The sequence below is a fragment of the Adiantum capillus-veneris genome, chromosome 14 (assembly GCF_014529385.1).
Source record: "Adiantum capillus-veneris isolate H3 chromosome 14, ASM1452938v2, whole genome shotgun sequence".
Classification (NCBI taxonomy): Eukaryota; Viridiplantae; Streptophyta; class Polypodiopsida; order Polypodiales; family Pteridaceae; genus Adiantum; species Adiantum capillus-veneris.
The window spans coordinates 104,246,197-104,310,683 of record NC_140944.1 but is presented as its reverse complement, the minus strand read 5'-3'; the positions used below and the strand labels follow the sequence as shown (position 1 = coordinate 104,310,683).

At 43.5% G+C, this 64,487-nt stretch overlaps 1 protein-coding gene and 1 pseudogene across 3 annotated transcripts; one reads left to right on the top strand and one right to left on the bottom strand.

Moving 5' to 3' along the window:
• LOC147442881 (uncharacterized) overlaps nucleotides 1-91 on the bottom strand; it is a 755-nt pseudogene extending 664 nt beyond the window's left edge.
• Nucleotides 92-19,423: 19,332 nt separating this feature from the next.
• On the top strand, nucleotides 19,424-52,858 carry LOC147442880 (protein STICHEL-like). Of its 3 annotated transcripts, XM_086528882.1 has the most exons (8): nucleotides 19,424-19,811; nucleotides 19,942-20,838; nucleotides 21,138-23,366; nucleotides 24,144-24,363; nucleotides 24,503-25,102; nucleotides 25,349-26,063; nucleotides 52,168-52,237; nucleotides 52,335-52,858. In XM_086528882.1, the coding sequence occupies exons 2-8, from the start codon at nucleotides 20,746-20,748 to the stop codon at nucleotides 52,410-52,412; spliced, it is 4,005 nt and encodes a 1,334-aa protein (XP_086385008.1). In that variant the 5' UTR covers nucleotides 19,424-19,811; nucleotides 19,942-20,745; the 3' UTR covers nucleotides 52,413-52,858. The 3 variants fall into 3 exon arrangements, with proteins under 3 accessions (XP_086385008.1, XP_086385009.1, XP_086385007.1); XM_086528883.1 differs by lacking the exon at nucleotides 19,942-20,838; XM_086528881.1 differs by having other exon boundaries at nucleotides 19,424-20,838.
• Nucleotides 52,859-64,487: the final 11,629 nt, after the last annotated feature.

The window sequence follows — 64,487 nt, the reverse complement described above, 5'->3', positions numbered from 1 at the left end:
TTAGCTTCTGCAATAGGTTCAATCGTTATTACAGAAGTGGCGCGGGCAGCATTTGTTGCAGTAGCAACGGCAGCAGCAAGGTCTGCCCCATTTGGTTGATGTCCGGGCTCCATCAGGGATTCAAGAAAGGCGGTGATAACTTCTTCCTCATCATGGGCTGCAACGGGGAAGGTTTCATCTACATAAAGGTAAATCAGCAGGGACTCGACTGCACATTCAGTTGCAGGTTCCAGAGAATCACTGTCAGAGAGAGCAGCAAGTGTAATTTGGGCAGCATGAAGAGGGGCCTGGATCGTTGCTTCAGCAGGGACTGCATTATCGCCTTCATCTTCTTGTATCAGGGAAGTGATAGGGTTCTCCACACCACCATCAGGTCCGACGTCTCTTTTGGCTGCATAATCAGCAGCAAGGGTTGAAGCGGGTGCATCTGCCAAGCAATTGGGCATGGCTTCAAGAAGTTGGCCATTGCAAGTTGGTGAGGACCCAGCGCTGGTTGTATTCAAGCAGGTAACCATATCGGCTGCATGATTGCAGCAGCAGATCAATAGAGGCGCGACGTCCATACATGTTGGAGCGACGTCCATCAGGACGTCATTATCAGCAACGTCATAGGCTTGTACTGCACATGCCTACAGAAGCCAGGATCTGGAAAATTTCGCCCGAGGGGGCTTGTTGGTCCGGATCTCGTGATACCATGTAGAATTGAGGAGGGAGCACCCCCCCTCAAAGGGATCATACATGTGTGTTCTACATCGTGCACAGGAGGTGACGCAGGCACTGTGAGAGAGAGAGAGAGAGAGAGAGAGAGAGAGAGAGAGTACGTGCAGACACGAGAAGGTGTGGATAGAATGCGGTGTTCGTTCATTGGGATGGGTTACATTTGATGGTTGAGAGATGAGACGTTTGACATCTCCTATGATGACCTGGAATTAGTATTCCAACACTCCCCCGTAATTCGAGTCATCATTGGAGTTGAATGCATGAAAGAAAATGACAATGCATTCGTCTGTTTTGTCAGGTGAAGCGATCCACCTTCGATGCGTGCAAGTCTACATGATATAGAGATGATTACATCATGCTATGCAAGCTACATGATGATTGGGTTTGCATCAGCTGAGTTGATTACTTTTTAATTCCAATAGTTGGTTCTAGCGATGTTCATAACGCGGAGCCCTAACTAGCCAATGCCCCCGGCAAGGCCACCTTCCCAAACTAAGCCATTCTATCCGTGATGATTCAGTTGCCCAATGCTCACCTCATCGTGGCGGCCGCTGGGCAGAATATTGTGAATGTGGCCGTTGCTCAAGAATTGGGCAAGGTGGTCACTCTTGTCAATGACATCATCGACCGGGTGTCCGGCACCTTCACTATCATCCTAGGCACCGTCTACGTCATCCAAAATGTCATCGATAGCGTTCTCAACTTGGTTGTCGTGTATTCCACCAGCCTCGCTGCCAATGTTTTTCCAATCATGGATATAAAACATAACACTTACTAAACCCCACTATGTTTATCCTCTCTGATCTTTCTCTCTCTCTCTCTCTCTCTCTCAGAGTTCTTAGAAATGATGTCGAGCAGCAAAGCCTGAGCTTGCATGATGTGTGTGTGTGTGTGTGTGTGTGTGTGTGTGTGAAAGAGAGAGAGAGAGAGAGAGAGAGAGAGAGAGAGAGAGAGAACACGGAGAAGATGAAGAAGAAGAGAGATTTAATTATCGTAGGAACAATCCGAAGAGACCTCAAAGATCTATTCAAGAGTTGAACTCAAGACCTCACACACACACACACACACACACACACACACACACACACACACACACAGAGAGAGAGAGAGAGAGAGCACATACAAGAAGAATATTAAGAGAGATTTTAATGTGATAGTAACAATCCCAAGAGACCTCAAAGATCTATCCATCGACGAGAGTTGAACTCAAGGCTTGATACTCTAGAGGGAATTGGGATAACCAATCTATCACACTTGGGTAAAAGAAAGGTCTCTCTCTCTCTCTCTCTCTCTCTCTCTCTCTAGCATGATTGGGCTTTTTTAGTTCTACCTTTTTACAAAGATCTACTTCTGGTCTGGTCTCCACTTGAGGTTTAAGAGCCTCATCATGTCGAGACCTTGCAACAGCTACAATGCAAGCAAGGAAAGCACTCGAAGCATGCATTTAATAGGGTCCTTCTCTTTAGCATGTTCAATCGGCAATATATACTGAGTGTACTCACTCAACATCAAAAAACTTTTAAAATAAAGTTTCACAACTTTTTATCATCCGTCAACGTGCAAGCATGACTGTTTGCTCGGCTAAAGCATTGCAAATATTGGCTAATTTTAGAATTCTTGTAGGGGCTAGAGCGCATGCTGCAATAACTTGAAGCACCATAAATGCTCACTTATTTTGTGTGTGACGTAAGTATCTCATGGACCCTTGATAGCCTCTACATTGACTTTGTATCTCTACTAATTTTGCATTGCACAGTCGTCTTCAGACAACCAAAAAAAAGAACGTATGTGTATTCTCTAGGCGTACTTAGGCACATGCATATCTCTCTTTCAAACCAAAATTGGTTTTGAGGGGGACATTGTAAGTCAATACTAATTGCCTAAGTGTTCGCTGCTCAAAATGGGCATGTGAAAATAGTTATAATATACTCAAACACACTAATAAAATTAGCAGTTGTGTCTCTACATATGTGTGTCTTTGTGTATGAGCAAACAAGCTTTTTGTGAGGGATGCAATGAAGCATGTTTAATTGATTTTCTACAACCCTCAGTGCTTTGCAATTTCTAATGTATTTTTCTCCTTGTTTTGCTCGGTTTAGGGATTGCTCGGAAAAACTTACTCGGGGTTTGGGATTCCTCAGTGCAACATTGACAAGGTTCATACTATCCTTAAGCTGTATTCCTTGCATCCATCTAGCATCTTCATAGTTTTTGAACTTAATTAGATACTGTCGGATAATCTTACCATGGTATAGTACCTTGTCATCATGCCAAAGGATAGCTTCGGGTTGTAGCACCTCTTCTTGGTCTTCAATTTTTGGAGGGTCTTCAATAATTGGTTCTCTTGGTGGCTCTCCTTTGTAGAGCTTAGTCTTTTCGACAGGAATAAAGTGTGCTTGCTTGCTAAACCTATCAACTATTGTCCATATTCCCGTATTCCCATAGATAGACTTGGGTAATCCAAAGATAAAATCCATGGATATACTCTCCCATGGTGAATTGGGGATTGGCAATGGTGGCTGGAGTAATCTAAGTTTCTTCCCTCTATCATATTTAGTCTTTTGGCATACCACAAACATTTTGAAACATACTCTTGTATGTCCACTTTCATGGTAGGCCAATAGAAGTATGTCTCTTCTCTTCAAAGAGTAGGTTGAATGCCTCTATGCCCCACATAGGGAGGAGCACGGGATTCATACATGACTTTCTCACGAAGGGAGTGAGTAACACATAGCCTAGTGCCATGGAGAAAATAACCATCCTGCAAGGTGAATGGTTCCTCTTTCTTCCCCAAAGCAAGGGTTGGAATTACATCTTTAAAGTCAGAGTCAGTAGCATACTCATCTATCATAGAAAATAGATCATTGTGAGTTTCTATAGACACCGCATTGACCACTTTATTGTGCTTACCAGCAATGTGAGCAAATATGAAAATAAAATTGTGAAAGAAAATTTTCCCACCTCATTTGTTTGTCGGAAAGCTTGGTTTGTGTCATGAAGTACTTGAGACTTTGGTGGTGTGTTCATAAAATGAATGGAGTCCCCAATAAATAGTTCTTCCATGTGTCTAGGGCATGTAGAACAACAGAAAATTTTCCCACCTCATTTGTTTGTTGGAAAGCTTGGTTTGTGTCATGAAGTACTTGAAACTTTGGTGGTATGTTCGTAAAATGAATGGAGTCCCCAATAAATAGTTCTTCCACGTGTCTAGGGCATGTAGAACAACTAAAAGCTCTTTCTCATAAATTCCCAAGACTCATTCATCCGTATTGAGCCTTCGGCTCTCATATACTATGGCATGCCCTTCTTGAAGCAAGACTACTCCAAGGCAATCACCACAAGTATCACATTGGACCTCAAATGGCTTTGAGAGATCTGAAAGCATGAGGATTGGTTGAGAGGTAAGCTTCTCTTTGACCTTGTCAAAAGCATTTTGCTCCTTAGCAGTCCATGAATATCTAACGTTCTTCTTTGTTAAGTCATGTAATGGACCTGCTATTTGAGAAAAATTTTCTATGAAGCGTCTATAGTATGCACACATACCAATAAAGCTTCTTAGTTCATGTAGATTCCTTGGATTAGGCCATGCTTTTATTACCTCTAACTTCGATGGATCCATACGGATATCATTTTGAGAAATAATATGACCTAAGTATTGAATCTCTTGAAGGAAAAATTCGCTTTTCTTTTGGTTGAGAAAAAGCTGGTTCTCCCTCAATGCTTGAAAAAACACTTGGAGATGTTGCTTGTGTTACTCCAAGGACTTGGAGTAGATGATGATATCATCAAAGAACACTCCAGTGAACTTGCAGTAGGGTCTAAATATTTTCTCCATCAAACGATTGAATGTGGCAGGTGCATTGATCAAGCCAAAAGGCATGACTAGATATTCATAAAGACCAAGCGTTGTACGAAACTTGGTCTTTAGGATATTTCCATCCACTATCCTTATTTGATGATAGTCACTTTTAAGGTCAATCCTATTGAATTAGGTAGAGCCTTGTAGCTTATCAAGCAGATGAGGCACGGGAAATCTGTTTTTGATAGTGATATGGTTTAGTGCTCGATAATCCACACACATACGGTATGTACCATCTTTCTTTTGCATTAAAAGGACTGGATAACAAAAGGGAGAGGTGTTAGGCCTCACCATCCCTTTGTATACCAATTCTTGTACTTGCCTCATGATCTCCTCTTGTTGAGCTTGGGAAACTCGATAAGGAGGCTTGTTAGGCGGTGAGCTTCCTAGTAGGAGCTCAATTCGATGGTCATCATCCCCTCTTTTGGAGGTAATTCCATAGGGATATCATTGATGAAAACATATTGCAATCCATTTAGAAAAGTAGACAAGTCTAACTCTTCTTAATTCCTACCATTTTCATTTGATAAACCATTAGCGTCATTAGTGGATTCTTTGACAAAAATCATGTACGCAAAAATCGAGCTTTTCATCGACTTATCAAAAGCTGGTGAATTTACAAGTGGTATAGTATGACCAGGCTCATTAACATTTATATACATGTTCTTTTCCTTTCAGGGAACTTCATGTTGGCAGCCTGCATGCAATCAAACCATGGCGCCTCTAGGATAGCATCCTCATGTTGAAGAGGAGAGATGAAAAAGTCTTCTTTATCGACATAGCTTTGGACATGAAGCCTCAACTTCCCAATCAAGGGAGTAACGGAGGCTTGCTATCCCTTGAAATTTGTGTCAAACATTACAATATCACCCATCTCAAAAGCTTGAATGCCCAATTTGGTGGCCAACTCCAGTGATATGAAGTTGTGAGTACAACCAGGGTCAAACAAGATGAAGACATCATGCTCCCTTACCTTTCCCCAAGCATAGGAGAGAGATGATCCTTTGCAATAAGCATCCTATTTTGGAGCTTCGATGGTGGAAGCCCTAGGAGTCTCATTGTGAGCATTGTTCTTGGGGTAAGAACGATAGCCATTTCTTTGCTCCCCACACTTAAAACACTAATGGTACTTGCAAAAAGGTTCAAGGTCTTCATGAGAGATTTTGTTTTCACCTTTGTAAACTCCCCTCTCCTTGGACCTATTGTTGTTGTTGTAGGAAGTGCGTTGGGAATAATTTTGGGCATTGATTTTTCCCTTTGCATCATTTTTGTCTTTGTTTTCCATGGGTTTGACATTTTGTCTAGCCTCTTGTTGGAAATTAGTGCGGGAAGTAACCATGGTGTGGTGGATTACTTTGGTGATAGAACTAGGCCATTGGGAGTTGACATACTCGACCATTTCTTCAAGTAATCCCACACAAAATTTCTACTTTTTCTCAGTGAAGTTTATCTTTTGGAAGACAGTAGCCTTGAGATGTAAATCCCAAAACTTGTCCACATATTTGTGAAGAGAATCATGTGAGAGAAGCTTCAAATTACACCATTCGGTAAGTACTTTGTCCTTTGCATTGCTTGCAAGGAATTTCTTCATGATGGAAACTCGTAGAGTTTTCCATGTCTTTGGGGCTTCACCGTTGCCACGAAGGCTAGCCCACCATTGACGAGCCAATTTCTGGAAGTGCATAGCTACATGGCATAGCTTGGAGGACTCCATGAAGCCCTCATCTCCAAAGGCCGCATCAAATTGCTGGATGAAGGCCAATACTTTGTCGGTGGCACCAAAGGTGCCATCATAGGTGAGAAAATAGATACTCTTTCCTTCCTCTTTGGTGGAGAAGCAACTAAGCATGATAATCTCAGCCAAAGGAAAGAGAAATTATCACTATGTATGGATTTCAAACGGGCACCAATGTACATTGAAATGGTTGAGCAAAAGTTATGGATGGCAAAGCTTCAATATGATGCACCATTGGAAACTAAATGGGAATCTTTCAAGAAAGTTATTTGTTCTTGTACCGAAGAATGCTTGGCCATAAAGCATCTCCATGGTATCAACAAAGATAGATCACGCAAAAGGTGGTTTGATAAAGAATGTCAAGATGCTCGAAAGTCCTTGATAAAGCTTGATGCAACTATGGATAAAGACAACTATCAAATTCATTTGCATACATACAAGGCATTGATTCAGAAGAAGAGAAGAAGATGGGAAGTAAAGCAACAGCTTTTTCAAGTTCAAGAAAAGGCACATGAATGTGGAAGATTTTGGACAAACTTGAGGGGCAAGCAGGTTGAGAATTTTGGTAACTTCAGTCTTGTGGATATGAACACACATTGTAGGCAATTATATGAGTAAGCAAATGCTGAAAAAATGCCATTTTAAGTTTCACTCCCATGTATGCCCTCTGCTTTTACTATTGAGGATGTATGCGGTGGGCTTGAAAAGTTGGCCACTCGCAAAGCGGGAGATCTTCAAGGTATCAAGCCGGAGATGATCAAATGGACGGGAGATTTTACCCATGAGTGGATGTGTGATATGTTCAACCTTGCACTTCAACATGGTATGCCTTATGGGGTGAAAGCATGAAAAGGTGGTCAGGTTTTGGGGAAAAATTGGTGGATCACTTTAATACTTTCAAATTGTGTGAGAGTCTAGTCTAAGCCGATTAAGAAGGTATCAAGATTTGAAAACATCACTTCAAGATTTCATCAATTTTTTAGATCCAAGCATCCAGCAAAAGGTAATCTGCTCAGTGTCGGCATGCACCTAGGTCGCGTTGCATGGATTGCTCCTGCTTGCAAATCTTTTGGAGCTCACTTTCTGCTGTGCTGTGCCACGAGACTGCTGACAACTATTTCTTCCTCAAGGTAGTGATCTCTCTCTCTCTCTCTCTCTCTCTCTCTCTCTCTCTACGTTGAGGGTGTTGCATTCATTGTTGGATGAGATTTGATAGTTTTTTTATTGGGACACCAGAAATGAAGACACCACCGCGAAAGTGCACCTTACCAAACAAATCACATGTTGAGGTGTCATCCATCAGCTTGCATTCCAGCAGTAGCAAGAGTGGTGCAAGTTTGTTGTCAAAGGACACTTTTCTTGCCTCTGACAAGAGCAATGGTAATCACCCATTTCCTTCTCATGAATGTACGAATTTGTTAAATCAATACTTTTTGGTTAAAAAATTAGATGTTAAAGGTTTGCCATTGTTTTTCCATGTCCACATTTCATTAGTTTTATTACATTGAATGCATAGTTTTACATGGCGGTGGAAGTGTTTTGACTAATCCCCTTCCCTCTGAATTTTTATGCTCAATAGTAGCATCTCGGAAGGCTCAATATCCCAAGCAAACCAGATTTTGCTTTACCCGACATGACCTACACGAGGAGTATGGTCTAAGTTTGGAAGGCAAGCTGTACCAACATTTGTTTGATAGGATGTGATAGATGAGGATTGGCTGGCAGTCTTCACAAAGAAAAGGGAGAAGGGTGCCAGGATCTTCTTGCATATGGTGCGGCCTGGATATGCATAAGAATATAGATTATTGTTTCACAAAGGATATCAAGCCATACCAACCGACAAAGAAATCACACACAAGTTTTCAACCTTGTTTGTATATGAGAGATGCCCATCTGCCATGCAAAGTCCAACGGGTCAGCGGAAGGTTGCATGGGCTGTTTTTTGTGAACAGGTCCTAGATCACTGCAAGAATCTCCCGGGCGGTGATGGACAAAAAGCTCAAGAACTGGACTAAATGCAATGAGAATGGTCAGCATGTGACTCGAACCACACAATCCACTCCAAAGGCTCTTATGGACCATGGGGGGATAAATTTCCTGCAGTTTGCTCCCTCACTCATTTTTTAATTGCAGCTCTATTAATCTCCAAATCGTGGTGGAAGTGGAGTAGATGTTGGCGGCAAGAAAAAGTAATTGGAGAGTGTGAAAAGCACACTAAATTCAGCCCAAGTGCAACTACAAAATAAAAGTCAGTGCATGTGGAAGATAGAGGGAACATCTTTAGCTGCAGCAGTGCTTCAAGGGCAATTGACTGAGCTTCAAACATTTAAAGACAACATGGAGGGAGGAGCATGTGGTACATCTGATTCTGAGCTCATGCATTGGTAATTGATGCAAAGATCATTGCTCTCTCAAGTGCATTGATAGCTCTAGGGGCTGATGCAAGCAACTCAAAGATTAGAGACGACGTTGACCGTATAGAGGTATGCAATGTAAAACTAAACCTTGCATTTAGGTTTTTAAGTGCAATGTAAGTACCATGTGAACTTTCTAAGTGGTTCATAGAGTTTTGGGATATTACCTGACAAGTACAACTCTCTAGATTCAACACCTGACTTTTGCATGATACTTTCCACAAGCCCCAATGGAGTTTTTTTAGTACTTAACAAGGCACAAGTAGATAGAACTACACAAAATCCACCATTTAACAAGGATTAAATATGTCATGGTACTTTATATAAAGTACCAATGGATCTGTATAGGTGCTTCAAAAACCCTATGTGATTTTGATTATATACACCATGGTACTTTTGTAGTTACCAATGAGGCATTGTTGGTGCTTCATAGAGCTTATAAATGGTAGCAAATATGTAGAACTCTCAAAATCCAACATTTGACTGTGATTGAGTAGATCATGGTACTTTTTGTAAGTACCAATGCAAGTTTATTGACCAATGGTTCACAAATCTTAGTGATGGTGGTGGAAATCACAAAGTCCTCCATTAGACTAGGATTAAAGGTACTTTGTGAGGCTAAGTAATATGGTAGCTTTTTATATGGTAGTTCAAGCTCAAGGTACAACCAAGAGTACCCACATAGGCACTTTGTACATATTGTTGTATTACTTGGTAGAGTTTATAGTACCTATCATAGGTACATTGACAAAATATATGCTTTTATCTTTCAAAGTACCTTTCATAGGTCGATACTTTGAAACTACATATGCCCTGTTTCCAATGTACCATGCATGTATTTGTACATTGTGAAAGTACATGTCTTTTTTTTCCTAAGTATCATGCATGTGTTTGTACCATAGGAAATTACATATGCCTTTGTTGCAAAGTGCCTTTCATATGTGCTTGGTAAGTTCTTATGATTGGTACTCTGAGCTTGTCCTTGGTACTCTCATAGGTACTTAGAGTGTAACCTTGGTACTTTTTTAACATGGACTAATATTTACTTATCAAGTGTGGTGTAGAAATTAAAGAACTAATTGACCTGGCAGCATCAGAAGCTACATGTGTTGCTCAAGTCACATTTTGTGAGAGCTTGCTCGATCAAGTGAAGAGAGGTGACTCAATGTTGCTACGAGCGATAGCTGGTGAGCATGGGAGTCACCGACAATCCAAAGTGATTGTTCCAGAAGCATGTGCTGCATGTGGTTTAGGTTTTGTGGCTTCCGAAGTAGTGTGTGTGTATAGCGTGTGGTGATGCATACCATGCTTTGTGTTTACTGGATGGGCTAGATCAGAGAAAGAATGTGCCAACCCTTCCTGTAAGCAGAGTATTCCGGAATCGACAAAGTCGATGCGTGTGCATAATGGTTGGTTTTCTATTCTCCATGTCTATCGAGATTAATAGAGTTTGTTAAGAATGTAAGAATTTTTTTCTAGATTACACAAGCTACAAATTCTGTGGTGTAGTTGCAAGTTCCAGTCATATGCCATATGTGGTGACATTACTAGCCGAGGTGCCAAACCTGAATGTTCATCCAACTCCGGACGCCCACACCATAGACACAGACATGTAATTTGATGATCAGTGACAAAACTCTGGCTTGCAAGGAAGGCTCGCATGTGGCAATTGACAAAACCCCAGTTGCTGAGGTGGAGCCCTCTCAACAGACAGTAGGTGAACCAGAACCAAAGGAAACTAAACCAATGGAAGATGTTGATGTTAAGATTTACAATTTCTGTAGCGCAAGAGGGGGTGGAAGCGATGCAACGCATGGTTCGTGGTGATGCAGATCTAGATTTCCCTATCTTCCTTAGTGATATGGTGAAGAAGTCAAGGAAGCAAAAGAAACATGCTGATGGTAAGTTGTTTTGGCTATCTAGGACTTGGCTCTCTATAGGCATTGAATGATTTTTTATTGTTGTGTCTCTTTATGGTGTAGCTGAACAGTCCAAAAATACGCGAGCATCAGAGATGAACTGCTCAAAGCAACAAAGTAACAAGGCTGAGGAAGAAAATGATGGTAAGACCTCTTCTACTATGGCTTGTTCAGGAAAATCATCTCAGCACGTAAAGGATCAACCTCATTGATAGTTTTATCTCTATATCTCTATATCTCATGTTCATGCTCATCAGCGTAGAGGAAGTTTGTAGGGTCAACCATATTGAGAGTTTTATCTCTATAGCTCATGCTCATGCACATCAGCGTGTAAATCGCTTGGGTTTTGGTTTTAGGTGGAGATGGAAAATCAATGAGCAAGGAAGTTCTGAAGTCACTGCCTCCTACAAAGAAGTTACCCAAAAAAAGTACTCCCCACCAGCGTCCCAGTATTATTTCCCACCCCCCAAAGCCTCGTGTTTGCAAGAAACTATGACATTGAAGACACTTCGTGTCTGCACTCTCTTGTAATGACAGAATCTTTGATTCTTGCCTTTTTAATAGAAATGAGAATTTTATGTTGGCCTCCATTTCTCTATCTCTCAATTTATTGCAATCGTCACTCTTGTTCTGGTTAAAAGGTGCTTAGTCTATTCCTTGAAGTATGTCAAACCCATATCTTTTACAGAGATACCAAAAGAAAAGGGGACTCTCAAATTGCCTGTCGAAGAAATAATAATTATCAGAGATTCACCCCCCTATATTCCAAAAACCATCACATCGCTGCCATTTGATATCCCCTCACGACCAGCATTAGTGTTTGATCTTAACGGTGTCCTCTGTACTTCATGGATTCAAGATCCTGATAACCCGGATGCTCAGCCACCTGATCTTGGGTTCAACCTTATCAACGAATAGGATGATAGGTTTGACTGAGGCTTTGAAGTATTTTTGATGTACGTATGATTTGTGCATGCCCATAGAGCGGGAATTGTTGTTCTTCAGGTACCTCTATGTTCCCAAGGATGCAAAACAGTTCTTAGCTTGGGCTGCGGGTTGGGCAAATATTTACATCTGGAGTTCAGTAATGCTGAATAGAGTGGACAGAATAATCAAAGTAGCTTTTGGGGGTCTTTGTGACTACTTCAGCGGATGGGTTGGACAAGAGTTATGTGATGTAGACACATTCAAAATGGTAGGTGGAAAATCAGGCTTTTTCAAGAATCTATGAAATTTTCTAGAGCTGGTTACATGATACGGTACAAGAAATGTGCTATTGATCGACAACAGTCTTTATAAATGCCATTATAATTTGCATGGTTCCTACATCATTGTACCTGGCCTAGAGGATTGGAGTATTGAATTCTTGTCTAGAGAATTGCAAGAGGTTCTTGCCAAGTGACATGATGCTACGGATCGGTCAACCAAAGCTTTCACCTCCAATGTGAAGCCTACATTGGAGGACAACTATGTTAAAGCTGCACTCAAGCGAGATGGAAAGATGACAGTTATGGAGAATACTTGATGGGGCCACATTTGATGCCAGTGGTCTTTTTAGCCGTAGTATCTCATCCTTAAAAATATCATGTAATTTTAGGAAGCCAAGTTTTGTAGAAAACCCTTGTACTGCCATGTTTTGTCATTATGGCTTAACGCTCTCTACTAACCCATGTACATGCCTACTTCCCATGAGGGATGGCTTTTTGGATAACATTTTGAATGTCTCTATACCGAGTGTTAACATGTAACTTATCGGCAACACGAAAGTTGAATTTATAGTTATTCCATTATGTCAATTTAACATGCTTTGGACTCTAGTTTTTGTGATTTGGACTCAATTTATGTTGTGGGTAGTGTGTGTGTGTTTGGTTGTGGCTGTGGATGGTGCCAGACACGTAAGTTAAGTGTTTTTTAGGCCATGTTGTGTAGTCATTAGAGGCCTCTTGTCATTGCAATCATGTGTTTTAGCATTCTAGCACTAGAAAGTAACAATACAAGTACCTACCAAGGTACTTGGTGTACCTGATGTGCAGGGAGGTATCAAAAGGGAACTTTCAAAACACCCACATTCGTAGTTTAGGGTACCCTATCTGCAGACAGATACATGTGAAGAATGCTGGGAGACTAACAAAAATGGTACTTAAAGTAACTAATGTATAGATATGTTCCATGCATGTTACTTTAAGTACCTAATATGCACACTTCTACATTGTAGAACATGCACTAAAAACCTGTCATTGGTACTTTGAGACTACTTGGATACCCCCTTTAAGTACTTGAACAAGCAGTCAGATGCTTGAAACCTGAACTGTAGTAAGTTTTAAATTACTTTGAAGTACACATGTTGGCACAGTAAATGGGAGATAGACAATTTGTTATCAGCACTCTGATATCATGTGAGAAGTGGCGGAGGGAGAGAGAGAGAAACACACCACACATGGATTGTAGAAAGAGAAAAGAGAATCAGGAGGCTACATTTGTGATTAGGTGTTTGGGAGGACTCGGGTACAACAAACAAAAATTGCAGCAAAACAACTGTTTATTAGGCTCAAAGATACAAAGACCTACAAAACTGTTGGCATGCTGTTGTACACATTTTTGTAAACCTCTGGAGATAATCTGAACTTATGTGACTCTCCATGCAAGGGTTCCAAAGGTATCTTTATGGATCGAACCAAGTGCGATGCCAATAACACTTTTGGTTGGTCAGAAGGTATGTAATAAACATCCTTGGTACCATCGGCTAGCTCATAGTGGTATCCCTCAACCAAATTCAGAAAAATGCAATTGTCCCAAGAATCTCTTAGAGCTTGTATTGTTTTGTATTTCTCCTTTGAGCACCTCAAGAGGTAGAAGTCTGCTCCGTCTTCGCTCGTATTCGTGGCCAAGTTGTCACCTACATGCAAAGCATCACTAATGGCATCATGATGTCCACCATACATAGGAAAACCTGATCCTTCATCGTCACTTGACTGATCACTTTCTTCGTCACTGCTGTCCAAGGGTTCGATGGCGATATACTGTCCAAGGGTTTTTGACATGTGTGTTGTTAAGGCATTGCCTCCAACGTTGTGACATACAAAATTGACAAAAACATGAGAGATCTCTGTAGCGAAGTGCACACTTGCTACTCCTAGAGTGTCCATTCACACAATGCAAAGAGCGTGACCCTTCCACTCTCTTGCAATTCCATTTCCTCTCCCTCGTCACATTGGTTGCTTCGACGTCCCAAAAAATTTGAGTCACCTTGACCGGGTGTTTTCGTTACCTTGCTACTCCTAGAGTGTCCATTCACACAATGCAATGAGCGTGACCCTTCCACTCTCTTGCAATTCCATTTCCTCTCCCTCGTCACATTGGTTGCTTCGACGTCCCAAAAAAATTGAGTCACCTTGACCGGGTGTTTTCGTCTCATGAAATTTTTCTCCCTTCAAGCAAGAGAGTACATTTAAAGTACTCTTATACCTAGAGTTTGTATTCCAAAAGTACATGCTAGTGGTCGCATGCTAGCTTCTACCTAATCTCAAGTTACTTTTGAAGCTTCCAAGTAGCCCAAGAGAGCCTATTGGTATGTACTGTCATAGTTGTAAAGGACCTATGAGTTTACAAAGGTGGTTTTAAACTACCATGAAATGTACATTCGTTGTCCAAGAGGACCCTAATAGAACTTATGAGTCTACATTGGTGCTTTTGAGCACCAACCCCTTTGACATGGTAGTATTACTAGCATGTACATGTAGGTACTCTAGGTAATCTTCAATGTAATATATTTCTACAAGGTACATGTAGCAAAATTGGTAGTGGTGAAGTACCTAGTCTATGCACTTTGGCCCAATGCAAATTTTTTCCCCTTTGTGTATACTTGAAGTACTTTTTTGACCTCATGCTAGCTTCTACCCAGGATGAAGGTATTCTTCATGGTTCTAAGTATTTTAGGAGATCCATGAGTATGTTTGGTGGTTGAAGAGTTTGTATATACTATACATATGGTGCTTGCTATGGTGATAGTAAAGTTTATATTGGTGCTCCAAGAGTACCAAAAGCTTGCCTTTTGGAACGTACACACCTCTGGGGCTCACAAGCAACATTATACATGATGTAACACTACCTAAATGCAATTACTACCTATACGCATGGTACCTATACTAGAGCATGCAAGAGAAAAAAATAATTCAAGCAAATTTAAAGCATAACTGGGACTCGTCAAGAAAATGTATTGGATGTTTTATGTAAGATTTTCACCCCAGACGCTTTCGACATACATCCTTTTTGTTCAGGGATACTCGCGTCTCCGTCTACCAAAAAGCAAAAACAATGTCTCTTATCTCCTGCGTGATGCAATGACTTTGAGGCTGTTGACATCGGCATAACTGCAATGGAAATGCTCTTGCTTTAGCCTGCTGTAATGCATTAGCTGCTACAAAATTTTGTTGATGCAACCCTATGAACCTCACCATCTCCGAATTGCTTATAGACCTTGATGGATCCCCTTCGCTATTCACCAACATCATGCATAAAGCTCTTTTTAGCTTCAACTCCTCCTCAGACAAGGATGATTTGACTTTGGTGACTTTACCTTGTATGTTAGAGAGTATAGACTTTTCTAATCCACAGTGCATCCATCGAAAAGCTGGCTTCTCTAGAAGCAATCAAAAGGTGGCTTTCTTAGCTTTGCAATTCATGCCTTTTGTAGCTTCTTGCTAGAAAAGCACCAATGTTTTACAAACTGGACTCATATCTTCTGGCGTTGACAAGCATGATGCATCCCGTTCTCTTTTTCTTTGACGTCTCTCTCGTTTCATCATGGCCCAATACTATCGCATCCTATGTGTGTCTTCCTGGCGAATCGTGGTTGAGTTATCAGTGCGGCCATGAGGGGACATCCCATCATTTCTTGGATTGTCCTCGACATGATCTTGAGATGAGTGAGACCACCCCATTGGATTTGAAGCTTGCTGATGGTAACCAAAACCATTGTCTACAATTATTGGTTGCCGATAATGTGGCGATCATTTGGAGGATGTTGTTGGTGTCCAATTGCTGCTTCCACGGACGTGGGCTGCAATCCAAGACGAAGGATCTGCCAATGCTGCTGGTGCAGCACTGTCCCCTCTTCCAAGGTGTTCTCACCTACACAAAAATGTTGCTGCTGAATTTTCTCTCCCAACCTGCTGATGTTTCCATCCACGCCATAGCCATCCACCTTGAGTGTAGTGAGAAGGCTGTTGTTGTTGAGTGTCCTGCTGCCACTCCTGCAGACACACCAATGTGGGACAGAGTAGACAAGAGCCTTGCCCTTTTGAAGATTGGAGCATGCTAATTGCAGTTTTTGAGTGCATTCACATCAAGCCAGGATGTAGATGTCATTGAGGCAGATGGATGTGCAAGCCATGCTTGCTTGCTTCAAGAGAAGGAGAGATAAGGGTAGATTCCTGAACAACATGAAAGTAGAGAGATAGAGAGAGAGAGAGAGAGAGAGAGAGAGAGAGATGCACTCAGCTACAACAACAAGCATGAAAGGTAGACGGACAGACATTTCAAGAAATCATTAAAGTGATTGGAGCCAACGTTTCAAAAAAATAAACATAAAGCGTAGTCTCACAAGAACATCTTCAAAAATGTGCTAAAGCACCATCCATAAATGCCTCACAAAGAAGTGTCAAGGACACTAATTTTTACACCACCTTTTCATGCTATCACCCTATGATTGGAGTACTAACTGGGTTAAGCCTTTGCATAAAGGAGGGGATGTAAAGAATGTAAACAACTACCGGACTATAATGATTGGGTCTCTTATGGAAAAGTTGTTTGGGTGCATAATGGAGATGAAATTGAGTGATTGCGCTGAGGATAATGACAAGTGTGCAAAAGGACAAGCGGGTTTTCGTCGATACAATAGCCCTAGATCATCTTGTCACTCTTCGTGTTCTCATGGAGGAAAGTCGGTTGAAAGACAAGCGATTTTATTGTTGTTTTGAGGACTTTAAGAAAGCCTTTGATATGATTCCACGTAACAATTTGTGGAGAAGGATGGAAGAACTTCAAGTGCCAAGTGAGTTTATGCTTGTGGTTTCTCGAATCTATGAGAAGGTGGTTTACCCATTGTGCATGGGAAGAGAAATTTCAGAAATTTTTGTAAGCACTATTGAGCATCTCAAAGTCTTCTTGGAAAGAGTTTGAGATGTCCAAAAGCATTTTCTTACAAACTTTCTCCAAGTTAAGACACAAATACCATATACGCTCCTACTTCTCGAGTCGGGATCTCTTCCAATTGAGGTGCATAGAAAGGGTTGTGGAGTACATGATAAAGATGCGTCAAAACCCCTCACAACGACTTCCTACAGTTGCGTGGGAAGCAAAAAAGTTCAAAAGACGCATAAAAACAAGATCTTGAGCACGGGATGGATGCAAGACATAAAGAAGTGGTTTGGGAGATGGGATGCATTACACTTGCTACATGATGCTTCAATTGACTCCCAAGTGAATGAAGCTTTTCTACAAAGCCAATGTATTACGACTTGGGGGAAATCCGGTGGGTCACGCTTCATACATTACACCACCCATATTGCCCCCAACTACAAAACCATGTTCTTCGCTGAAAGAGGAAACCGTACTCACACTTACATGCTTGAGCCTATCCCCTTGTCGACGATACGCACTATCGCAGCCATTCGGCTTAGCTCCCATTTTCTTTGATGCAAGACAAGGCGTTGGGGCAATGGAGAAGAGTCAAATTGACTGTGCACATTATGCTCATTGCAAGTTCGAGAGTCTGAGTACCACACACTACTAGAGTGCTCAGCTTTTAGTCACATCCAAACTTGCTTCTCTCACATTTTCAACCATGACTTAGACCTACACACTTTCCTCTCCCAGCCGCAGTGTGGGCTCTCCATTGTGACTCTCATCACCACAATTTTGGAGCATCGAGAGCCACTCATCAGCCATACACATACTACATCACATGTAACTTTGGTCCCATAGGTCATATTTGACCTCTGAGGACGATAATAAAATCTATCTATAAAATCGAACTCTCTCTCTCTCTCTCCTGCCTCTATGTGTCGCCCCCTGTCTCTATTTCTCCTTCTCGCTCGACCAAATATATCAACAAAGTTGGGTATTCCTGAGTAACTCCATTCAAGGTAGCAATATAGCTAGCTTTGGGTGGGCATAGAGATTCTACTAGAGTGGTAGATATCCATAACATGGGGAAGTTTAAAGTCTTCAAGAGTTTTTTTAATAGCATATTTATAGACTTCTAGGGGCAATCTCACCCACGAATTCCTGATCATTTAACACATCTAAAGATTGGAGAAGTACCCAAGTGTCTCTCAAGTATTGTGGATCTTTCACAATGGGTGAGAAGGTACGTGAAGCTACCTACAAATCATAGTTACATGCTAACTTGCATGTCCATTCTGTGTTTCAAGGAATTCATTGAGGAAATGACTTGGAATCGTGAATAATATGATGGGCAAGTGCCTGCTAATAGACCTTCTCAAACCACAATGTTAGTAGACATTTCGTGTTTCAAGATATTCATTGAGGAAATGGCTTGGAATTGTGAATAATATGATGGGCACGTGCATGTTAGCAAGCCTCAATGTTTCGCTACAAACAAGGGAAACATCAAAGTTGAAAGGCAAAGAGGAGCCAGAAGGCATCGGATGTTGAGAATGAGGGCGAATTACTAAATCCCATGTGGCAGGAAGCTATATATACCGTGTCTTGAATGGAGTTTTGAACAAAAATTCACTATGACCTACATAAGGCTATTGAGAAGCAGAGGCAATACTCAATGCCTGTTCAAAATGAAAAATGGCTAGCTCAAGTTTGGGCAAGAAGGTTCTCAAGCCGGTTCAAATTATGGAACTTTTAGTTATAATATGAGATTTTTAGTGTGATTATTATCCTTCTCAAATTTAGAGTTAGCATGTTCATATGCATGTGAAAAGGTTCCAAAGCCGGGTCCAAAAAAAAAAAGTTTCTAGAGCCCAAGATGAGGCGTGATACATTTGGATTAAAAGGCTGTATATATATATATATATATTATACTAAGCTTAAAACTGCTTTTTTATTTCCATTTAATTATTGCAAGATAATAAATGCAAGCTTATTAATCACGTGTCTCTGCCATTTTCTGAAATTACAGGATTGAAGGGCCAGTATCCAGCAGGAGCTCTTTTGCAGGGCCTGCTTTTCAATTAGATGCCCAAAAAATGTTAATAAAAAACCAATGTATTTTTATTCTAGTTATAATAAAAATAATAGAGCCGGATCATATGTCCCCTCATCAGAATTCAATTTCAGAAATAAAGTAGGCTCAAAGAAAGAGGTGGATAATGAAATGGAATTTCCTGATTGGATGGCTTATAATATCCTGCATAGATTTGCCCAAGATAATGGGTGAAAAGGTAAACTGAGGTATCTTTATTTATTTATTTATTAAAATATTTTTCTCATCTTGATATGGATATGTGGCTCTCTCTGCTCTCATGTTTCAAGCTTCTACAGAATCCAGATTGGGACCTCTCTCTCTCTCTCTCTCTCTCTCTCTCTCTCTCTCTCTAGATTCTACAGGTTTGCAATCACTCTTGAGCAGTGTTCGGGAAAAATCATTTTCACAAACATGCAAAAATCCCTCCAAGACAAATCTGAACCGGAAATTTTACATTACTAGCTAGTGTTTTTGCAAAATTACACTATTTTCCATGTATTTTAAGCGGAATTTTCTCCTTCCTGCACTCCCCTCAACAGGCTACTTTGATTTTGCAACCGGATCAAGGCTAAGCTGAGGCACACTTTTCCCGAACACTGCTCTTGAGCATTGCTAAGTTTTAACCTTTAACTACACCCCAACCTCTCTCTCTCCATCAATCACCAAATTTGAGCATATTGCACCTACTATACCCAACTCTCTCTCTCTCTCTCTCTCTCTCTCTCTCTCCCTCCTCACACACACACACACACACACACAGGTCAATTCGGTTTTACAGCCAGGGTGGTACAAGGGGAGCTGATGAGAGGGTCGGTTGGAGCAGCAGACGACCCATCTGTTTCTCTCTCATCAACATTTGAGCCATCACATCACCACTCAATTACACTCAGCTGCGGTTGCTTCTGCTGCTGCCAATCTGCACCTGGATATGGCTTTTTAATTGGTATTTAAAATTCCCTTCCTCCCATTACTCTTCTCCTTTTCAGCATGCGTCTTTTGTGGCCTTTAAGGTCCCATGTCTACTCCTTTCTCTTCAGTTTGTGCATAATGTTGATTACCCTCTTCCTCGTCAGGCCGCCTTTGATGTTGCGCTTTCATACATTTTCTGCTAATCTGAGCTGAAAGGAATGCCATACTCCATTGATCCCATTTGTTCATGATAAAGCAAACTTCATTTGCGCATGTTCCTCTGGGCAGCTGTAGGAAGTTTTGGTGCGAGAATTTCAGCGATGCTTCTACACGGACTGCTAAATTGGGGTTATCCAATATGGAGAGCTCTTCCAGCTACTATTACAGCTCGAGTTGGCAATGGACTCATTGTGGGCGCCCATGAAAGGCACATTTAGAGTACTATATCAAGCTTTGCCGAGTTTGTTTATGACATCCCCTCTTACCAGATTCGACATGATGATTGAACATGGGTGTTGCATTGGCCGTGTGTGTAGAGTAGTTGCTCGTATTGTGTGTGTTCTACAGACAATAGGATTTTAGCTCTGGGTGTGGTTGATACATGATATGAACCATGGACAAATGTTATCGATTTCTTCGGCTTGCTGTTACTGATTGCATAATGTGCAGAATATGTACATGCAGAACTAGTTAAATTGAGTGCTTATTTGAATATGTCTGTACATTAAACTTGTAAATTGTAATATACTACAATGCTAATCTAGTTTGTAACCATAATTACTTCTGGTATGTACATTACTAACTTGATTTGTAACTATATATTTGCCATAGTCTACTTGTATGTCTGGTCCTGTGTTGGTGCATTTATGTATTTGTCAAAAGTATACTGTGCATGCCGCGAGCGATTCCTCGAAATCTCAACAATCAAAATTTAGCTGAGGCTCACACTCCAAGAGAAGACAAAAATAATGGCATTCCACAGCAAGCATCTCAACAGAAGAGCTGCCACTCCCTTGCAGACTTCAGATCATGTTGTCTACCAATTCTCTGAAATGGTTGTTGTAAGTGTGTGTTTTGTTGATTCCTTCGCACTATTACTGGTTTCCGAAAGTGCGCTAGCATGCACTGGTGACACAGATAGTCAAATGAATTGCCCCCCCGCCCGCACACCCCCAACCCCCCCCCCCCCCCCCCCCCCCCCCAACACAAGCGTGTGCACGCACACACACACACACATACAACTTACCAACCTCCACCTCATCCATGATCATCCACTCTTGTTTTCCTCCTTACAGTAGGTTTATTGCTACTTTCTAGGCTATTTTGCTTGGCTACTTTCTGATGACACCCTCTTGTTTAGGACTTGAAGGCCATGCTGGATTCAGGCCAGCCAGGCGAGCTCCCTTTGATGAGGGAGCTGATTGCTCTAAAACGAGCACGGTCTTTGAGAGACCCATCAACAATCAAAACACCTGGTTTTGAGAATGCGCCGGCAGCTTCAAACTCCAACCAAAAGCCACTGTTGAGGGGACATGTGGGGCGGAGTACGGAAACAGGCAAGGCAGGCAGTGGAAGAGTAGTTCACTACCATTTAGGAGGACAGCTCTTGAGCAACACTTATGCAAGAAGGATTTCAAGAAGAAATGCTATTCCTGTGCCCAAAAGCTCACCTACTCAAGGAAATGACGATGGTGGGCATGTCGGCTGGGACCTTGGCCTTCAAGGCACTTCCTTTGGTAGTGAAACACAGCAACAACAGGATGTATTTGGTGGATTGGAAAGAAGGAACTCACCAAAGTCTGGAGGTGAATTTCCACATAAACTCACAGGGGATGCCAATGATGATGACTACTCATTGCAGAACTGGACAAACTCCAGGAGGGTGCGAGATGGCGGACCTGAATACGCACAGCAAAGGGAACAAAGACAGAATTTGGATGAGAGAGCAACTAAACTGCCAAATGTTCCGTTGATGAAGGCGGGGGTGTCCTCACGCGACATTGGTGACTCCTTCGAGTTCAGAAATCAGGCAGGATCAAAGAAGTCTCCTACCCGAAAGGGCTCAACTCTAAAAAGGGAGACTACCACAAAACAGAGCTCTCAAGTTCTGTCTCCATTGATGTTAAACTCGCATGATGACAGTCTCTATGCAGGTGGGCAACAGCTAACAACGTTCTCTCTGGAGGGACCATCATATGAAGAACAGGAGCACTGGAAGCAAGATGTGAACGCAGGTCCCTATGAGGTGCACGGCTCTGCTTCTCGACCCTTGTCACCCTTCTCTAGAGAACCCAACTCCCGAATGCGGCTGGCCAGCACAGCTGATAAAACAAGCTGGGTACCAGCCCAGGATTTTCTTACAAGCTCATCGCACACAAGCCAGCGGACGCTGTCACAAGTATCACTTCCAGATGCCTGGGAGGCTTCATTGGATGATGAACTAGATGTCTCTGAGCTGCCTCGAAATGGTTGTGGCATGCCTTGCCGTTGGCCGAAAGGGAAGAGGCAAAGCAAGCGTGTCGGAAATAACCCATCGGACCCATCGAGAAGAAAGGGTGGTGCCAGTCCAAAAGCTGTCTTGAAGTCCCAAGGAGAGAGAGTGGCAGAGCACATTGCAGATGATTTGTGTAAGCCCATACTAAGAGAAGAGAAAGGGACTGCTCCTTTGTTTGCAGAACCCTCAGCATTAGCTGACAATGGAGGGACCTCTTCATCAGACGGGTTAAGGAGAAAACTGGGTGGTGTTAGTAGGGAATCAGGTCCGGGTGAGCAGAACTCTGACCAATGCTTCAAAAATTTGACTCCAGGTATACAAATGGAGAATCGTCGCGATTGCTCTACTTCTGATGGAAAAGAACTGGCTGTTTTTATTGAAAGGCCCAGAAGTTTATGTCAGAAGTACAGGCCAAAGACATTTGACGAGCTAATAGGGCAGAATCTTGTGACGCATGCGCTTTCCAATGCTGTTGCAAAGGGTAAAGTTGCTCCTGTCTATCTATTTCAAGGCTCAAGAGGAACTGGTAAGACTTCTGCCGCAAGGATTTTTGCCGCTTCCTTGAATTGCCTCACTTCAGGTGATAGGAAACCATGTGGGTTATGCTCTCAATGTATTGCACTAGCATCTGGCAATACGCCAGATGTTCACGAAATAGATGCTGCAAGTCACAATGGAATAGAGAATGTGAAAGCTCTCCTACAAAATACCTTTGCAATCACTTCAGGTTCACGGTACAAAGTCTTCATCATTGATGAATGCCACATGCTTACCCATGAGACATGGACTACTCTCCTCAGGCTCTTAGAGGAACCCCCCAGGAATGTTGTAGTCATTCTTATCACAACAGATCCTGGGAAACTGCCTCGCACTGCTATCTCCAGGTGCCAAAAGTTTCTCTTTCCGAAGATCAAACATGCAGACATTGTCAGCCGGCTGCAAAATTTAGTAAAGTTGGAGAATCTGGACATTGAGCCTGGAGCATTGGACTTGATCGCGTCAAAATCTGAGGGGTCTCTTCGTGATGCTGAAACTGTACTGGATCAACTTAGCCTCTTGGGCCAAAGGATTACTCTTGGTACAATCCATGAACTGGTTCGTGCAACACGCATTTGTTTTATTATTATTCCTTTTCTCAGTAGCTTTTAAGGTTAGCCTTTGGAAAGTTTTGTTTGTCCTCATGCATTCTGTAGAGAGTGATTGTCTCAATCCACCAAGAGCATCATATATATCAGCCTCTTCAACATCTGATCATGATAGTGGGGATGTTGTAGTAATCAGTCCATACTATGCATGATGGAGATGATGGTCATAGTGGCTTATGGGTGACTATCATGAGTGTATACCTTACACTTTCCTTAAAGGTGAACCTGGACTTATCGTGGAGTCAACCAGGTATACGAAAGCTACACTTGAGGAGATCATTGCAAACAATCAGCAATGAGCATATTCCCTGTACCCTCTGCATATATTCTATGACTAGGTTCAGCTCAAGCTCAACTTTTATAGCTATGCCATCAACCTTAAGATTTCTTAGTGCAATGGCACCTTGAGTTGTATAGACATTGCACGCATCAAGGAAGAAACAATGGGATAGAAATGTCTGCATATCTGTTCTTTGGAAGAGGATCTGTTTGTTGCTGCTTTTGGGCCTTTTTCTGCATGTATTGCGGTCATGGAACACGTCCAAGGAAGTTCTAATTTGCAAGCCAGGCTTTCCACACTGCACTAAAGTCATATTTGGCTTTAAGCAGTGCATCTAGGTGACAAAAGTTCAAGATGTTCCTATTCTGTAAAAATGTCGGTATTAGAGCATATGCCTTTCTTGGTAATACTAATAAGAGTATGCTGGGTTTGGGCTTTCTGTTTCAGGTTGGCTCTGTTTCCGACGATAAACTGTTAAGCTTGCTAGATTTGGCGCTTAGTGCAGATACAGTGAGCACAGTGCGAAGGGCAAGAGAATTAATTGACTCTGGGATAGAGCCTCTAGATTTAATGTCACAGTTGGCCACCCTTATCACTGATATTCTTGCCGGCAGCTATGAAATCATGAACAGGGATCAGGACAGAGGTTTCTTTTCAAGGCATGCTTGTAAGAGTTCTTGCAATCTGCAAGTGAAGTCCATGTGCTTTGCATGCAAGCCCTTTATACGCTTGCTCATAATCTTTGGCATCTAAAGCATCGCATTTGCCTCCTGCATGTACTTATGTGCTATTATTGATCATAACAGTATCTGAAGGAGAAATGGAGAGGTTGCGGACTGCCTTGAAAATATTATCTGAGGCCGAAAAGCAGTTGAGAGAAGCTTCTAAAGACAGAACAACATGGTTAACTGCTGCCTTGTTGCGGTTCGGCCCTGATCGGCCTTCAAAGGTTGCAGTTTCATCTACAACTGCTAGCCTCACTCCAAGCCCTGTTTCTCGATCTGCTCGAGCAAGCAAGAAGCTACATGAATCCAAAGGTTCTTCCAGATGGCGCCGGGAAACTAGAAGAAAATGTGCACCAAAAAGAACCGTTCCGACGAATGAGAGAAGAACTCATGTTTCTTCTCGCAGAAGAGCAAGCAGGCCAATAAAACCAGGTTATGAAATTCAGGTCCATCCTACTGATCAGTCATCTCCTCACGATGCTTCGAGGGAGTTTTCTACTACTGAGTCTTCAGTAGCAGAATCACCCTTTTCAAATGAGGGGAGCAGAAGGCATTCCAGTTTTAAAAGCCCTGGAAATTTGAGAAGCATTTGGCTTAATGTTTTAGAAGCCTGTGGATCTAAACCTCTGAGGCAGTTGCTACAGTACCATGGAAAACTGTTAGCCATGTCATTTTCAGCAGGTACATAATGTCACTCTTTAAGGTGTCAAGGTAGAAGCAAATGAGCTCTAGCATGTTATCATATCAATTGAGTTGATCGGTCTTTGCCTTGTTTCACTTATGTCTCAATTCTAAAGTTGTATGTTATATGCCTTAAACCTTTGCCTATGTGCGTCTACGGTATTTGCACATACTTACACACTGACAAGAATTTCTTCATGCTGCATATCTTAACATTTTGCTGAAGGAAGAGCTTGATTTTTGCAGTTGATGCAGTGGCCCATTTGGAATTTGCAAAACCTGAGCTTAAACAAAAAGCTGAGAGATGCAGAAAGAGCATAGCCAATATATTCAAGAAAGTGCTGGGCCTATCTGTTGAGGTGAAGATAAGCTTGGCCTCCCTCCCTCTTGGCATGAGTTTTACTGGCCCAAAAATGTGGTCACCAGCCACTACAAGACAGTTCACCAGTTACGCAAGGACTGAGAGTGATGAGGCTCAAACAGATAGAAATGACCCAGAGGCTGGGTCGTTGAGACATTGGACACTTCAAAGCGGAGTTTCATTCAACCAAAAAACCAACCCCTCCTCCCCATACTGTTTTCCTGCAATTCCCACGCTCTCCAGTGGGCTTGTAATGGAGCCTCGGCCCATGAGTAGGAGGCAGAATAGAGTAGCAGGCTCTAGGTTTGAGCCCAACGCTTTGGTGCATGAGGGACACAGACTGGAAACAGCTTGGCTTGAGGAAGGGAGGAATTATTCTCCATTGCAGTTTTTTGAAAACCCGCAGCAGAGGCCAACAGTTCCAAAGGATTATAGAGGTGATTCACAACATCATGACCAGCCATCGGGCTCAAGCAACTACCCAAGGAATGACCTTAACAAGGCTGCAGATGGACTACATGCTCAAAAGTATGCACATGGCCTTCCAAACTACCGAGATTCTGCGGCCTCTGACTCTCTTTCTATTGAGGAGGAGAACTTGTAAGTACTTTTCTTAGGTCGTTGGATCTTCATTTATTAGTTGTATTGCATGTGGGAGCAATGAATTTTTCTACTTTTAGCTCAGCGTTTGTTTACTGAGTCTTACGATCCTTTGGGGCTTTACAGTTTATTGTTGTCTGCCTTCAGCGATTTGCCAAGGCTGTTGCACACCACATCAAAACATTGGGAGTCTCATCCCTTCTGGCCAACAGTTTCTTCATTCTAGGCCACGCACTAATGAATGCCTGGTGTCCATTTTCACTCCTGTCTGAGCTGCCCTGAATGCTGTCATATTGTCTCCGGTCAGCTCAAGCTAGTAAACTTGAATTGTCATTGCAGGAAGCGGGCGGTGTCGCCCCTCCAAGATGTGGAAACATTAAACCTTCCATATGAACTAAAGACCCGGGCTTCTGATCAGCTCCCGTCTAAGGTCTCTATCCTGAGTCCATGTCACCGTCAAGAAGTGAGGCTAAGGGCATTGCTGAGGTCACCTCGCCTAGAGCCTAATAACTAGGCTGTCCCACTCCGTCTGATAGCTAAGTGCTGGCTCCAAACTTGCTGACTATGCCGCTGCCCCCTAAGCGAAGACCATATCTAAGAGAATCAAGGCCATTACACAGAGAATTTTGACCCAAACCTGTTGTGCCTAGGGTCAATTCCATACGCAATTTGGACACTACTTTTGCAAAGGTTCACGAGGCTCTTGGAAAGTCTCAAGCATGACATAAGAAGGTAGCTGATAAACCATAGTTACAGTGAATGGCCATTTTCAGGCCTTTGTTCCCCGTTCCCATCCCAATTTACCGTTCCGTGTTTCAGACATGAGTATCCAAAACAGAGAATGGCTTTCATGCAGTTGCCGTTCCCCGTTCTGGTTCTGGGTAACTATGCGATAAACATCGACACAACTTGCAATTGAAGGAAGATGATTGGTTGCTCATACGATTTAAGAAGGCACACCTGAGGAAAAGAAAGGGAAAGGAGAGGCTTTTTCCAACGCTAAGTATGCGATATTATGGCCCTTACCGGATTCAAGAGAAGATAAATGATGTATCCTTCAAACTGAAGTTGCCAGATACTTGGAAGATTCACAATGCTTTTCATGTGAGTGACGGTGAGTCTCTTGAAACCATAGTCACAAGGGACGCATTCCGGGACGGGGGAACGGGGGACGGGGGACGGGGCTGAAATGGATTTTTAGTGTAAAAAAGAGAGCGGGACGGCAAGTGGGGACGGAAAAGTGGGGACGGGAAGCCCGAAAAAGGGCGTCCCCTGTTACTATGCTTGAAACCTTTCAAGGGTGAGGTGCCAGTCGACAAGGAGCCTGAGGAGCAACGTGAAGTAGAAGAGAGCGAAGAGATACTCGTTCCCAAATAGATACTGGCTCACAAGGAAAGGAAAGTGAAAGGTAAAGTGATATGGTGGTTCTTAGTGAAATTCAAGAACTATCCAGCATTGGATGCGAAGTCGATGGAGGAAGAGGACCTATCAGATACTCCTTTGATACTGGAACTTTACCTTGAGGCTTTCGGCTAGCTTCGACTATTCCGAGAGATCCCGTAGATCAGCACGGTTGAATCTGGTGCAGACGGGACTGCACAAGAGGGGAGTCACTCCGCTCCTTTGTCACAGGTTACCCAAATGGAATAAAGTCACTGATTTTCCTTTGGATTTCAGGAATATTGTGACAAGGTGACAGTATTCTATTGTATGACTTTATGAAAGTACTTCGACCTGGGGATTCCCAAAATGATTCTGATTTCGTAAGCTCTCTCATGCAAGTGTGTCTGAGTTCTTGTTTGAAAGACGAAATAACTGGAGCATTTCGGTCTTGAAATTCCATAAGAGATGGACATGATAGCAATATGAGATGGACATGATAGCAATAAGAATTAGTCAATCCAACATCAATGAGATCCGGTGTGGAACTAGATACGATTGCTAAACACGTTGCCGAGAGATCATGGTCCAAGATCTCGATGACTTTATGTGATTTGATTTGAATGTGATGTGGATGTTCAGTGACTACCGTCTTTGAGCAAGTGTTGGATTTGTGTCGTCTAGTGAGTCTGTACTTAGAGTCAATGTCTACTGAACTAGTTTATGCCTTATGTTTGTTCTTGTAGGTGTGATCGAGGGCAATTACAATTCTTTCAAGAGGGAGGTATGTCACAAAGTGATGACATGGCATGACCACCCAAACAATTCCTAGTAGATAAAAATGATTTTATAAGTTGTTCCAACTTATGGTTTCCTTTCTAACGGGGCCCAGGGACACAAGGTAATTAAAACAACCACCAAAGAAGAAGGGTCGAGATAAACGGAAAAGGGTCCATTGGACTGAGAAAGCCTGATTCATCATCAACTACTGAAAATTTTTGTTTACACCGAAAATCAAGAAAAGGGTGAAGGAAGAACGTAGACTGTAGGAATTGCAAAGGCGCTTGTTCTGGTAATTCCCAAAGGCAGTTACTACGGTAAATGGAACAATGTACAATCAGTCAAAGGTCCAATAGGAAGACTATAAATAGGGCCCATTACTCATTTTTACAGGCTATTGCTGGCTATTGATCTCTTGTTCCTCTTTTGGGAGCTAGTGCTCGTATCTTAGAGTTCTATACGCTCTTGTATCTTGTAACCTAATTAAGCTCTGAGCAGACTTGACTCACTTTGTTGTACTGGTCTACTCTGAATACATTCCAGTGTCAGTCGCTAGTTCCAGTGTTCAGTCTTATTTCCAGTTGAGTTTGTGTTTCAGTTCCAGTTTTACTTTCCATTCCAGTCTTGTCTCATATGAAGTCTTGACTAAGTCTGAAGTAACTCTAACTGAGCAACTTGGAATAGCTATGATAAGTGTTCATCTCATTCCACCACTCGCCAAGCCATCAAGATAAGTCGTGCAGTGTACTGAAAGAAAGGAACCCTAGGTTAGCTGGAGGCATAGGAGTGGCCATGAAGGTTTGGGACCGAGAGGGGAGGTGGAAAGGGGGGGAAGGGGGGGAGGGCAGCCAGTAGAGGTCCCATCGTAGCCACTCCACAGGCTGTGCTCTGAAGTATGTGTAAGCTCTACAGTTATATGCTTATGGTTTGTTATTCAAGGCTGATGGCGTGAATTCTATAGTGGTGTTTCATAGTCTAGTGCAACTTCATGAGGAGGAAAGTCGGAAACTCCATGACCCCTCAAAGGTGCAGAAACATCAGCATTCCATATGAACCAAAGTGCTGCGATCAACTCCCATCTAAGGTCTCTCTCTTGAGTCCATGTCACCGTAGAGATGTGAAGTGTAGGGCATTGCCAATGTCGTGCCATCTAGAGCCTAATAGCGAGCTAGGCTATAATGTTGTGTCCAATAGTCAAGTGTTTGCCTAGAACTTGCTAACAACGTTGTTGCTTCCTAACGAAAGACCATATGTGGAAGCATGGAAGCCATCACAGACATCCTTGAGTCAAACTTCTTGTGCCTAGTGGCAATAGTCCCATACACAGTGTTGCTAAGTCTCCACTGGATGCCCACACAAGGCAAATGAATTGGCTCCACCGAAGGCTAGCCAGGTTCCCACTGCTACGCCTCTGTGTGCACCCAGCCACTGAAAAGCAATTATCTTGGGAGCTGTGTGTCTAGACCACTACGCTCTTCATAAATGAGAGAGTCCTCATTGAGACCTTCTCGTTGGTAGCGGTGTGTCTTCATGGAATGGCTCCTCTGCTAGCCATCAAGATGTGATAAGCCATGCAATGTATTGAAAGAAAAGAGTCCTATGATGGTCGAGAGTAAAGGGGGGGTGAGGGGAAGAGGGATCCCTCGACCCGCTCCTCAAGGTCCCACTAGAGTCTCTCTAGAGGGTGCTCCCTTGAAGTCCCACAACCTCAAGCCCCCTCTAGCTACCTCATGAGTTGGGTCTAGAATCCTCTGAGGCTGTACCAATGCAAGAATTGTGATCCTGTCAACGGGTGCTAGCTCAGTTGGTAGAGTCATAGCCTCTGTGCCTAAGGTCTTGGGTTCAATCCCCCCTTGGCGACCTGAAGACATGTTCCAAGTCCTTAGAGACTGTTCCCATGTGCGGGTGTGTACGTGTGATAGGATGCCTCTCTCCCTACTTGTGAGGCCGTTGTACATAGGGTGTGTGCGTGTGTTTCAAAGTTCTTGTACTCTCCCAAAAAAAAAAAAGAACTGTGATCCTTTGGAAAGCGTACTCTGAGACAAAAGAAGACTCACACCCACATGAGAGTCTCCCTCCACCTCAACGCTCTCCCTCATTTGTACATGCTTAGCGTCACAAGGTAGTACTGGACATTATAAAGGCAAGAACTTAAAATAAAGCAAGCGGCCAGAGTGCTGATGTGGCAGCCTTCCCCAATTCGCGCTGCGATTTACGGAAGCCACATGGCAGGCCCTACAGACAGCTCTCGGCAGCTCTTGGAGGAGGCTTTACTGGCTACTGTCTTTAGCAGTCCCTTGCTTTTGGAGCATCCCAGTTTTAGGCCCCCTGTGTACCTATATAAGTATGCCTCGAGGGAGGGATTTGTATATCATTGCATGGCTGCAAGTTGCATAGTCACTTCCTCTAGTAGTTCTACTTTGTGGTTATCAATATAGAAAGAAGTATTGAAAGGGGTGCCAGACTTTGGGGCCATTGCATCAGGAGGCGGAACTCTGCTGCTTCGTGTCGACTCCTCTCCCTTTTTAGTTCCAGTATTCAGTTTGTTCCAGTTTCTGTTCATGTGTTGGTGATCCTGTCAAAGGCAGCAATGCAAACATGTAGAGCTATGGACAGAATGAGAGAGAGAGAGAGAGAGAGAGAGAGTTGCTTAACCAACCAACCATGGCAATGAATTAATCATGATACAATGGGTGCTTGGGTTTTCCTATATAGTACTCAACATTAATTGCCCTACCTAGAATCCTGTCAAATAAGTAAAATAAAAACCCAAAAGACAAATTAATAACTAGGATTACATTGGGCATTCAATTGAGATGCATAAACTTAAAAACCCTTTCTGTAGCTTGTAGTGGACACATATAGGAAGACCAAGTCCATGAAGAAACTACCAATGACACCCAAACAGAGGATCCTTTCCATTGGGGGGATACGCCTCGAATTTGCAACCATCAACCTGTTCATGAACAAAATGCCATCTTGAGCACCGATTGCCTCATAGAAAGTTGAACTGGAGACCACACTATGTCCAAAAATCCCCTTATTCTGAACTATGGACACATCATGTCCAAACTTTCCAAGATAATGAACTTTGGAACACATCCTGCCCATAATACAACAATGGATTGTGCGCACATGCATAGTGTTTTGTATAAGTCACGTTGGTTCCTTGCCGGTTGCAATGTGCCTTGAACTTTTGACATATGGGTTCAAACACCAATAACTTGAACTCTGACACACGGGTCCAAATCAATTATAGGGAGCTCCAATTGCCCCTCTGCTACTCACAAGCCTCTCTAAGGCTGAAGCATGTTGCAGCAACGGCCTCCTGGCTAGAAAATTGGAGCCAAGGCCAATGTGGCGGTTGCCCATGCGAGCCATACCATCTACCTCAGTGGAATTCATATCATTGTTGTCCTCGTCAAGCTTGCCTTTTCCTTTACCTTTGTCGTTTCTCGAACCTCAAACCTTGCCCTTGGAGATTAAGACGGCTTTCTACTCAATGGGAAAATAGCTAGGATCATCGAATTCTTGTTTTTCCTTCGTGACTTGCAAGTGCAATGCCCTGGCCGCCATCTCGTACTGCTCTAGCAACTGCAGGCACCATGGCTACTACGTACTAGCCAATGAACTGAATGTTGATTTTGAGGCCCCCCCTTGGGTAGCGTTTCAACACTTAGCTCATAGAGGGTCTTGTCAAGTATCTGCAAAGGCCACAAGCTTGGTCGTTCCATTACTGCAACGTTTTAGAATGCCCACATTGGGGCAGCAAGTATTGGCCATCGCAGAATGCCTAAAAATGCGATCCCTTTGAGTCTTGCGTCTCAAGACATTGGAAAGGGGGAAATGGAAACACACCGAGCACACAAACCGTTGTCTCCCTATAGCTCAGGGCACTCACAACACCCCAATCCTCTCAAAAAACTCGTCACAAATAACACACTTCTCAAGAAATGCGCCTCTAATTACGAACCAACCAATATACACAACCTGCCCCAATTGGGCACCAATAACTCTCCAACAGACCCGCCGTCAACAACCAGCGCCACCACCGTCACAGCGGCCGACACCTCACAGCACCGCTAGGAGCACCAACAACGCCACCAAAGGCCCGCCGGCAACGCGTGCCCGCACGCGGGGGGGGGGGGGGGGGGGGGGGGGGGGGGGGGGGGGGGGGGGGGGGGGGGGGGGGGGGGTGGAGGGAGCCATTTTAGCTAGGAGCACCAACAACGCCACCAAAGGCCCGCCGGCAACGCGTGCCCGCACGCGGGGGGGGGGGGGGGGGGGGGGGGGGGGGGGGTGGAGGGAGCCATTTTATCTCCCTTCTCTCCTCTCTTGTTGCCTATGAGAGTGTACTCATCCAGTATATATACCATTGATGTCCCTGTCCCCAAACCCCATGTGGGTTTTATATCCTGCCATGTGGCAGCTCGTGAGAGCTCTACCCCTTGAGCTCTAAAAAACCTCTTCACAAAACTTCAAAAAAACCTTTTTTTGGCACCCACTTGGGAGTGCTCCCATTCCCTGCATAGTAACATGTTCAAATAAGCCGCAAAGACCAGGTGGAAGCTAGCATTCCCACTTTTGACTCCACATCTCGGCTCTACATTTTGACTTCATCCCAGCCTCGAACAGTGAGCCCAAAAAATATAAAAAAAACATTAAATTCCTTAAAACCGCCTCAAACCTTCAACTTCAACTTGAGATATCTCCGTGCTTAGAGATCCGATTATTGCACAGTCAATTCCGGCTAGCTCCATACGCCGCATACCACCTTTGCAAACCTTGGTGAGCTCAAAAAAACCCCTGATGGCACACTTATCGAGGCGACCAAAATGGCACATAACTGACCCCAACAAAAATTTGACCGCTCATAACTTGGCCGTTTGGACTCCATGGACTCCAATTGTTGATCTGAAAACATTGAACGCTCCTTAAATCAAGCACTTCATATATATCCACTCACTTCCACTTCATGGCCTTGTCGCACTTGTCCACCCCGACAGGGATCTGCAAACCATCACTATCTTCAAACTGTCATAACTTGTACCCCGTAACTCCGATTGATGAGCCGTTTGGACTAGCTTGGAAAGCACTTTGAGGATCACTCTTGGAACTTCCATTTCAACACTTTTGACACTTCGACCAACCATCTTTGAAAAGCCCTATGGCAGAGCACCTTGGCCTTTACAAGCCCATAAAGCATACACATTTGCAACCACCTGCCTGCCCTTGACCTTCCCATCCGCTTCACCACTTTGGCATGTGCCTGTAGACACACAAAGTCGTCCTTTGCCCTTTTCATAGCATCGACCAACTTTAGCTGCACCAACGTCCCATTAAGCTCGGCATGTCAAGAAGCTAGTGTAGGACTGCTTCTCTATGTCCCTTGCGTTTCGAAACACTTCGTAGATAGCGAGTTTAATGGGCACCGCTCCCAATGGCGTTTCAAAACGCTCTAGAAATCCCTGTCCCTGGAAAGCGACCGATCCTTAGGTCTTGCCAAGAACGGTTCAAAATGCTAGCAGGCTCGCATAGACCACAGGCAACAAATCCAAGCGCCGTTTGATTAAAACGCTGCCTTGGGGTCCCACTTGGGTCACTGTATTTCGAAACGCTAGGAGAGAGTCAAAAAACGCGGCGTTGTCATGCAACATTCTAAAACGCAAATGTGGATTGCTCCTCAACTTACTACTACTTTTTTCCTTCTCGCATAGACCACCACAAGCAATTAATCCAAGCGCCATTGGATAAAAAAGCTACCTTGGGATCCCACTTGGGTCGCTGCATTTCAAAACGCTAGGGAGAGAGTCAAAAAACGGAGCACTGTCATGAAACGTTCCAAAATGTAGATGTGGATTACTCCTCAACTTGCTCCTACTTTTTCCCTTCTCGCAGTGCCACTCTTCTCCCACATTCAATGAGCGTAGAGCTCTAATACCATGTCAAATTCAACGATGCGGGAGCCTAGAGCTATGGAGAGAATGCGAGTGTAAGAACTAGGGATGCTAGACCATAGGATCCTCCTCCCAATCCCCCATAATATAGGCTCCTCGCCCCTTGCCCTAGACGGATCCCTTGTCCACACTGTCTAGCCCGGCCCCTGGCCGTAGTCCGTGACCACCCTAGTCCTTAGGTTTGGGCCTTGCCCCTACGGAACCCTTGTCCTGACATTACTCCCCCTTTAAGGAAGAGTTTTTGTCCTCGAAAACACAAGTGGTAATATCTACGTAAGAACACTGATTTTTTCTTTATTGACGTCCCATACGTGGGCCCGTTGTCCGTATGACCGATAATTGGTGCAATGAGGAGGTTCAATGAAACCAAAAGCAACATCTTGATTTTCAACATTGTTGTCCTTTTGCAACTGTCGTGGTTAACCGACTCATAACCAACATAGCGTGAAGAATCCATGTAGAACTCACTTGAGAATGCTTAACGAGTTATCACAACTAAGAGGTGTCTTAATACAAACCCAGGTTTCAAACTTTCTGAAGATACTTAAATAATGCAAGAAAACCTTGGCGTAACTTTCCATGAAGTTGTGAGCCAGATTTCCAAGTCACGTATCTTAAAAAGCTCATAGCTACGAAGGGATAGAATAGGGAGAGTCCTTATGTCAGACTTCTAAACATTTTGGGACACATAGAACTACATATTCACCCCTAATGTAGGTTACATGCTAACATACTTTGTCAGCACACCTACTAAGTTCTTGACGTATGAAACTATTGAAACGGTATCCAACCCCACCACCACAAGTGGTCAAAGTTGAAAACCTAACCTAAGCAAATTCTAGAATAGGGAGAGAATCTCCCATTCAAAATGCGTTGTGCTAACGTATGCTCTTAGCAGATCCTTTAGCAAATAATACTTGTAAGTTGCCCATCCACACGGGATGAATAGCAGCAGTAAGAGTGAGGTGCTTTCCCCCAACCACTTACAGAGAGTCTTCCACGACTGACGATAAACTATGACGCAACCATTGAGTATCCAGCCATATGCTCGATATGGAATGAAGACAACCAACTAAGTTGAAAACGGTTTGGAGTGGAGTAAGCTCATAGAGTTTAGACCAACCAACCACAGACACCCCTACTGAACCGTTACGTTGTACGGTAGGGTGTAAACTCATCAATCTGCTTGAAAAGTTGCACTTGAAGTGCAAAAAATTGCAAAAACAAAAAAGTCCATGAATTAGCATGCCGCTCCAAATAAATCAGTGTTAAACACTAGGGGCCATAACACCTAGTGTGCATGCATTTAACACAAACTTATCCAAACCGCAATTCCATGACGAGACTTTCCACGGTACATACGGGAAAGCCAGGCAACAAAAGTTGGACCATAACAGAATGTGACACCCCAGTCACACCTACGTACCAACCATGAGACATTCTCATGAACGTAGCATACTTGGCTATATGTAGAAACAACCCTCTGTTAAGGTGGTTTCACAGCTTGTAATGGGAACAAGTCTGTACTTACTACCCGGCAATTTTTGGCCACTGAAATTGTTCCTGATACGGTGTGCTCCAAATGGTCGAATAAACGGATGCGACCAGCACGTAGGGACTTCTCGCGACACATCATTAGGAAATAGGCGCCAATGTCAGTCCCAGAGACTCATATTCTCCACGTGGAATATATCTCGAAGAAGGACGTAAGAAAAAGTGACATCCATCAAGCACGAGATGTACTTGTGTGTGGAGGTAGCTGCAAACACTCGGCGACGTGAGTGAGAGGGACCCTCATTATCCTTGCCCCACACTGGCTAAGCAGAATTCCTTGAGTTCCTAGACCATGTTGTGTTCCATACGAGAACATGTGCCAAACAGAACCGTACCATGTAGGTCTGTAATTGTGTCAACAAGATTCAAACCCATTACGGTATCTTGAGGAACAGACAAGAGAGAAAATACAATATTTTCTCAAAATGCTGTGCTCGTCATGACCTTGTCACTTGGCTAAAGAGCAAGCTGGATCAAAGCCTTCTAGCCCAAACATCCTGGTTATATAACGGAAACAAGATTAATTGGAAAAGAAAATAAATCCCAATAAAAACATGTACTTACGAGGAGGTAAAAAGTACCTGATACTTACCCAGAAGTCAAGTACAACCCTCAACCTGTAAGCGTACCATATCGAAATTGCTGCAACTAGCATTAGAGATTAGTAAAGAAAGATAAAGTGAACTTGTGACCCTAGGTGTTGCCGTGGCAATCCAAACCCTTGGGTATATCTTGCCAAACCAACCCCCTCGGTGAAAGGGTGAAAAGAACCTTTGGACTATCCTTGACGGATAATTGTTCTTAAAAGACAAAGTGTGAAGGTGTCCAAAAATGACCATCAACACGTAGCGTGTGATTTAGTAATCACATATGTGGTCATACCACAAAACTATGCTCCTATATACACGCCTAGTGCTATAGAGAAAACAAGAGAGCCTTGCCGGTCGAGTCTCGGAGCTCTGATGGATAGCCATACTGTTTGAAATGCTTGCTTCATCTATACGTTGTTATAGATCAGCCTATGTGAATGCAAGTTCATAAAAAACCCAACTCAATCTTCGCACCAAAACATGTAGTGCTTACAAAATACCCAAAACATATGTAATGACAAGTTCTTGCGGTCCATTATTATTGATGGGGAGTCCACTAGGTAGGTCTGTTCAAACTGGAAAACAATCACCTAGGGAATGGGAAGAGTTGGGTCTTACCCTAGATCTGACAACAGCTCTTAACCAGCCTGTGTGGCTCATAGCCTTGATAATAATTAGTGTTCAAATGACTAACCGAAGAAGACTAATTTGAATGGCGTCTTGGCCAAGTTCTAGCTAAGAGTGAGAGCACCTTGGCTCAAATTGACTCACAAGCAAAACGTATTTCATAATCGTAATCATAAATCTTTGCATTATTCCCTTAAGGAATTTAGAAAAGATAGAGAGAGAGAGCATGCTGGGTTGAGGAACATTCGTTAAGTTACTACCTTGTATATGCGGTGTCCATGCTCATGTGCATCTTATGCCTAGCGTGTAGCTAATGTGTGTTCTTACGCATCTTATGCCTGGCTTGTAGCTTATCCTATAAGCATGCCACAGTTTTCTGGTATGACTCTCTTATCGAGAGAGGTAACAGAAAAACACAAAACACATCCTGACCTACCTATCTTGGAGGGAGTCGTGATTGTATGAGGATGACTTAGCATTGGCAGTTTGCTTCTTGTCCTTGAAAGAAGGTCTAGTGTTATAGCGGAAGCGTATTTCATAAGATGGTAGAAGTGAATCCACTTAGCAAACATGCCGTGCATGCAGACTTTTAAGCCCTTGGAAAAAATGAGGCCTCAAACATGAGAGCCAAAACCATAAGTGCCTGGCATAGTCTAGACTGGGAGGGATTCGGTGAGTTGATATCTCGATGAATGTAGGTGCTCTCAACTTGGTGGCCACTGCTCGTTACACCAAATCAATCGTAACACGAATTAGAAGTCTTGTGTCACGTGAAATTGACCAAGCATTTGGCTTTGCACAACAAACAATACTGTCCAAAGTAAATGCGGAATGTAAAATTGTGTGACACGTGTACCATATACACCCTAATCGCTTATCTTGCATGCACCTCATAATGTCTTCGACTGATCGTATAAGCCGAGAGTATGGAACTGGTTGTACCAAAATTATTACATCAGAAAAGAAATTGGGGCATAACACTACCCAATTCAAAAAATGGACAATACTCTGAAAAGCCACATGCACGTATAACTATTGTGCCGTGCACCAAAACTGGAGTTTATATCGAATCACGAATTAATGCATCATGCTTATGTTGTCGGACATGTGGACACTGTTTTTTTTAATGCGTTCCTAAGCAAATAAAGCATAATTTTTGACTTTTTGCACGTCGAAAGTTGGATTGTGATATTCGCTTCCTGACCACGTTGGTCACGACCAGATTTGTTTCTACAACCAGTGGTGGGTAGACAACCTCTTGGGTTGCCGACAAGCGAAAAGTTGATTCTGGTAGCATATTGTAAATTAATTGTGTGAGATTGTCCACTTGCGTAGCCAATATTTGGACCCGTATAGCTAGCTTGCGAAATCGGGCCTCAAAAGTTTGCCAGTCCTGTCGAGAGACAAACTCCCTGGCATCCGGCAAGTTACTATCATCCTCGAGAATATCAAACACACTTTGAGGAGGAGGTGTAGATTCTTGCAGAGAGAGAGATAGACTACTGAGGTATGCATGATATGTCTCTGTTGCCACGTTGGTACCCTCCGTGAGAGTATCCGGCCACACGACATCCATAGGTGGAGCTGACTCCAGGTATTCGAAGTCAAACATATGTTAATCATCAATTTCCGTACTCATGGCGAAATGTGTTGTACGAATAAAAAGAGAAAACAATACCTTGGAGTACAGAAAAGTTCGTAGCCGTACCGAATGCAGAAATTCGTAGCAGACGCCGGTGATGAACCGTGCTAATTCTGCCGGCGATGGTAAAGAAGGTGAATTCCAAGCCGCGGGAGAATTCGTGAAGAGTTGAAATTACCGAGGAACTTCAAATCGCCGACAAAATTGAAGGTGTCAAGAATTTTGAGCGTCCCAAATAACTTGCTTGCATCGTATGCAATCCGGCAAGTTGCAAGTTGTCGAATGAACAATCATGCAAACTTCTGTCGGCAAATTTGGATCCTTAATGTCTGGTTTTTAGAACCTGCGGAGGTCTGAAAAATGGCTAAAATTTGCCAACTTGCCAAACCGTGTATGCCGGGAGGTAACTGTGTATGCCAAGCGATCGTATGTCGCTTGTATGGGGTGTATGCCAGGGTGGGCATGCACCCTATCTTAAAGAATTTTCCCAAGGCCAAAGGCCTTAGGGCACTACAGTGTGAAAGGCAAGCGATTCTTGGCAATGGTGCGTGCTACAGAGCCACCGAGAGAGACCAAAGGAGAAGGAGCTCGAGGTGTTACTTGGCTGCGTCCAAAGCTCCGGGTTTCGAGCAAGTCGACCCTTGGCTCCCCTCACCTCAAGAGGCACTGCCCACGGTTCTTCTTCTCCAGCTTAGAGCGGCAGCACACGAGCTAGCAGACCTCGGCTTCGCCTTGCCCGCCTGAGTAGAGATCTTCTCCACGCCTTTCCTTCTCGCCTCATGCACATGCAAAAGCTAAAAATGGGTATCTCTGATGCCAGTGTAAGAACTAGGGATGCTAGACCATAGGATCCTCCTCCCAACCCCCCATTATATAGGCGGGCTCCTAGCCCCTTGTCCTAGACGGATCTCCTGTCCACACTGTCTAGCCCGGCCCCCTGGCCGTAGTCCGTGACCACGCTAGTCCTTAGGTTTGGGCCTTGCCCCTACGGAACCCTTGTCCTAACATTCCAGTGTAAGAACCAGGGATGCTTGACCATAGGATCCTCCTCCCAACCCCCCATTATATAGGCGGGCTCCTAGCCCCTTGCCCTAGACGGATCCCCTGTCCACACTGTCTAGCCCGGCCCCTGGCCGTAGTCCGTGACCACCCTAGTCCTTAGGTTTGGGCCTTGCCCCTAGGGAACCCTGTCCTAAGAGAGAGAGAGAGAGAGAGAGAGAGAGAGAGAGAGAGAGAGAGAGAGAGAGTTGTTGAACATACCAACAACGGCAATGAATTAATGATAATACAATGGGGGCTTGGGTGTGCTTATATGCTATCCAATATAAATTGCCCTACCTAGAATCATGTCAAACAAGTAAAATAAATGGCTAAAAGAGAAATTAATAACTAAGATCACATTGGGCATTCACTTGAGATGCATAAGCTTTTAACAAATTCCCACTTGGGTGTCCACCAAGCTGCAGTAGTATCAAAGGATAGGCGATTCTTTCCTATGAAGGATCCGATCCAACATTCTGCAGCACACAAGGGTTCCAGTAGTGAATCGAACAAAGAGGGCAAGCTTTCTCCTGATGTGTTGAGAGAAGACCACGGCAAGCCTACATTGGAAGCTCTTTACATATTGGAATACAAACAACTTTAAGTAGACACTTGTGCTAGGGGACTTGTTAGATACTCCTAGGATCAAAACCATGCGAAGTATCTGAAGAATCATCCAATTCTAGAGGTTTACTATGCGGGCACACTAGTAATACCGTTTATAATAACAAACTGCATAACTACATAAAAGTACCAAATTTGGCACTATGGATCCCCTAAGGTTCTATGCAGGCACCCTGTATAGTACCCTATTTGACACTCTTTTGTACATTGCATAGTACCAAACTGGTTCTCTAGTACAAAATTGGATTTTCTAGGTAGAGAAAAGCACCAATGTTGGTACTATGCATCAGTTTGGTACATTAGCTTTACTCCAAGGAAGAATTTGTTGAAGATCTTGCGATGAAAGTCAAAGAGTTGATGAAGTTTCAGAAGCATTCTCAGAAAGGTGACAAAGTAAAAGATTATTCTGGCTATTTGGCACATCGAGGATGGAAAAGATGTCACGTGCACATCTAACCCTAAGTGTACGTGGACAAGCTACTTCATGGCAAGGGTTGGGTTCAGTTTAGTCAGTCTAGAATAGGAAGTGATCTGACACCTTTGTGAGTCTGTTCGCAGACCGTGCGTGTCCAGACACTTAGAGTAGATGCATAACCTCTGGTTGCACATAGCATGATCATCAGATTTCCATTAGAACCATCAGGAGCATTTTTACAGTGCATAGACCTATTTTTTCCATTTTTGACAATTTTCACTTGTTATTTTTAAGTGACTTTTGTTGGGAACTAGGTAGGGCAAATTAGCAAGTGAAGTATATAAGAAAACCTAGCGCTAGCAAATCTGGCAGAAGAGGCAGCAGGAACTCCGTGTTCAACACGCAACTTCTCTGCAGGACCCCCATCAGCCAACCTAGCATTTTTGCATCACAGCAAAGGCCTAGCGTTTTTCACCCAAAACCAGCCTTGGCGTTTTTGCTTGACAAATCAGCCCTAGCGGCAGCAGATTCCACAGCACCACAGCAGATCAGCCCTAGCATTAGCAGATTTCCCACAACAGACAGTTTTCAGCCCTAGCGTTTTTGGCTTGCAGATCAGTCCTGACGTTTTGCAGATTCACCGCGACGGAACACCAAGGAGCACCAGCGTTTTCAGTTTTCAGCAATCAAACACCACAGTAGAACCCCCAAACCTCGCTGATCTCACCTTCCAGCAGCAGATCCTCGTCGCACAGTCAGATCCAGCATAGTTTGCAGATTTAGCCCGGAAAACGCAGATTTCAGCATCTGCGTTTTCAGCGCGTCGTCAGTGCATCGTCGTCATCGACATAGAGTCAAAATTCAACAGATAAAGATTTGCAGATTTCAGCCCTTAGCATTTTTAGATTTCAGCCCGTCTCGTAAATGTCCTCGTCGTCATCGACATCGTTGGCAAGTCCAAGCATTGTAGAGATTTGTGCAATCAATAGTAGACCGCTCTCGCCATAGAGAGTGGGGCCTTCGGAGGAGGGTTTGACAACACTCTCGTGTCGTATTCTTCTCTATCTATCTCTCAATCTCAACACCTTCATTCACATTGTTTATCCACTTTGTTTGTGATCGTTTGCACGCTCTCACCAAAGGAATGGAAGGCTCTCCCTTCCGTAAGTAAAAGGAATCCTTGAGCATAGTTTGGAGCACTCATCTTGAGCAAAGTTCAACATTCACTTCCGCTGCACCTTACATTGGTATCCAAGCTTTGACAGTGTTCTGTATCACTCAAGGAAAGAACCACAAGAATTTTTTATTTATTTTTTTGCTTGTTGCGGTCGCACATAACCCAAGGCCTCTTGGGCGTGTCAATTCCTAATCGTGGTTTTGAAGAGTGACAGGAAATCCAAGAAAGAAGGGCTTGTCCAACCTCCCCTTGTTTCTCTTTTCACTCATTGAGAGCGGACCGTGCACTTAGCGGCCGGCCAATCGACGCGAGGTGGAAAAAAGCAACCTTGGTGTGAGCGCAAGGCCGCTAAGGGATGTGCCCGCGGAAAAGAGAAGAGCTCGGGTGAAGAGAATATCCTTCTCTAACACAGATTGCAAGCTAAAGAAGAACCTCAAGACTCAAGGACTCAAGAACCAAGGGCCCAAGAACCACAAGAACCCAAGTTCCTCGTGAACTTGAGAATTCAAGACTTCAGTGTATTGTCATCACCCGAAGCGGAATGGATACTTTGCATGAAGGTGATGAGCATGAAGAAGGTGAAGAAGAATTTTCCCCACTAGGAGGTTTTTCTGACCCTCCCCCTTCCCCATCTACGCCACGGTTTGCACCAAATCCTATGGAGGCTTTGGTCAAGTCGATGATGGACATGATGGCACAACAAGAAGAAGCGAATCGCATTGCGATGACACATCTAAAAAGAAAAGCAGAACGACAGGAAGCCATGGAGCGTGAGCGTGAGCAAGCGTGCTTGGCGGCTGAAGAAAGACAGGCAGAGCGTGAGGTACAGAGAGAACTACGCATGCAAGAATTGATTCGACGGGTTCTCACCTTGAAGTCCGAGCCAACCAAAGATGTTGGTAGTTCATCAAGTGGCGCAAGCCGAGATTCGGACTCCAACAACCCAATCACAGAGAAGATCCAGTTCAGTAAGTATGATGGTAAGATGGATGCTACGATTATTCATTCTTGGTTGCATCAATTGAATGTTTATTTTGCGACAACTAAGCAGACAGGAAATAGCAAGGTTTTGACGGCAGCTATGTACCTTGCCGGTGATGCCATTAATTGGTACCACGCATAGCAAGAGGCACAGTTGCACCTAGAGGAAGCCGAGGATGGCGCGCCCCTTAATTTCAATTGGGCCGACTTCCAAGACAAGCTCAAGGCGCGGTTTATGCCCCCACAGTACCTAGCACGACTGAAAGACGACTGGCGCGGTCTCAAGGAAAATGGTATGCTAGTTATGTTTTTCTCTAATCGTGTTTTGCAGCTCGGCAGCCAATTTCATGAAAAGATGAAATGTTTGCACCCAAGGAATTCACATTCCATGTCTCTTCCTTGGCATGACACAATATCCGAAAGAGCACAAGAAGGATTGAGGATCAAGCATCGGCATTTCCATTGTGATTTGCCACAGTTGATTGATTTAGATCAGAAAGACAAGTTTCGATCTCATTGTTTGCGTGTGTTTGATGAACGGTTTGGCACTCCGTCACTTTGTTCATCTGCATTGCATGCACAGTTTTTTTGAAGGAATAGTATTTTTCCAGTCACTTTACATGACATGGGTATGTTCATGTTTTTGTGTTAGAAGTGGTTTCAGGAATTTTCATCCTCGGAGATTCTTGAAGAAGGTATATCGAGGAAGTTGAAGCATCGAAGGAGCCACAGATGACTTTGTGTCACTTTCGGTGCGGCCCAAAGAAGCAAGCGTTGCAGAAGTTCCAAGTATTGCATGACCCACGCATCAGAGTGGGCTGGCGAAGAGTCCTGCCCAAGATTCCAGACGCTGTTGGCGATCTTCCTCGACGCTGTACAGTTCGGTACCACTACCTCACTTTGAAAAGAAGGGGATGTCACGTGCACGTCTAACCCTATGTGTACGTGGACAAGCTACTTCATGGCAAGGGTTCAGTTCAGTTCAGTCAATCTAGAGTAGGGAGTGATCTGTTATTTTTGTGAGTCTGTTCGCAGACCGTGCATGTCCAAACACTTAGATGCATATGCTCTGGTTGCACACAGCATGATCATCAGATTTCCATTAGAACCATCAGGAGCATTTTTACAGTGCATAGACCTATTTTTCCCATTTTTGACAATTTTCACTTGTTATTTTTAAGTGACTTTTGTTGGGAATTAGGTAGGGCAAATTAGCAAGTGAAGTATATAAGAAAACCTAGCGCTAGCAAATCTGGCAGAAGAGGCAGCAGGAACTCCGCGTTCAACAGGCAACTTCTCAGCAAGACCCCTATCAGCCAACCTAGCAGTTTTGCATCACAGCAAAGGCCTAGCGTTTTTCACCTAAAACCAGCCTTGGCGTATTTGCTTGACAAATCAGCCTCGGCGACAACAAGAGACAGCAGATCAGCCCTAGCGACATCAGATTTCATAGCACCACAGCAGATCAGCCCTACCGTGAGCAGATTTCCCACAGCAGACAATTTTCAGCCCTAGCGTTTTTGGTTTGCAGATCAGCCCCAACGTTTTGCAGATTCACCGCGACGGAACACCAAGGAGCACCAGCGTTTTCAGTTTTCAGCAGTCAAACACCGCAGTAGAATCCCCAAACCTCGCAGATCTCACCTTCCCGCAACAGATCCTCGCCGCACTATCAGATCCAACGTAGTTTGCAGATTCAGCCTAAAAACGCAAATTTCAGCATCTGCGTTTTCAGTGCGTCGTCGTTGCATCGTCGACATAGAGTCAGAATTCAGCAGATAAAGATTTGCAGATTTCAGCCCTTAGCATTTTTAACTTTCAGCCCGTCTCGTCGTCGTCGACATCGTCGGCAAGTCCAAGCATTGTAGAGATTTGTGCAATCAATAGTAGACCGCTCTTGTCATAGAGAGTGGGGCCTTCGGAGGAGGGTTTGACAACATTCTGGTGTCGTATTCTTCTCTCTCTATCTCTCAATCTCAGCACCTTCATTCACAGTGTTTATCCACTTTGTTTGTGATCATTTGCACTCTCTCACTAAAGGAACGGAAGGCTCTCCCTTCCGTAAGTAAAAGGAATCCTTGAGCACAGTTCGGAGAACTCATCTTGAGCACAGTTCGACAGCCACTTCCATTGCACCTTACAGAAGATGATCGAAGAGAAGGAAGCATAAGAAAAGCAAGTCTAGAAAGCACAAAAAGCATTCTAGCAATTCACAAGAGGTAACCTGACAATTCAGACTGTGATACCCCCACTTTTGATACCATTTTTGGTACGAAGTAGAATCACCTATTATGAGCTATCCATTACAACTACTTGGAAAAGAAAAAGAAGCGGAGAAAGGAGTTCAAGGATGGTGGTTTGATACTTTCTCGGGCTACAAAGATGCTTCTCGAGCTCTCTCTATCATCCAACAGTTTGACACTGCTTTCTCTAGAGGCTTCTTCTCGGAAGCCTCTAAAGTACGAAAGGCGCCATCTTTTCTGAAGGGGAACACTCTCGTGTGGTAGTCTACTCTTTTACTTTACAACAAGGCATGGACGAAGTGGGTGACATTCTAGAGATTGTTTTCTTCAGTGTGGCTGACACAAGAGTACAAGGCGGATGTTGTGCCAGACAAGTAACCAGAAGTGGAAGAGATACTCATTTCAGATTATGTCCTGGCTCACAAGGAAAGGAAAGTGAAAGGTAAGTTGACATGAGGGTATTTGGTCAAGTTCAGGAATTATTTGGCTCTTGATGTCAAGTGGACGGAGGAGGAGGACTTTGCAGATACTACTAGAGCTTTATCTTAAGGATTTTGATTTAGCATCGACTATTCCAAAAATTACCGATGAACCAGCATGTTGAATATGGTGCGGTGCGGGCTGCACAAGAGGGGAGTCACTCCACTCCTTTGTCACAAGTTACCTCGATGAGAATAAAGTCACTAATTTCTTTTGAGATTTCAGGGATGTACATTTTGAAATAGAATTTGTAAAATGAATATGTTACATGGTGTATTGTTTGTGTTTGGAAAGATGAAATGATTGAAGCATTTTATCTTAGTCACCTGAGGGGTGATATAAATGTGAAAGTAACCAGATTTAGTAGATCAAGATTGCAGCATTTTATCTTAGTCACATAAGGGGTGATGACTAAGATAAAATGATTGCAGCATTTTATCTTAGTCGCCTGAAGGGGAGATATTAATGTGAAAGTAATGAGATTTAGTAGATCAAGACATCCAGGATGTGATTGCTAAATGTTACAATGATCATGATTCTCATCTAAGATGTCGACGGTGATCGTGATGTGAATGTTCAGTGACTGCCGTCTTTGTGCAAGTGTCAAATATCTGTGGTCTAGTACATCGGTATTCAGTGTCTACTGAACTAGTTTTGTCCTATGTTTGTTTTGTAGGGGTAATCGAAGAGGGCGGCATGTTACAAACTGATGGCATGGCATGACCTAACTCCATTGAGGGCCATAAACCATAACGGAAGAAGTTCTTACCAACTTGCAAATTCTGGAGGGTTAGGTTTAAAAACCTAACCCTACCAACTTACCAAAATCTAGTCGAGGGGCCTAAACCCTTGAAAATAAAGTTGAAGACTCAAATTGCATAGAAATGATGATGTGGCAGGGTTGGCTGCCCCGCGATCTGCGAAAATTGTTGCTGACGTTGCAGCGTTGTATGGATACCCCTCAGGGTGCAAGAGTTTGGACCAAGTGCTTTTAGAAGCAATGCTTTTCATGTGTACTGCTTTTGGATAGGCTAGGGGCCTGGCCTCCCTTCTCGGCCGATTAGCCTAAGAGCACAGCACGAGAGAGGACCCTCGGACATTGTACTCTTGCAAAGTAATAATAAAGAAATACCAATCTTCGGCGCCAATGCAGCTTGGCTCGGAACTCCGTCGTGCCGTGTCGACTCTCCTCTTCTCTCTCTACCTCTTTTCAAGTTTAATCAGCCGTTTGTAGTTTTTTGAATTTTCATGTGTGTTGCAATAGATCTTTAGCTTGGAGTGTCCAAGTCTATTACAACAGCCACAAAACAACCGTCGCCCCTAAGAGATACTAGGCACTATCAGTTTTGCAAAGACCGGCCAGAGAGGTTGCAAACTCTAATGCATGCATGCTAGAGATTGACGATGCTATGTCTACTGATTGTCATGTCATGCTTAGAAGATAGACCAACTTGCCTTCTCACGAGGGATGGTAGGATTTTTATATAGGCAAATTGGAAATTGCTATTGGAGTCCACCTCTATGAAATCCACTGCTTCTTATTGTATAGTGTTGTTAATATCACTGGAAATAAGCAAGTGCCATTGCTCTAATGATATGTTGAATTGATATACATTTCTTTGGTTGACGTAATTGATATAACCCCAAAAGATACATCTAGCTTTGGTTGAGAACTACTTGAAATATTTTTTTTGTTTACTTCTTGTATTGTAAGTATTTTAAGTCCTAACGTTTTTTCCCGATGAACTTGATTGAGGAGGGCTCCCAAAGTATTATACGTGATTTAGGTGAGGTTGTGAGTGGTGTAACCCATGATATATTACAATCATTTTGATTCCTCCGGTCCGCCAATTGTTATAACCCCAAAAGATACATCTAGCTTTGGTTGAGAACTACTTGAAATATTTTTTTTGTTTACTTCTTGTATTGTAAGTATTTTAAGTCCTAACGTTTTTTCCCGATGAACTTGATTGAGGAGGGCTCCCAAAGTATTATACGTGATTTAGGTGAGGTTGTGAGTGGTGTAACACATGATATATTACAATCATTTTGATTCCTCCGGTCCGCCAATTGTTATAACCCCAAAAGATACATCTAGCTTTGGTTGAGAACTACTTGAAATATTTTTTTTGTTTACTTCTTGTATTGTAAGTATTTTAAGTCCTAACGTTTTTTCCCGATGAACTTGATTGAGGAGGGCTCCCAAAGTATTATACGTGATTTAGGTGAGGTTGTGAGTGGTGTAACCCATGATATATTACAATCATTTTGATCCCTCCGGTCCGCCAATTGTTGCTCGTTGTTATGAGACCTTAGTGAATGGCAGTGGCTCTTTGAGTATAAGGAGCTAGTCTCCTTCTTTGAGTACCGCGCAATGTGCATGCATCAGACGGTGGATACTTCTGAGGCAGCAACCCCCCCCCCCCCCCCCCCCCCCCCCCCCCAAGTCAAGTCACTGGTCGCGGCAGCAACTCTCCCATGCTTTTCCATTGCAGTTTTGGTGAAGCATGTGGAGCCATAGAGTCAAACGGTTATCTTATTTATATGTGGATGATTGCACGTGCCAGGCTACTCATTATTGGCACGTGGGCTACAGTGCTTGCCATGATGTACTAAACAGCAGGAGTCACTATGCCATTGTTTTTGGATATGCTTAGCGGGCAGTGTGTTGTTGACTTATAAAAGTTGGTATTCATGATGGGTTTGTGACGTCAGGGGTCGTGCAGCTATTGTGGCACCAAAGCATATGCCAAACATCCAAAAACACGCATGTGCTCAATAGAAGGCTTTCTATCATGCTAGGAAGGCACTACGCACCTTCGCAATGGGTCCTATTGCACTCATCCTATATGCCACCTTGATGTAAAGCTAGTACACAAACTGCACTCCTCCAATTTGTACTTTCTATGGGAGATGGGCTTCCTTGAACATCTGGAGAGGTCTCTTGTATAGGGCATACAGCTCCTTTTTTCAGAGAGAGATGATATGATATATTAACGTCTTCAAAAGGCCAAAATGACCTATGAGACCAGCTGATACAAAGTGGTGAAACTAGTACAATGTCTGAATACAAAAGTACAAAGGTATTGAATGCAAAAAATAAAAATGAGAAGTGTTTAGTGACAGTGAAAATGAAGTGTAGAGTAAGTTCTCAATGACACTCCGGATGTCGTGCTAGGATGTCCCTGATCCTCTGCCGAAGTCTCCGTCGATGGAGTGTGCTCCTGTGTCTCGGTCGTGGTCGCCTCGATCTCCCAAGCTCAATCGCCCTGTCAATGAGGGTACCTCTGGTAGCGCAACTCTGCGCTGATGGCTGCTCTCCTGGCTTTCCCGATCCAAAGAAATCTGTGATCGGTCTCTGTGACTGTCGTGTCCCATGTTTCCTCAACAGACTATCCCTATGCCGCTGTGGTCCAAAGCCCTCCATGAATAAGCATTGGAAGCGCCCTCGTATCTCATAATACACAGTGCAGTGGCATATGTAATGTAACTCTGTCTCTGGCTCTGTATCGCATAATTTACATATCCTGCTCTCTGGTGGTATCCCTCTGAATCTGCCCGTCTCAATCTCCAAATGGTGCGAGGATGTGCGGATCTGACCTATAGCGCATCGCAAACTATGAGACAGATGAGTGTCCATGTAGCTCGGACGAATCACAAACCCATCTCCCGAGAGTTGGAGAAGATGCTCCTTGTAGAAAGCCATCTTCGTGCCCAACTCCTGCACTGGCTCTACCCATGTCCTCCCGGTGTCCAACTGTATAAGATCCTGACGAATAAGTCTAGTGATCTCCGTCCGTGTGACTGGTAGTGAAGGTGCATCCAGGGAATACTGAAAAGGAGGCAGTCTATCTAGGCTGAAACCATGCCTCTGAAACCAAGAGGTCATCTGCGCATACCAACATGATGTGTCTCCCTGCGTCGCTAACTGTCTAGAAGACTCCAGAGCCAATCTAGCGTATCTGCCTCCACGTGTATCCCATAGGCTGTGCAAAAAGGACACTGATCTGGTAATAGCCTCAATCTCTATAGGAGGGGCTGCTAGCTCCGCTCGAATAATCGCATGTGGTACGGAGGACTTGGCTCTAATCATCCAAGAGATCATAGATACCAAGGGCCTCTCCATGTTCCTCCACCTGTCATGATCCACAGATGGTCCCCACACCTGTACCCCATAAAGTATAGCTGAAGTAACCAAAGTATCAAAAAGCCATAGCTTTGTTCGTGGTTCCTAGAACTGAACCTGCGAACACATCCTCTCTAGCCCTCCCAGTGCTACATATGCTCTAGACAGTCTAGTCTCTGCTGCTCTCCTCAGAGCAAACCTCGGTCCCGAGAATACCACCCCAAGATATGTATATGCATCTGTGTATTCCACAGTGTCCTGACCATATATGAGTGTAGGTGCCGATCTCCTGACCCATTGCGGAGTAGTGTTAAACACCATAACCTTGGTTTTACCAAGGTTCACAGACAATCTACTATCCTCCGCAAAGCTGTGTAATGCATCCAACTGTCTCTGCATGCCCTCTGGTGACTCTGATATCAACACAATATCATCAGCATACAGTAACAAAGGGATCCATGTCCCTGCTAGCTGAGCATGTCCCTGCTAGCTGAGCACCTTTGTCGCCTTCTCTGTCAATGTAGTCAGAAACCATAGTTACCGGGGAACGCCCCCTAGCCCCCATTCCGGCGTTCCGGGGGGCAGTTCTCTTCCCGAACGTTCCGGAACGTCCCGGAATGTCTGACATTCCGGGTGGCCAATGCAAACCGGAACGGCCGTTCCGGAACGACCCCGGACCGTTCCGGAATGCCCTTGGAACGGCCAACGGCTACAAACAAATTTGGCAAAAATTGAAAAAATTGAAGTAAATGTTTGGGCTTCTTTTGAAAGTGTGCAAGGCCTCAAGGACTCATAAAATGCACCCCCCTTCCCCTTTCTCTTCACAAGCTAATCCTCAAGGCTCAAGCTCTCTCCCTCTCACTCTCAAGATCTCTCCCTCTCAAGACTCACTCTCTCAAGGCTCAAGCCTTCAAGCTCTCTTCCTCTCCCTCCCACTCTCTCAAATCTCTCCCTCTCCCTCTCTCTCTCTCTCTCTCTCTCTCCCTCTTCATCTAGTCATAGCAAGGTTGAATGGTCTTCAAAACGAGTTTTTTGTGAGTATTAGAGTCAAAGCACTCTAATACTCCTTGTATTTAAACACAAGGAGCTAAAAATTGCACTATTTGGGTGTTTTTTATACCTCCCGTTCCGCGACGTTCCCGTTCCGGACCCCTAGCCGTTCCCCCGTTCCGCGGGGATCCCGTTGCCGTTCCCGTTCCGCCTTCCGGGTAACTATGTCAGAAACCTCATCTACATACATACCAAATAGTGTAGGGGACAGAGGACACCCCTGCTTCACACCAATAGTGGAATGCACAATGTCAAAAATCCCCTCAGGAGTGCGTACGTGGCCAATCACTGAGCCGTATAAAGCCATGAGCCCCCAAATGATCTCTGTGGGCACTCTCAACTCCTGTAACCTGCGCATCAATCTGGCTCTCGGTACTGTGTCGAATGCTTTGTGGAAGTCCGTGGAAGTCCACAAAGCAACAATACATCCGTCTCCCATGTGCCCTACCCTCAATAATGGCTCTGAGTGTAAGAATATGGTCCAAGGTGGAGAAACCCCTCCTAAATCCAGCCTGTCCTGCTGCTCGTATGCCCTCATTTTCTGCCCATTTACTCAGTTGCTGCTCCAGGATGGACGCATACAACCGTGCTAATGTGTGCCCTACCATAATAGTACGGTAATTCCCTTGTACCTACCGCAAGCCTCAAGGACCATCTGAACTGTGAAAAGGTGACACGAAGTCACAATACTTGAAACTGAGGCTCGTAGTTTATTGATAGACAGTGTAAGTAGTAGGATTATCTCACATATAAACTCAGCTGGTCAAGTGTTTGGATTCAACTTCCGATATGCAGCCTCTGTTGGGGTTATAAATGCTTTGCACCTCCGCAATCTTCTTAGGATTTTTTGGCAGTGATATTATGGAGCAAATGGTTTAGTTTGTACTTGGGATCCCCTGCTTTAAAGAGAGGTACAATAGTGGATAAACTCCAAGACCTGGGCAGTCCCTCACACATGACCCGGTTAAATAACCGTGCAAGAACCTCTGACAATAAATCTCTAGCATGTACCAAGTGCTCTGCCACCAAACCATCATGATCATAAGCTCTCCTAGTCTTCATCCTGTCAATGGCCTTCTTCACCATCTCAGTGGTAAAGAAGGTACTGGTGTCTGGGCATGGCTCTGGGGGGTCTGGTAGAGGCGGTTGCCCCGGTATTGTATATAATGATGCTGCATACTGACCCCAAATTTCGGGAGAAGTAATCACTGGAGGGGGGGAGTGCTCATGGAAGAAACGCCAGGCCTCCCCTAAATCTCGACTCAAAAAGAGCTGATACAAATCACGTTCCAACTGGGCTATAAAAAGGCCCGCTTCTTCTGTCGTACTAGACGCCGAAGAGCAATCCGAGACTGTTTATATGTGATCACCCCAAGTACAACCGGCAGGAGAGAGAGAGAGAGAGAGAGAGGACATTAATTTGATTTCAACCGGCAGGAGGCTAGAATCAAGAATGAAATACGGAGGCCTTCTTTGTTGGAAAGCACCACGAGCAGAGCAAGAGAAGGTATTTTGGTTTCATTCCTTTTGTTACTCGCTTTTTCAATTTCATCAAATTTTATACAAGATTAAGGATTGTCATCTAAAGAAGCTGTCATGATCAGGCAATGAAGCAGCACAGACGCAGGAAGCGTGGAATTCTGATAAGACTCGTGCCGTGTGTGAGGTCGAGGAGTCCTTGATAGTTTTGGTCTTCTGGATTGTGGGTTCAAGATGCTTATATAAAGCAGAGAGAGACCTTTTGTGCTTGTCAACAATGTACTGCAGGGGATCTTGTAGAGGTGCTTATATTTGGCAAGCATTTAATATAGAAGCTGGATGAGGGTGTTCAGAACATTTGCCAGCATTTGATGGCAAGCCAGCCTTTACAAATGCAAGCTGTTGATGGCCTTCAGAACCCATTAAATTTGTTTATACAGGGACAAAACGCCTCTTTGGGGATGATGTATCTCATGTTTGTGTAAGGTTTGTAAATGTTATATTTCTGACCCTCCAATATACGGCCTCACCATTTTTATGTATATGCAAGTGGCCAGATTGCTACTGGAATAGCGCGCGCCAGTTGGCCATATAAATTGTAATCTACATTCACTAGAGCCCCATTATCTCTTTTCCTAATGTGCTACTTCATCATGTGCAAGTTTTGTTTCATAACTCAGTTTCATCTCTCTCTCTCTCTCTCTCTCTCTCTCTCTCTCTCAGCTTCATTGTAAGGATCTTTAAGGTCTCTTGGGATTGTCTCTTCACTGTTGAAAATCCTCCTCTTCTTCTTCCTCTCCTCTCTTTCAAGTGTGGTAAATGCTTATCCCATTTTCCTCTCGAGTAAGAGATCTTGAGTTGAAAACTCGTCTGATAGAACTCGAAGGTTTCTTGATGCTAAAAGGTCTCTCTCTCTCTCTCTCTCTCTCTCTCTCTCTCTCTCTCTCTCTCTCTCTCTCCCCGCAGCTATAATCAAAATTTGCAGATACAAATCCTTGCAACAGTATACCGTTCCACTGATTGTATGGTCAATGGAAAAGGGAGTGGAACTGTAAACCCTAAACTTTAAACCCATTACGATCACAATAATGCCTTTCAATAACCACCGTAACTTGCAAATACACATACATAAGCTCTCAAAAGATCAATGAATTACTTACATTCAAGCTCTAAAGGATCAGAAAATCTCGGTATGGACTTTCCTGGGAGTATCCAAAACAACCCAAAACACCTAAAACAGCAGCATATAATGAACACTATACAGATGACATTAAGAACAGTATCCCAACGTGTCCTGCTCCTTCCATGGGGCTGAAATGAAAGAGAAGGTTTTCTTGAGCATTTCTGTGGCGCAATGCGTTGTCTTCGAGAAGAAATCCTTGAGCTTGAAGGAGCGTGACTGTAGATGCAAACAGAATTTCTCTAAGAAATTTTGCCCGTTCTTTGGGTCCATTGTTATGGGCCGTTCTTGTTCCGTGATCACCTCTCCTCCCAATGCACCGCCTCGTTCGACGACGTGCGGCTCTTCTCCGCAATCAATGCCCACCGAAACACCACTGCCAGATTCAGCACACCCAATTGCTGCTCATCGGCCATATCCTGAACATCACTAGTTAGTGCTGACTACGATTGTACCACACGTGATGGCCTACTGAAGATGTCTTGAAACCATTTCTACCCGGTTGAAATGATAAAATCCCGGTTAGATTTTGAGCTTGCCTGTAAGAAAACCGGCAAATTTACACAAGTTTTGGTGTAATTACTGGCAAAAGCTTCAAATTTTGACCTGAAAACCGGGAAAATTTCAAGTTTTCCCTTATTTTGATCGGTTAGGAAAAATGTATTTTTCTAGCCCTAACCGTGAGAGGTGGGATAACAAAGATTTGCACGGATCTCAAGACAATCAAACGGTCCGCCAAAATTGTCAATGTTGATCGCCCCGCTCACAACCCGAGATTCAAAGATTTGTGCAAATCTTTAGGCGATGGGACAAACAGCCTCAGTTTCCAAATTGTGACCTCTCGTTGGCAGCCGAATGCCCTAAGCACTTCCCCACATGGGTTTCATTTGTCCCCTAGCTATGTTGCTTGGTCATGAAGTAAATCGCCCCATGCAAAAGTAAACTCAGACCCACCAAAAGAATCACGAGCATCGTGGTAATATCATGCTTGCAAAAGATGCAATATGCAGCAAACCACTAACATCACAATGGATAAGCTACAATTTACAAGTAGCTTGCAAAGACCATCCTAAACAACTTAGAATGCCACATTGTGCCCAAATATAGCCTTCACATACATGTTTCAATGTTGCCTCAAAAGGTGGCTAGGACCAAGTTTTGTGGATATAAGTTTTATGGATGATGGTGTAGGTTCTAACAAATTTTCTAGTAGAGTTGCTCTGCCCACTATAGAGTAGGTACGTTGGGATACCAAAGATGCACATGCTCATGTGTTGATCATGCTTTTTGTTAAGGCTCTATTACTCCACACAAACAAGAAAGCATGCATGGGATGGACTAGCTTCTATGTATGTTCTAACTTGGTAAATATTGCATACCTACCTAAGGAGATAGAATCAAAGGTTATAAACAAGGTGGATGATATGGATGTATTTCTTGTGGAGATTAGAAATTTCAATGAGCAATTAATTGCCATTGGTGAGGTAATTTCTCACGAATCTCTTGTGCAGACAGTTCTTGACAATTTACCAGCAAATTCTTATCAAACTTCTGCTTTAGGCTTGTGACAGAGAATAAACCTGATGATGTGACGTTTTATGATCTTCTTGTATCACTACAAGATGCCTAGCTTAGAAAAAACACAGCTAAGTAGCATATTGTTGAACGGGACTTTGTGCATGCATGGGAAAAGAAGAATACCACATCACTCTCAATTGAGGACATAAACTCACTAGTAGGTTGCCTATCACATAGACTACCAACCTCATCCACATCCGTGTAACCATATAGCTACACCTCCATTCTAGCCTCATAAAAGAGTGCATAATCCAAGGTAGCACTCATACAAGTGTGGTTTTGTGGGAAGCTTCATAAACTGATTATCCAACCCAACTATGTAACTCAAATCTCGCCATTAGATTGTCAAGTAGATGAGGCTACCTACAAACTTCTTATACATGGTGGCATTCTCAAGCACATACTCCATATCATCTTGTGCCTTCAAATTTTAATTCAAGGGCATAGGAAAAGGCTTAGAATTAGCCATACCATACTTTGATACCATATCCAATGCATATTGCCTTTGTGTTAGCCATATGCCCTCTATTGTGCGTATAATCTCAATTCCCAAGAAATAGCACAACTCTCCCATCATGTCAAACTCCTACTTGAAGAGGCTCTTTACATGCTCAAATTAAGCCACATGATTACCACCAGCAATCAAAAAATACATATAGATTCATAAGATCACAATTCTTGCACCATTCTCTCGTAGATACAAGGAGTGACCTGCATCAACAAGAGAAAGCCAATAGTGCTGCAATCCTCCCATATTTACAACCATACTCTCTAGTGAGGGTTTATGCACATCCCGACATATGCAAACATTATTTGACGCATTTCCAAGCATTCTACTAGATGGCACTAATAGCAGGGTTCCCATAGTACTTGCAAGATCTCTAAGACTATCCCATAGCAGGGTTCCCATAGTACTTGCAAGATCTCTAAGACTATCCCATAGCCATAATAGAAAGTTAACAAATTCAACCGATATTAGTACAGGTCTTTGAAGGATTTAGGAGATTCAAATAAGAAATTCAATGGAAGCACGCGCAGTGGAGACTAATTGAGTAATAGCAAGCTTTTTGCCATGACCCTCGCAGCTATTGCAAAGTTGTTAAATTTCATTGTGAAGAATCCCTTTGTTAGATATTGGATGAATTCACCGATCCCCCATGATTGAGAATAGTAGCGTCAGGCATAGAGTGAGACCGGATAGACCAAGGGCCGGAACAAACATGCGATAAAGGGGGTCCTATAAATAGTAGGGCCAATATAGGGCATGGTTGGGTGGTTATTTGCATGTTCCAATCCCCTTTGTCTTAGATTGGTATCAGAGCTCAGGGGAGAAGGGGGAAGAACTTTGTGTGTGTGTGTGTGTGTGTGTGTGTGTGTGTGTGTGTGTGTGTGTGTGTGTGTGTGTGTGTGTGTGTGTGTGTGTGTGTGTGTGTTGGGTATGGAGGGCTTGAAGCTTTGGGCAAGAAGGAGGCTGAGGAAGTCGCCCGTAGGAAGCGACTGTTGTCTGCAGAAGGGAGGAGCGGCGATCTCCATATTTTGAAGCAAGAATGGCTCCAAAAGGGCTAGCAATGGCAAGAGTACCTTTTTTGCCTTCATGGGCGTAGGCTGACAGGACCACTGTAGGCCCTTTGTTTGCTCTTTGTCGGCACATGCTGCTTCAACTTCAAAAAGCTTCCGCTTGGAAGAGTTTTTTTCACGTAATTTTTAGAGAGCGCCCTATTTTTGGGGCCCCCCTCACAAGGACATTTATCCCACTACACAAGGCAGAGGCAAGGAGGCCATTGATGGTAGCCATGGCCAGCATGATGTGAATCGCAAGGAAGCAGGTGATGGTGGCCAAGGGCCAGCATGACATGATCAGTAATGCCCTCAACATCAACATGCACGTCTTGGCGATGGTCATGATCGGCAAATCCCTCGACATCTCAGAGTTTTGACATGCACACCTCCATCCGTTGGATGCGGTGGAGAGTCGAAGGCTCAGTAATAGAGAATTTACCAAAGGAAGCAAGGCTCCTAGTTTTTGTAGAGTTATTCACCATCGTCGACCATAATTTTTTGCACATGCGGCGAGAGTAAGCTTCAAGGGCATTGCACATCGTGGAGAAGGAGCTTGTTCCAAGGATGCTTCCAAGAACAATTTCTTGCACTTTGGGATGGCCAAGGGCCATTTCCTCATGATTTGGACAATAAGTACGTGGCAAGGCCGAAAGTGCACATAAATTTCACACTTGTTTTGAAGCTTAATTTGGGTGGCATGGAGAGGCTACGAGCCCATACGCTACGTAACCAAAGAAGCATAACAAGGGACTCCAGGAAAATAAGGTTGCCTAACCATAAGGCAAGTGGAATATTTCAGGCACCCTGAAATATTCAAAGAGGATTTTCCAGAGTCAGAGAAATTCTAAAACATACAAGGCATCATGCAAAACATCTACCGACCATGGACCTTAAGGTTGCATACTTTACGATCATGTTATTTTTTTGATTGCACATACAATTCTATATTGCAGAAGCCTCCAAAATATTTCCAAAGTAAATTTGAATGCAATGGCAAGGCCTAATGCTAGACTGGAAAATGGGGCAAAGATGTTCAGATGACCTGCTCTTTGTTGAGCTCTCTTTGTGCTTGACAACAGAGATAGACATGCTCAACATGGTCGGCTATTTGTTCCAGTTCAAGAAGCCGTCAAGAGTCTCTCTTATTCATCTCCGAGGTTTGGGTTTGAACTTTTGCTAGGGCATGGCTCCTAGGCAAAGTTTTTGTGCACTTCGGTGGATCGTCGACATGGGTCCTCGGTGAAGCATGTATTCTACATATATGAGGCATTTTGCATACGCACAACTTCCAGTATGGTGGGCTCATTCCACTAAATCATACATTTTTGTTATAACATCAGCTACTCTGTTCTTTAGGAAGAATTGAGACTGGTAGATTGGCTTGTGATCATTGTATATGTCTAGAGAGGCGGGCACTTTACATTATTGGCTCTATGCACAATGTGCAATCAATATAGATGATGCTTTCTATGGTAAAAAGTAGGCATGGCCTAGTTATCAGTAGCAACTAATTCATGAGACAACGTGCATAAACCAAGAGAGCCTCATAGTAGGTTATCTCTTGTTTAAACACCCAAGAAACTTTAGTATAACTACCTTCTTTGGGGTGCTAGACGTCTTTCTCTTCTGCTCATAGCAAGAGAAGATTATTTCAAGATCTAGTTCTGAATAAGATTCCAACCTACGAATATCTATTTCTTAGTTGCAACACTGATTGTATCTCTAGGAGTGGTGTTTTCACGGATATGACTCAGCTAATACACAATCACTCCACATTTTGATCTCATCACAGTTGTCCTTTCAAGGAAAGAAGTCCATAATCTGCCAAGGGATAGTGGACAAGTTCATCTTTTCAAGTTGATTCCAATCACAATTAGACACGGTAGATTGTGTTGGTCACCGTTGGTTGCTAGTTTGAGCAGTTTTCATACAGAGTCCAATGAAGGGGTTTGGATTGCAAAGGGCCAAAATTTGACTTTGTTTCAAAAAAATTATTTTTACTTATTTTCTATATAAAGCTCCACCCCAATATATATACATATCAAAAAAATCATTTTTTGACCTTTTTTTAACCTACAAGCACTGAAAGTCCACTTTTTCAAAAACTTTCTCCAAAAAACAAAAAAAAAACTTTGTTCTCTCCTTCCTCCTCTCGCTCTCTCTCTCTCTCTCTCTCTCTCTCTCTCTCTCTCTCTCCTCTCCTCTCCCTTCCTCCTTCTCTCCTCCTCCTCCCCTCTCTCCCTCTCTCCTCCTGTCCCCTTCTCTCCTCCCATCTTCCTCCCTCTCCCTCCCCCCCTCTCTCTTTTCATCCTTTGCTTCCTCATACAGCGGTTGCCATGGTGCTTACGGACTTCGTAAATTGTGTGCCTCCACCACCACGTACTTTGCACACCAACAACATACATATTCACTTTCCCACGGTGTTTGCACCAAAGGCCGCATGTGAGGGTGAGCAAAGGTCATCACAGGAACGTCGTGTTGTCGATGAGACGAATGTTGACATTTTGGTGGATGGCCATTTGTACCCTTACAATCCTAAAAGCCGCTTCCATCCATCCTTTAATAGCCTTTTGACATTTCTTCAATATCTTGGGAGGGAAGAAGCAGGCTTGTTAGGCTATTGCAAGCGGTTGTGTATGGGTGTAGGTGCTTCTTTGCATTCTTGGATGCACGAATGTCAAGCTCTTCAGCTCAAGGTAGTGGCATTACAAGAAAGTATTGCCTCTTCAGAGAGGGAGGTTGAAAATCTCCAACAAAAAATGCAGAAAAAGGATGCCCACATTATTCACCTTGCAAGCACCATCACATATTTGAAAGAAACACCCCTTGGTGCAAGGGAGCGCAAGCGCACGTTTTCATCCATTGAAACTCTTGCACATTCGGGTGGAGCACACAAACGACGAGTGATAGCCACAAGGTGATTTGTTCTTCACTTGCAAGATACATTTTTACTTCACACTATTTGCTAACATTTATCTTATTAGTTGCTAGAAACTTCATCCAAGAGGCATGCGGTGGAACAAGCCAAGATGATCGAGTCAACCTTCTCACTAGTTTTCTCAATACCCATGATGTGATTTCTATCTTACAATCACCTGGGGGAAAGCACATTAGGGATGCAATCATTAAGGACCTTATGCATAAATTGAGAAATGTTATTATGACATGTAATAAGCTTGTGGTGAGGTTGGGATCAACACCAAAGCCTATCATGCTATTTTTCAACTCCTAGAGAATGTCCTCAAAGAGCTTGGCATTGTGAAAAACATATTTCCTATTTCGCACAAGGTCAACTTTGCAAAGAAGGCCACAAACAAACATGTGTTCTCCCGCATTGGGGCATACCTACACATTGAGGACACAATGCCAGCTTCGCTTTATGCTTCATGCACACCAAAGGCAAGGGGAAAAGTCAAGAAACACTCCATAAGACCTTCGGAAAAGGGCTTTCCTTACACAATGTGGAACAATATTTTTGTGGACCTTAGAAGGCTTCAACAAGCCATGCTTAGATTCTACGAGTTACCTGAAGAAGGTGACACAATATACTTATTTCTTTTGGTTGTGTTCTTCTTATCATAGACTTTGAAGTCTAAGGTCTTGCCTCTACTTATTTTGTAGCGCTTGGCACAAAGGTCGCTTTTGTGTGAAACTCAATGAGTGTCAAATAGTGAAAGGTCGAAGGTTAGAGAGGCTAAGTGTCACTCTAATGAATGAAACCCTATAGCAAACCAATCTAAGGGATTCAGTTGAGCCATGTCCTGCCCTATTTTTTAGTGTGCAATCAAAGAAAGGCATTTGGTGGTTGGGTGCTATTGAGGTGCCCAAAGAGACTATTGGAGTACTTTCATAGATTTTTGAGGGAACTCCATGGATCACAAAAGTAATACGCTCCCAACTTGCAAGTGAGAGGTTGGAGGTTGAGGGTTTTGGTATCTTTGATGTGGAGTGGCACCTTGGTGGGGACTTGAAGACCATAAAGTGCTTACTTAGCTGCAAACAAGGGGCTTCTTCTCTCTTGCCTTATCCATTTTGCACTCGGGGTACAAACCTAGCAGACAAAAAGCACAGAAGAACTCTGCAAAGGGCGGTTCAATGCTTCCATGGCAAGAGGATTGAGACGAAGGATTGGACAATCTTGATGTCCGAGATGAAGGTAGAGAATGGGAAGCGTCTATTTTGAGATGTCCCATGCTCAATGCCAGAGATCGTGCACAAAAGGACAAGGCTTGGAATCCAAATCTTTTCCTTTCCTCTATCGAATGTACTTTCTTGTACATTACACGCATTCATGCACATTTTTTATAGGCTATTCAAGCTCCACATTGACTATGCTTTCACAATGAAGCCATTGGAAAAGTTCCAGGAAGCGATCAAAAGGGTGAAGGCACTTATGAATTTCATTGGCTGCCACGATGGAAATGTGTCAATTGTTGCTACAAAGAACACAAGGAGGCCCCTGTTAGACGTGAACGTAGGGTCCAACTCTTTTATACATATTTTTTTTATAAAGTTTGGGGCACCCTTTCAAAAGATAATAGCTTCTTGTAAAAATTAGTGTGAATGGACCCTTTTAAATTGGGCTCTTTTAAAGTGGGCCCTTATAAATATTAGATCCACTCATAAACCACTTATTTCTTTGCACAGATGAGCTCTTACCATACCCGATGGTGCACACCAAACAAACCACTAAAGCACATGCCTGCAATCCGAAACACTCTCCAAGGATGCGAGAAGCTAGCATGGCTTAAAGGCACAAGGAAATAGCCACGAACACTTGGCCGTTCTAGGTGCTCTGCAAGCAGTGGGAATGGTAGTCGGGCCCAAGAGTCATCACGGGCAGAAGATTCATTGAGTGCAAAACAGCAAACACCACGGCGTAGAGTTAAGCAGCACGTCGAGCGCTAGCCAGAAGAAGAGGGTCAAGCATCAATGAAGTCTCACAGGAAACAGCCGCCACGCCACCAATCGCAAGCAGGACCATCTAGAGATCGGGTGGTCCATACAAATACTGAGTCGGAGACAGAGCCATCATGGTAGCGTGCTGAGATACTGCGCACACACCAGGTGTCGGTGGGGGGAGGGGAGGGGGGGGGGAACACTACCCCGTGGCTAGGGAGCTCTCCCCACAACACAAGATCGAGAGGCAAAGCGGAGAGGAGGAGTCAAAAAAGGCGACAGATCCAACACCAAAGCATGTAAATAGGTGGTGCAAATCGTCTGTAAATTGTGGGGAAACACACCTCAATAGTGTCATTTATCAAAAGGGGATAGACAGATTACAAGTGTAATCTTGTGCTAAAGGATATGCAAAGACGTATGTTAGTACCAAGCAATCTAGTTAGAAAGCATGTATCACTCTAGTTCTAGTTGGAGTTTCTAACCATAAGGTAAAGCATGTTGCGACTAGGCTTAGTCTCTTCATGTTTAAGTCAGGTTCTCAACCTTGAACATTGGTTATGGTGGGGTTGAAATGATGCTTGGAAAGTTGAAATGAAGCTGCACTTGTGCTTTTCTAGTGTCTAGAGCTGCAGATAAGGCTAGAAAGAGCCAAAATGGCACTGGCCACAAGAGCGCGCAGATGGGCCAGACAAGGGGTCGTGGCCAACCCCATTTTGGCTCTTTTTTGCAGCTCTGGATGCTAGAAAAGCTTAAGTGCAACTTCAATTCAAGTGCCCAAGCATTGATAAGGTCCATTGTGTTGGAATGTACACTGTGTTGTTGCATAAACACTTGATCTCATAGAATGTTTGAGTATTTTTTGTGTCCTAGACTGTAGAGGTCCTTCTGCACGCCGTTGTGGCCACCCCTCTTTTCGGCTTTTCTGGTCTTGTCTGCACACGAGGACACCAAAAATCCTCATATTAAGTTTGGATATAACTTCTCATGCACAAATTCACCACCTTCCCCCTTCACACTCATGAACTCAAAGTTTATTCAATGCATAGATCTCGCTTAACTTAAACACTTGAAAAAGCAAAACAGTCAAATGATTTTGGAGACAGTAGATACAAAACTCTCAATCATTTTGTCATTGTAAAATCGTCCGAGTACAAAAGCAGGGTGTGTAATATCAAAATGTAGGTGTCACTTCAGCTAATGCTCGAATTTCCACCATAATCGACATGCAAGCTGCATGTCCTTTGGTTGTATCTTCACTCTCTTTGCATGTATGGCACAGAGGTTGGTATCTTCCAACACATAGATGATGTGGGCCTATGCAACTTCTTGAATTGCCTCCAGTTCCATTGCTTGCATTTTGTATTGATTGCCATAGCTTTGGAGCACCTCCTTCACCGTGCGGGCAAAGGGGGCTCGTCGAATTAGCAGCTCAATTGTCTTCTGGTAGTGTTGGATTTTTGCAAACTCTCTTTCTATTTTTGATGTCGTTGAGGTTGTCCAAGGGGCACTTTCATGTTTGCTAGCAGGCGGAGTTTGGGCTTCTTTAAATTACTTGAAATATCCACAATCACATAAACCGAGCCATGAACTCTATTGGTGATTGGTAGATCCAAAAGTAATCTCATAGAGATACTGTACAGAGAGTGCAAAATGCTTCATAAGCAATCAATGTGATGAATATGCATGCCGCTCCAAATCAGCCTTTACTAAACACTAGAGCCCATAACACCTAGTGTGCATGCATTTAGCAAAAACAAATTCAAACATGCATGTCCACGACCCCCCTAGGTTTGCCCTTAGCCTGACATTGGACCATAATGGAATGTGAAAATTGATCACACCTAGGTACCAATGAAACATGTTCATCAACAAAACAGAGCCTTGCTATATGTATATACAACCATCTGTTAGAGTTGTTTAACAACACTTGTACCTTAACAAGCCATTCTAAGTATCCGACAACTTCTAGCCACTGAAATTGTTCCTGATAGTTGTGCTAAAAATGGTGTAGAAAACAGATTTGACCAACACCTAGGGACTTTATTGCGACACATAATTGATATGAAGGACGCCAATGTCAGTCCCAGACAATCAGATCTTGTGAGTAATTAGTATCTCCTAATTACAATAATTAGATCTTTAAGCTAGATTTAGTGATCTCTCTCCCTAATAAGCACTAAATTAATTCATAAATATTTTAGGATTATATTAGTATAGCTCAATTTTAGTCATCTCCATCATTGGTTTTGGGCAAGTCTACAGGGCCAGTACCCTCGCCGATGAATACCAATAATTGAATTGAGTTCTACTTGTGCGTTTTCTTTTCTTTTACTTGTCATTTGACTTGCTTGATAACAATCATTACTTATATGCACGTGTGCATGTGAAGCCCTCATCCAGAGCTTTTGAATGAATGTACTCATGCTCTATTTAACGCAAGCACCAAGCAATGGCGCCTTGATTAATCTTGCATGATTTTGTGCTTTATTTTTGCTCACTACCAAATTACTTTGGTAAGACCTCCCTATGCACAATGTCCACCAAAAACATCAATAAGTTCAATGGTGTCAAATTTCACACCTTGCAGACAAAGGTCAAAGGAGTGCTTGTTGGGTTAAAGGCCCGTGTGCCCGGCTGCCCGTTGTTCAGCCGCCCATGTACAGCCATTCATTTACTCATTCATAATAGCTATACTTATAACTACACATTGTAGTGTGAGTACCGCCCCGCCACACACTGTGTCTATCTCCTTCTTCGTGCTGGCTCTCTGTGTGTGTGCTCTCCGATCCCAACAGGTGGTATCAGAGCTTGGTAGTGAGAGCATTGAGAGCTTCATCATCATTGTTGAGTGTGTTGAAACTTGTTGCTGTTTCATTGCCGTTTTTCGGTTTCGCGCACGCGCGCATTTCTAAAGAGCAGAAGGTTTTTCTGAGCTTGGCATTGGAAGGTTCAACACTCCGCGAGTATTTTCATCAGGCGTCCTGAAGTTTAACCCCCCTTTCGGAGCCATTCGTGCCATTAGAAATCCCATCCGAGCTACAGACTAGGAGCTGCGTTT

Bases quoted from the DNA above. Each gene is read 5' to 3' on its own strand.
- LOC147442880 (XM_086528882.1), top strand. From the start codon at position 20,746: ATGGCATTCCACAGCAAGCATCTCAACAGAAGAGCTGCCACTCCCTTG. The intron at 26,064-52,167 runs GTAAGTACTTTT...TTCAACCGGCAG, and splicing joins TCTATTGAGGAGGAGAACTT to GAGGCTAGAATCAAGAATGA. The intron at 52,238-52,334 runs GTATTTTGGTTT...TGTCATGATCAG, and splicing joins CACGAGCAGAGCAAGAGAAG to GCAATGAAGCAGCACAGACG.